The sequence below is a fragment of the Nicotiana sylvestris genome, chromosome 5 (assembly GCF_000393655.2).
Source record: "Nicotiana sylvestris chromosome 5, ASM39365v2, whole genome shotgun sequence".
In the NCBI taxonomy this organism is placed as follows: domain Eukaryota; kingdom Viridiplantae; phylum Streptophyta; class Magnoliopsida; order Solanales; family Solanaceae; genus Nicotiana; species Nicotiana sylvestris.
In genome coordinates, this window is record NC_091061.1 from 113939643 (window position 1) to 114011731 (window position 72089).

General features: G+C 39.2%; 3 protein-coding genes across 3 annotated transcripts; 1 reads left to right on the forward strand and 2 right to left on the reverse strand.

The window, feature by feature from the left end:
- Window positions 1–12514: 12514 nt before the first annotated feature.
- Window positions 12515–15367, reverse strand: LOC138869182 (uncharacterized). Its single transcript, XM_070146779.1, has 3 exons — window positions 15332–15367; window positions 13747–13840; window positions 12515–12957 (listed from the first exon to the last, which is right to left on the reverse strand). Exons 1-3 carry the CDS (start codon window positions 15365–15367, stop codon window positions 12515–12517), a joined length of 573 nt encoding a protein of 190 aa, XP_070002880.1.
- An 832-nt stretch (window positions 15368–16199) lies between these two features.
- Window positions 16200–24291, forward strand: LOC104211511 (nuclear cap-binding protein subunit 2). The gene is made up of 8 exons (XM_070174600.1): window positions 16200–16306; window positions 16482–16705; window positions 20022–20160; window positions 20237–20270; window positions 22293–22406; window positions 23375–23428; window positions 23543–23649; window positions 23939–24291. Exons 1-8 carry the CDS (start codon window positions 16289–16291, stop codon window positions 24011–24013), a joined length of 765 nt encoding a protein of 254 aa, XP_070030701.1. The 5' UTR covers window positions 16200–16288; the 3' UTR covers window positions 24014–24291.
- A 1766-nt stretch (window positions 24292–26057) lies between these two features.
- Window positions 26058–30711, reverse strand: LOC104211520 (uncharacterized). Its single transcript, XM_070146780.1, has 4 exons — window positions 30615–30711; window positions 27695–28724; window positions 27206–27584; window positions 26058–26159 (listed from the first exon to the last, which is right to left on the reverse strand). The coding sequence occupies exons 1-4, from the start codon at window positions 30709–30711 to the stop codon at window positions 26058–26060; spliced, it is 1608 nt and encodes a 535-aa protein (XP_070002881.1).
- Window positions 30712–72089: the final 41378 nt, after the last annotated feature.

The following is a 72089-nucleotide window of genomic DNA, read 5'->3' on the forward strand; positions in this document are numbered from 1 at the left end:
TGAAGACGATGAGTGAAGGGGGGTTCGGATAGGGGGCGTGGGGTGTGAGGGAAGGTTTATATACGGAGTAAAGGATTGGATCCGGGCCGTTAGATCAGATGATCTCAACGGCTTAGATCTGATGGTGAGGGGTGAGACGAGGTCGTTTGGCATAAAAACGGGGTCGTTTGGATTTTAGTGAGGGGTTGGGTTGGACCGGCTAAACAGGTCGGGTTACGGGTGCAGACGTGGACCGTTGGATGAATGTGGTTGAACGGCTCAGATCAGACGCCTGATGCGGCGTCGTTTCGGGAGGTGCCTGGGCAGGCCTAGTCTGGACCGGGTCCTTGGACGTGGCTGATGTGGGCTGAACTTGGGCCTCAATTCAAAAATAGGCCCAAGTCCGATTTACTACACCATTTGTACTCTTTTTCTTTTGTTTTCCAATTTTAAAAATACAACTAAATTAAAATGAACTTGCCATATCCAACTAATCAATACTTAACACACACATTCTAAAAAAAACAATTCCAAATGGTTAAATCACAACTTGAAATAAAGATGCACACATATTTTTTGTGAATTTTCTTTTTTAATGATCGAATTATGGTTTAATTACCATGACATACATATCTGAGCTGTATTTTACAGTATAAACCCATCTGCATCCAAGAGCTTTTGTAATGACTCAACCCGTCATTTTGAGCTTTAGCACTTCGTTCGGGGGTCTGAGAGTTTGAGCACTTTCATATTAGGCATTAAAATTTGCATGTATGGTTGGTTTTGATTGTTGCGACTCAAAATCCCACTAAGTCGTGATGGCACCTAATCCAACCCGTTAGGTAAGCCAAGTAATATAAGTTACAGCTAAATTGATAAATCAATAATATATACAATAGAATCTATAATGGAATTCAATACAACTACCCCAAGGACTGGTAGTACAAGGCATGAGCTCCTACGATTTAGATTTACAAAGCCGATATGAAGAATAAATATAATATATGTTTGAAGTTTACATAAGCATAGATGAATCCTAAACTACCATGAACAAGAGGTATCTCGAATCTGGAATGCAAGTACGCCTTCAATGCAAGGTTCTGTCTTCCACGGCTACGCAGCTCCAAGATGTGAACGCAAGATGCAGAAGTATAGTATGAGTACAACCGACCACATGTACTCAGTAAGTATCTTGACTGACCTCGCTGAAGTAGTGGCAAGGTTTTATAAGTCAAAAGATACTCTAATATAACCTGTTCAGTTAGATTTGCAATAGAAACAATGATAGGAATAACATAGAACAATGCAAGAGCAAATATGCGAAGCAGTAAATGATTACTAAAAGAAATCATGGTCAGTTTCCTCAATATCGCAACCAACCCTCTTCTTAAAGAAATAACCACCAAACAACATAGTAAACCCACGAATCTTCATAATATGAGGATATCAAATCAAATGGAACGACAACACCATTCGTGCATTTATCTCATCCTTACCAAATATATGAATGTATGTCAAATCAATTGGCATGGCAATACCCTTCGTGCATTTATATCATACTAACCAAGCATATATATAACAGTACCAACCAGGTAAAAGAAATGCAAATAACAATAACAACAAAGTGGAAAGTACACAAATAGCAATAACGAACAAGGTGGAGCATATGGACAACGGTAACAGACAATGTGGGAGGCACAAACGTAATTATAGAAATTAAGGTAGGAGAACATATATTCCACTAACTAGAATGGTAGAAGGTTTAGATGAAAGTGGAACAAACAAGAAAAAGCATAGATGTAAATATAACAAACAAGAAGGAAAGCATGATCCTGCCAAGATAACAGATAGAAGGCATGCATAGAACAATAACAATTAAGGTAGAAGGCAAAAGACTGGAAAACAACAACAAGTCACATAGAAAGCATAGGTGTAACAATGACCGCTCAGAACAAAGACATTAATGCATACGCAAGGGAAAGATATCACAATGTAATGCATGTCTCTTGTCCTCGCCTGCACGGAAACACCCTTTGTACCATGAACTCTCATCCTCGCATTGTAATATAAAAGCAATTGCACGACATCACCCTTCATGCTTTTACTCTTTTTCTTACATAATAATATAAAACAATGGCACGACATTATCCTTCGTGCGTAATAATATATATAAAATGGAACGGCATCACCCTTCGTGCTTTACACTCTTCCTCACATGATAATGTATATGCAATGGCACGGTATCACCTTCATGCTTTACATTCTTCTTCACATGATAATGTATATAAAATGGCACAACATCACCCTTCGTGCTTTACACTCTTCCTCACCAAGCAAATGTATATCAAACAATAAGCAAATAGGAAGCATGGATAACATCAAGAAGAGTGGTTAAGCAAATACACCATGTGAACATGAATCACATCTCTTGAACCAATAAACAATTCAATAAACCTCATGAACCCCATTGTTCAAGTATCTCGACAAAGCTCAAACATGCTTTTCAACATAAGTATGGAACCCAAGTACTTTCGAATTACGGTCATAAACATGTAATTGTGATTAGGTATAGTGATGACCGAATTTATCACATCAACAGTTTCACAAGGAGTTCTTCAAATTTAATCAAGTTATAATAAGCTGAATCTGATTTCTAGTATTGAAATTTATATTCATATTATTATAAAAGTCGAGTAAAATATAAGGAAAGAAAATTATATATTTCAACAAGGCACAAAGAACCGTATAATCTACTCGAGCATGGATAACCTTGGCACATGCATATATGCTCATCACCTCCCATATACATCACCCCCACATGTAGCAAACAATATCATTTTATTAGGAAAAATTCCCCCAATAAAGCTAGGCAAGACACTTACCTCAAATAAGCTAAATCAATACTATAAGAAGCCATTCCCCAATAAAATAAACTCCGGATGGCTCAAATCTAGCCAAAATAACTTAATAACATAAATAAAAGCCATAGGAAATGATTCTGAAAAATAAAACTTCGATCTTTAACAAAAATCAGAAAGTCAACCCCCGGCTGGTACCTCGAAACCCTACAAAACACACTAATTTCAAATACCCATTTCGATACGAGTCCAACCATAACAATTTCATCCAATTCCAACCTCAAATCATCAATTTATGATTTAGAAAAGTTTTTACTAAAGTCCCCAATTTCTTTAATTTGATTCCTCAAACAATCTCTAAATTCAAGGTTAGAATCATGAAACACAAACAAATCTGAGTCAAAAATACTTACCTCAATCCAAGTAGTGAAAACCCCTCCAATCGCTCAAAATCGAGCTTCAAAACCTTGTGAGAAAAAGTAACTATTGGTTGTTCCTGTATATGTGTCCACGCTAGTGGGTGATTCTGTTGTTGTGGATCAGGTTTACCGGTCCTGTGTAGTGACCTTTCTGTGGTCATGAGACTAGAGTGGATCTTCTATTGCTCGATATGATTGATTTCGAGGTCATACTGGGCATGGAGTAGTTGTCTCCGTACCAAACCATCTCGATTGCCATGCCAAGACTATTACCTTGACGATGCTAGAGTTGCTTAGGTTAGAGTGGAGAGGCTCATCTATTAGTACATCCAATCGGGTTATCTCCTTCTTGAAGGCTCAACATATGGTCGAGAATAGTTGTTTTGCCTATATTACCTTTGTTCGGGATACTACTGTGGAGGCTCCCATGATAGATTCAGTGCTTGTAGTGCGGGAGTTTTCCGGTGTACTTCATGCTGATCTACCATGCATGCCACCGATTGTGATATCAATTTTGGTATTAATTTGGCACCAGGCACCCAGTTTATCTCTATTTTGCCTTATCGTATGGCTCTAGCGGAGTTGAGAGGTTTGAAGGAGCAGCTTCAGGAGTTGCTTGACAAGGGATTCATCAAGCTGAGTATGTCACCTTAGGGTGCACCGATATTATTTGTGAAGAATAAGGATGGGAGTATGCGGATGTGCATTGACTACCACCAGCTGAACAAAGTCACCATCAAAATAAGTATACATTGTCGTGCATTGATGATTTATTTTATCAGCTGTAGGGTGCTAGAGTATTCTCGAAGATCGACTTGAGATTAGGGTATCATTAGCTGAGGATTCGTACTTCGGATATACTAAAGACATTTTCCGAACTAGATATGAGCACTATGAGTTTCTAGTAATGTCCTTCGGCTTGAGCCATAGCAGTATTTATGGATTTGATGAATCAGGTGCTCATGCCATATCTTGACTCATTTGTCATTGTCTTTATTGATGAAATATTGATGTACTCCCGTAACATGGAGGAGCACAACCAGTATTTGAGGATAGTGCTTCAGACTTTGAGGGAACAAAATCTATATGCTAAGTTCTCCAAGTGCGAGTTCTAATTAGATTCTGTAGCTTTCTTGGGGTATGTCGTATCAAGTGAGGGTATTAAGGTGGATCCTAGAAAGATCGAGGTAGTTCAACATTGGCTTAGGAGCTTCTTGGGGTTAGCAGTTTATTATTGTCGGTTTGTGGAGGGCTTCTCATCTAGTACAACTCCTTTGACTAGATTGACCCGGAAATGTGCTAAGTTTAGATGGTTCGATGATTGCGAGGCGAGATTTTAGAAGCTTAAGACCGCATTGACTACAACACTAGTGTTGGTTTTGCCCTTCGGTTCATGGATTTATATTATGTATTCGATGATTCACACGTTGGTTTGGGTTGTGTATTAATACAGGAGGGGAGAGTTATTGCATATGCTTCTCATCAGTTGAAGCCCCACAAGAAGAATTACATTGTGCACGATTTGGAGTTGGTTGCGATAGTTCATAAAGATCTAGAGGTTATTTTTATGGAGTGTTGTGTGAGGTTTGCACTGATCGCCGCATTTTACAGCATCTGTTTAAGTAGAGGGATCTTAATTTGAGGCAGCGCATGTGGCTTAAGTTACTGAAGGATTATGATATTACCATCTTTTATCATCCGGGCAAGGAGAATGTGGTCACAGATGCCTTGAGAAGAAATACTAAGAGTATGTGTATTTTGGCGTTCATTTCAGCAGAGGAGATGCCATTGGTTTTGGACATTCAGTCCTTAGCTAACCGACTTGTGAAATTGGATATTTCAGAGCCAGTCGAGTTCTTGTATGTGTTGTGACTTAGTCTTCTTTATTTGTGCAGATCAAAGCTCGTTAGTATGATGATCTACACTTGTTGGTTCTTAGAGAGACGATATTACAAGGTGATGCCAAGGAGGTTACTATCGGAGATGATGGTGTTCTGCAACTCTAGAGTCGCTTACGTGTTCCTAGTGTTGATGGCCTGAGGGAGACGATTCTAGAGAAGGCACACAGTTCACATTATTTCATTCATCCAGGTGCCATGAAGATGTATCGTGACCTGAGGCAGTATTACTGGTGGAGACGGATGAAGAAGGACATTGTTGAGTATATGGAGAGATGTTTTAACTGCCAACAGGCTAAGTACGAGCACTAAAGGCCAGGTGGATTACTTCACTAGATGGTTATACTGAAGTGGAAGTGAGAGTGCATCCTTACGGATTTCGTGGTTTGTTTGTCGTGGGCATTGAGGAAATTTGATGTCATTTGGGTCATTGCCGACAGACTGACCAATTCTACATACTTTATTCCGGTGATGACTTCATACACATTAGAGAGGTTGGTCCAAATTTATATTCAGGTGATCGTCCGACTGCATGGCATGCCTATTTTCATTATTTCAGATAGAGACACTCAGTTCAATTTGCATTTCTAGAGAGAAGTACATAGTGCGGTGGGTACCCCGGGTAGAGCTCAGCACAGTCTTTCATCCGGAGACCGACGGGCAGCTAGAGCAGACAGTTCACATTCTAGAGGATATGCTCATAGCATGTGTGATTAACTCTGGAGGGCAGTGGGATCAATTCTTACCATTGGCCAAATTTGCTTATAATAACAATTATCAGTCCATCATCAAGATCGCTCCATTTGAGGCTTTATATGGCCGACGATGTTATTCTCCTATCAGTTGGTTTGAGCCCGGCGAGGCCAGATTATATGGTACTAATTTGGTAAAGGATGCCTTGGATAAGGTAAAGTTTATTCAGGAGCGACTTTGCACAGCACAATCTAGGCAGAAGAGTTATGCAAATCAGAATGAGCATGATTTGTCATTTATGGTGGGCAAGAAGGTTCATTTGAAAGTCTCGTGATTAAGGATAACATGAGGTTCGGAAAAAGGGGCAAGCTGAGTCTGAGGTTCATCCGTCTATTTGAGATGTTGGAGTGAGTTAGTGAGGTTTCATACAGGCTTGCTTTGCATCCTAGTCTATCGGGAGTTCATCCGGTATTCCATGTGTCTATGCTCCGGAGGTACCATGCCGACAGGTCCCATGTGTTTGATTACAGTACAATTCAGCTAGATGAGAGTCAAGGTTCATCGGTCTATTTGAGATGTTTTCTTGTTTTATGACTTGCAGAGACCGTTGGTTTGGTTTTGGAAGGGTTCAGATTGAATCCGGAACACTCAGTTCCATTATAGTGGCCTAAGGTGGCCAAGTTTCACTTGAGTCAACACTTTGAATAAATAACCTCATAATCGAGATTTCATGGTTCCAATAGGTTTGTATAATGATTTTGGACTTGGGATTATGTTCGGATTGAGTTTCGAGTAGACTGTGAGTGTTTCGGCGCTTATTGTCAAAAGTTGGCATCTTAAAGGTTTTGGAGTTTTCTAAGTTGATTTGAAGTAGACTTTATTGTTATTGATGTCCGTTCGGGATTTTGATCCTTGGAATAGGTTCATACAATGACTAGTGACTTGAACATAAAATTTGGCGTCATTCCGAGTTGTCTACGTATGATTCGTCGCGTTCGGAGTTGGTTAGAAGAAGTTTGAAGTTTAGTTGATTAATTTGATTTTGAGGTACGGTTTTTGGTTTTGATATTATTTATGTGTTCCGAAACTTCAAGTAGGTCCGGATTGTATTTTTGAACTTTTGGTATAATTGGATGGGGTCTTGGGTGGTTCGGGTGAGTTTCGGACCACTCGGAGCGAAGTTGAAGTTGTTAGATTTTTTATGGTTCTGGTTTTGTTCTTCACGAACGCGGTGGGAGTCACACTTTGGCAATGAAATATTTGGGCTAGAGGCATTTTGTGCTTCATGTTTGGGTTGGGTAAGCCATGTTCGCGAAGGCTTGGGGCAGTGGAGCTACGCATTTGCAAGAAGGACATCCGCGTTCGCAAAGAAGAAGCTGGGACTTGAGGTTGAAATTCGCATTCGCGTAGGTCCGGTCGCATTTGCGTAAGGTAGCCCAAGTAAGGCATCGCGTTGGCGAAGCCTTTCTCACGTTCACAAAGAGGATATTTGGGGCAACTGCAAATTTTGCCTTCGTAATCGCGAGGAGGCTTCTGCGATCGCAAAGAGGAAGGGCATGGGCAGAATGCATTTTTATTTTGGGACTTAGGCTCATTTCTTTCACTTTTCACTTGTCTTGGGCGATTTTGGAGCTCTTTGAGGGGGGGGAGGGTTCATCAAGCATTATAAGATGAGTGATTTCTATAAATTATGAGTAGATTTTAACATAAAAATTAGTGAAATTCTGGGAATTTTGTTAGAAAACCTAAGGATTAGTAAAAAATGGAATTTGACCACGAAATTGATTATAAAATTGGGTATAAGTTATGTATTTGAGTTTGTAAGGTCATGTAACTTTGAAAAATTACGAAATTCGGGCACGTGTGCCCGGGGTTGACTTTTGTTGACCTTTTGAGTTTGGTTGGAAAATTATTCTAAATAGTAAAATTATGAGCAGTTGAGCATATATTGATTGGTTTGTACGTTGTTTGATTAATTTCGGGTTGCTCGGCGTGGATTTGAGGCAACTCGTGAGGTTTAAGAGTCGAGTAGAGGGCTTGGAATCGAGTTAAGCCTTTTGCCTAATCTTATTAGAGGGAATTATCCCCATAGTAGTGTGCTACTTGTTATGGGTGCTACGTACGTACGAGGTAACAGGAGTCCATGCGTAGCTAAAATCATATTTATGTCTGGGTAGACTTAGATCTTCACTATGTATTAATTGTACTACTTGAACTAAACATGTTTGTTTGATTGCTTATACTTATAATTGTGATTGGATTAGTGTTTATGGTTGATTGAGCCTCTTTACCTTGAGTTTTGGCTAGATATTTGATTGTCGGTAAAAAATATGTTCTCTTTGTATTCCTATCATCGTGTTGTGTTTATGTGACCGATAGTTCGAAAAATTTCTTTATTTCTGTGGATCGGGTCATACGCCTCAGTAGTGCTATGAAATAACATTACGGATCGGACTGTACGACCTCGACAGTATAGATGCATCTATGAATCGGGTCGTACGACATCTGTAGTGTATACTATTATTATGGATTGTGTCGTACGACCTCGACAGAATTCATGTCTAATATTCGATTGGAGTCAGAATACACATGAGCTTTCCTTCTTGACCTAAGACTTGACATTTACTTGATGTTCCTTGTTCGTTTGAGATAACATATGGTATTTGAGGATCTCATATTATTATTATGTTGAAGAATCATGTTAGTTAAAATTACTTATTTTATCGATACTTATTTTGTTTCATGCCTATCTAGTTTCATATACTTTAGTTATTGAACCACTAGTAGTAGTAAGTGTCGTTGTCAACCCCTCGTTACTACTTCTTCGAGGTTAGACTAGATACTTATTGGTTACGCGTTGATTTACGTACTCATACTATACTTCTGCACTAATTGTGCAAGTACTTAGGCAGGTACTTCAGGAGGTCATTCGGGTGCGCATACGCACTCCAGAGACTTAGTGGTGAGCTGCTCTCCATGCTTTGATCTGCAACACTCAGAGTCTTCTTCTTGTTATGTTTATTATTTTTGTCTATTTTATTTCAGACAGTAGCTATAGTAGTTTCTATATTCTACTAGATTGCTCGTGCACTTGTGACACTAGGTTTTGAAATTTTTTAGTGGATGTTCACGGTTGTACCTAATGTTATTATCACTTCGCTTCATGTTATTTATATTATGTGATTTGGTAAGGAAGAATGTATATTTTTAAGGTTTCTAAATTTAATTTCATTTACTTAATGTCATTCCTAATTTTAAAAGTATAAAAGGATAGATAATTAAGTTGGAGATTTACCATTGGCTTGCCTAATGACATCGTTAGGCACCATTACAGCCTAGGGTGGAAATCCCATTGTGACAATTCAATTGTTCATTTTAATCGGCACAAGTTTTCATTTCCTCAGTTTATTTTAAGAGTGTAAAATAAAGATAGTATGTGACAACCTAATTTTGCCCCACATCTATCTGTTCTATCGTGTATCAAGAATTGTTTGATAATTCGACTCATTTTGTTCTATTTGATTTAGAAGACGTTTGACCTCATTTCATTATACTATATGAGTATTTTCATTCTTTTTTTTTACAATGAAATAGAATATAAGATAAATTTTTTTAGTTGAATCGCACCTCAATGTAAAAGTCTAATATAATGAACATTCATTGTGGGAAGACGAGATAAAGAGAAAAGATCCAAAAAAATTAAGACGAATGAAAAATTCAACAAAAGCCAAATTATTCATTTTCTTCTATTAAAAAATTGATGGTTTCATTTGAATTTTTTTTATTATAAAAGAATGATTCAAATCAAACCGCGAACACTACCATGAGGTGAGTATAAACTTACACTCATGAATTATGTGTTAAATTTGTTAAATTACTTTTTCTTTTTGTTTTAGGATTAAGCATTAATTTTCTCAGAGATTTTCTTGGTCCATTTTAAAATTAATAAGAGATAGTTTTGTAAAACAATTTATTTTATTGGAATTTGCATTATCATCTTATCAACATTATGTTAAAGTGTAGATATGATAGTAGGCAAGACGAAAGCGCTTGTCTAACTGAATAAGAGAGTTTAGTCCTATTAATCTCTTTTCTTTTCTAAATTGGAACTAAGCAAGGATTGGACAGTTTTTTTTTTTTTTTTACTTTAACAAATATTTTTATCATTAAAGTTATTAAAAAAGTGATGGAAATAAAATAAAAAGCTATTTTTATTTCTCTAATTGAAAAGTTTAAAGTTGTTCATTCTTTGGTTTCGCATAAATTAGCCTACCCATTTATTACATGAAGAGAGACGTAAAAATTGCACGGGGCGTCCTATTTGGTCGCCCCCATTTAACCTATACCCAACAACAACAACAACAACAATCTAGTATAATCCCACAAGTGGGGTCTGGGGAGGGTAATATGTACTCAGACTTTACCCCTACCCCGAGGGGCAGAGAGCCTGTTTCCAGGAGACCCTCGGCTCAACACAGCGACAAGAGACGATATATTAGTACTATCAATAGACTCATAATAAAATAACATAAAATAATATAGCATAACATAAAAATACCAGCAATATAAGAAATATAGAAAGTACAAAAAAGATGGAAGATATAATAATATCCAGCAGATAAAGCCCTGCATCAGTAGCTGACCAGTGGCATCCTAAGACTAACTCCTAACTGGCTAGTCTCACTCTAGTGCGCTGTAGAAATACTCACAACTTCCCCTAGCCTACAACCTTAATGCTTGACCTCTACAATTCCCTGTCAAGGGCCATGTCCTCAGTAATCCTAAGTCGCGTCATGTCCTGCCTGATCACCTCTCCCCAATACTTCTTAGGTCTCCCTCTACCTCTCCTCGTGCCCACCACAGCCAGTCGTTCACACCTCCTCACCGGTGCCTCAATACTCCTCCTCTGAATGTGCCCGAACCATCTGAGTCTTGCTTCCCGCATCTTATCCTCTATGGGGGCCACGCCCACCTTCTCTCGAATATCTTCATTCCTAATCTTATTCATCCTTGTATGCCTGCACATCCACCTCAACATCCTCATCTCTACTACTTTCATCTTATGGATGTGTGAGTTATTAACCGGCCAACACTCGGTCCCATACAACATGGCAGGCCTAACCACTGCTCTATAAAACTTACCTTTTAGTAACGTTGACACTGGACTCCCGACGATAACCTCCACTTCATCCACCCCACCCCTATACGGTGTGTGACATCCTCGTCGATCTCCCCGATCCCCTGAATAACTGACCCAAGGTACTTGAAACTACTCCTCTTAGGAATGACTTGAGAGTCAAGCCTCACTTTCACTCCCGTTTCCGTCGGCTTGGCCCCAAATTTGCACTCGAGGTATTCCGTCTTCGTCCTGCTCTACCTGAAGCCTTTAGACTCAAGGGCTTGTCTCCAAACCTCTAGCCTCTCGTTGACGCCGCCTCGTGTCTCATCAATTAGAACTATGTCATCAGCAAATAGCATGCACCATGGCACATCTCCTTGAATATGATGAGTTAGTGCATCCATCACCAGGAAAAATAGGAAAGGGCTGAACACAGACCCTTGGTGTAACCCCGTAACAACCGAAAAGTGCTCGGAGTCGCCTCCTATTGTCCTAACCCGAGTCTTAGCTCCATCATACAGGTCTTTAATCACCCTAATGTAGGCCGTCGGGACCCTTTAACCTCTAAGCAGCTCCATAAGACCTCCATAGGAACTCTGTCGTACGCTTTCTCTAGATCAATAAACACCATGTGGAGATCCTTCTTCTTATCCCTGTATTGTTCCACCATCCTCCTAATAAGGTGGATAGCTTCTGTGGTAGATCGCCCCGGCATGAACCCAAACTGGTTGTCTGAAATAGACACTGTCTTTCGCACTCTCATTTCTACCACTCTCTCCCAGTCTTTCATGGTATGACTCAGTAATTTGATACCCCTATAGTTGTTACAGCTCTGGATATCGCCTTTGTTTTTGTACAACGGAACCATTGTACTCCACCTCCACTCTTCAGGCATCCTATTAGTCTTGAATATAACATTAAACAATCCAATAAGCCATTCCAAACCTGCTCTTCCCACACACCTCCAAAGTTCAACCGGAATTTCATTTGGCCCGGTAGCTCTGCCCCTTCTCATCTTACGCATTGCCTCCATGACCTCATCAACCTCAATATCCTTACAATAACTTAATTTATGGGTACTGCTGACATTCCTCAATTCACCTAGTAAAATATCTTGATCCCCTTCTTCATTTAGGAGTTTATGAAAGTAGGTCTGCCATCTCCTCTTAATTTGGTCACCCCCCATCAAAACTTTGCCGTCATCATCTTTTATGCACCTCACTTGGTCCAGATCCCGAGTCGTCCTCTCTCTCACCTTAGCGATTCAGAATAACTTCTTCTCTCCGCCTTTGTTCCTTAGTTCCTCATACAGACGAGCAAAAGCTGTCGTCTTAGCCTCTGTCACTGCCATCTTCGCCTCCTTCCTAGCTACCTTATACCTCTCATTGTTCGCTCTCTTCTCCTCCTCATTAGTGCTCCCTATTAACCATAGGTAAGCTACCTTCTTTGCTTCCACTTTACCTTGGACAACTACATTCCACCACCAGTCTCCTTTGTGGCCACCGGTGCGGCCCGAAGATATCCCTAACACCTCTCTCACCGCCTTCCTTATACAGTTCGCCGTCGTCGACCATATAGTGTTTGCATACTACTTCTCCAAGCTCCCATTGCCGATAACCTTCCTTCCAAATCCTGAGCTTTATCCTTAGTCAAAGCGCCCCACCTAATCCTCGAGCATCCTCGTATTGACATCTTCTTCCTCTTTATCCTAATACTAATGTCCATCACCAAAAGCCTATGCTGCGTCGCAAGGGTCTCTCCTGGGATAACTTTGCAATCCTCGCACAACCTTCTATCGCATCTCCTGAGGATGAGATAGTCAATCTGAGTCTTCGCCACCGAACTTTGGTAAGTAACCAAGTGCTCCTCCCGCTGCGGAAAACATGAGTTCGCAATCACTAGATCGAATGCCTTGGCAAAGTCCAACAGCGAAGTTCCCCCTTCGTTCCACTCCCCAAAACCAAAGCCGCCATGCACCTCAGTATAACCACCTGCCGACGACCCAATATGACCATTGAAATCTCCTCCTATGAATAACCTCTCGGAAGGCGGAATACTACGAACGACGTCATCCAACCCCTCCCAAAAGCGCCTTTTAATCTCCTCATTCAAGCCCGCTTGCGGCGCGTACGTACTAATGACATTTAAAGTACACTCACCCACCACCAATTTAATAGTCATTAGTCTATCATTCACCCGCCTAACCTCTACCACCGACTCTCTAAGATGACTATCTACCAGGATACCCACTCCATTCTTACCTCCCCGGACTCCAGAGTACCACAACTTATACCCATCCGCATTTTTCGCCCTCGATCCAACCCACCTAGTCTCCTGGACACATGCTATATTAATCTTCCTCTTCTGAAGGATCTTTGCCAACTCTATAGACTTACTCGTTAGTGAACCTATGTCCCATGACCCGATTCTCAACTTATAGGCTCCCTTGCCCCCTTTACCTCCCCTACCTCCCATCCCACCCCCTAACCCCGACCCTACACTATGCCCTACCCGAGGACATGCCCTTAATCTATCATCCCAAACTGCAGCTACTATACCTACGACAATCTAAATAAGACTCGCTAGTGCACAACGGACAACGAATCAAACTAGAAGGAAACAAGTGGCTACTAGTACATTAGTAGAATGATTGAACTGAACTATTGTGAACTAAAGTAACATCAATTTAGCTAACACCAAAAGAGAACGGGAGGTACCAACTCCTGAGAACCAAACTTGTGTTTATTTGCTATACTCGATGTAGTTGTACGCTCACACACCGCTTCCCACCACCTTTTGCTGACGCCCGTCCAGGTTGCTCTCCTTTGCTAGTGCTCGTGCGCCCAACTTGTCTCCAACACTTCGAGAATTTCCCTGAAAACACCGAAAAACCATGACCCAAAGACCAAAAAGAGGGCAGTCACCGCTACCACTGGTGTAGCCCTGACAGTAGTAGGGAAAATGTGGGGAGAAAGCAAAGAACTACACAAAATTCACCAAGTTCTACCGTAGTACAACAAAATGAACGGATCAAAACTATACCCTCAAGAAAAATAAATCAAACCCGGAATCTGAAAATAAATCAAATCTAGAAAGAACAAAAGGAAAATAAGTGAGAAATTATTTTAAAAAAGGTACTATACCTGAAGAAACAAATTGATTTTGAGTGCAACCCAAATATCAAAATTCGATTTTGAGCAAAACCCAAAAACCAAAATTTTATTTTGAGCAAAACCCAGCTAACAATTTCGATTATTGAGCGAAACCAAGATAACAAATTCGAGATTGAGCAAAACCCAGATGAGAAAATTCAATGTTGAGCAAAACCCAGTTAACAGAAATTCGATTTTGAGCCAAACCCAGATGCCAAAATTCGGTTTTGAGCAAAACCCAGATAATAAAATGCTTACCAGGATTTTCAAGCTCCGATAGTGAACCAGATCGACGGACTGAGTGAGCTCACTCAGAAAAACGAGATCGGGGATCGGGAGAATCAACAAAATGAAAAGGAACAAAGGAGATTCAAAGTATGAGATCGCTGAAAAACTTACTGGATAGCGTGAGATTCCGGCACCGGTGGTAAGATGGTCAGATTTACAAGGCTTCTCCACAATTCAAATTAAGATAAACCAAAAATCCAGTTTTCGCACTACTAAATACTCTTCTGAATCACTTATCCCAACTAAAAAAGAAAAGGAAGAAACTCTACTGAATTATTTTTGACCAAATTCAAACTCTACGCGATTAATGATGGAGAGAAAAAAAAGAAGAAAGGATCAGTGTGAAATAGAATAAAAATCAACAAATTTGAAGGAAGAAAGCCGATCAAACTTGTACCCACTTTTTAAATAACTTCAGCCCCCTTTCTCCTCCTCCTTCATCTTCTTCTTCTTCTTCTTCTTCTTCTTCTTCTTCTTCTTCTTCTTCTTCTTTCTTCTGCTGCTATTTTCTATCTAGTCTACTAGTCTAATACCTTAGAGAAAAGATGATCTGCTGGTGCAATATGTTTTTTTTTTGCTTGCTAAAAGGTGCAATAGGTTGACTTTGCTTACAAAATCTCATGCTTAAATGATTTTCATGTGATATTGTGTGACTGCTACCGTTTGTGAAGGCGAGATATTGCACCAGAAGCTTATTTTCTATCTAGCTTTTACTCCTGGATGATGAACTTCAGGTTTGTATATTATGTCATCGTTCCATTGAAAAGAAAGGAACTGAGAACTGGGCCATAACAATTGCAGTAAAAGAATCCAGGTAAAAATTATATGAAAAGAGTGTCATTTGGGGTAGTAAACATACAATGAACTGCTCAAGGAACAAAGGCTGTCGAACATGAATTGCTCACCAAGAGTAAATGGAGCTCACGTGCTTTTGGAGTACAAAGCACAAAGCTGTCTCCATTGATCACCTCAAGGAATCAAAAGGAGTGCAGCGAGGAAAGAAGACGCAGTTAGCGCACAGAAGACATTTATGATGTTCATCTTGACGAAAGATTAATGGGAGCTGGGGCGTGATCGAACACGGAGGATCGGCAGTCCCAAAACAACAGGCACATACTTGGATAAAGTCTTATATTTCAAAGTTTAATAGCTTTAATGTTATATCAATGTTGAGTGCAACACTCAATTTTGATAATAGGATATTTGTTAAATTCAAACTCTATTTCGTTCATTACGTAGGATATCTTGACATTGTATTTTGTCGTTTATCATGTTATAAATAAAACTAACCCTAGGCGTTTGCCTAGCGGATTGAAAAAAAAACATACAATGAACTAAATAACTTCATCTCTATAGCTGAAATTTCCCAGTTACAAAGACAAAAACTTCAGCTCTAGAGTTGAAGTTCGCCAGTTATAAAATAAAAACTTCAGCTCTAGAGCCTACAAGGGTGAGGCAACAAGGGTGAGACAAATCACACATGGAATCTAGTCAGCTTTTATCAAAGTGGAATAAAAGAAATAGAATTGGAAGACCAAAATGGAACAAGGCTAAATTAAAGTGCCAAAATAAAAAATTAGACCAAAGTTTAATGGGTTGTCTATGTATTTGGCCAAGGAAAAACAAGCGAACTCACATAATCTAGGTGTACCGTGTACCTATTTTGACCCTATAATAATGAAACATTTTAAATGTACAAAAAGCAAAAAGAAAGAAAAGGAAACAAGATGAAGATGGGCATCGAAGTGTCAGTATTCAAACTTAAGGGGTCTAAGCGGCTATCTAACCCCTCTTAATTTATTTGCTTTGCTTAACGCATTTTGTTTCTTCTTCTTCTTGATACCCTAGAGCTGCCCTTGGATGTCGTTGGGAGCAAAACGTAATGGCTTCTCTGTTCAAGGTAATATGAACGCCAGTGTTCTTTGGCTTTTCCAGTGTGCTGTATACCTGGGGTGTTTGTTCAATAAACAATTTGTCCAGTGATATACTGTTCTTAGGTTGTGTTTTCGGTGGATTGTGCTAATGCCGGGGGTGGGTGGGTCTGCGCCGCCTTCTCTGCTGTTTCTTTCTCTTAGGATTTAGCCAAAATTTCAGCATATAGGGATCGAAGGTTTCCAGGAACACAAGAAGAATTTGAAGATGCTTTGCTAAAGGCGACAACTGTTTATGTGGGGAACATGTCCTTTTACACAACAGAGGAGCAAGTATATGAGCTGTTCTCTCGTGCTGGAGAGATTAAAAAGATAGTTATGGGATTGGATAAGAATTGCAAAACTCCTTGCGGGTTCTGCTTTGTAATGTATGGCCTGAACCTTGCTTTCAGTCTCCCATTTCTTCCATTTTGTGTTGTTAACTTTAAACTGTATAATTTCTTCTCCAATTATGGTACTCATGCTTCAGCTTTAACCAGTTCCTTCTAGTTTTTTAGAATCATGTGCTCCATCTCTACTTAATAAGTACTCTGAAGATTATTAAAGATGCTTAATACCACAATAATTTGATCCGATCAGTCGAATGTACCCATTTGATCTGATTCAGTGTAGTGGTTAATGTAATTTGATACGCTCTCTATAGTTACCTTAGCATATTATGTGTCATTTACTAAGTCTGACTTCCATTTGATGCAGTCAAAGAAGGCCTAGGTTTTCCAACGAAGGTCAAGATACATGGTAGAGGCAAGGGGTCAATATATATATTTTTTGTTTTTCTTTTTTTGTGCGAAGTTCACTGTGTTAGTTTAAGGCCAATGACATAGGCATAATTCAAGACTGATGTCTGCCGAATAGACACTGTACGAGTAGACGTTTCAACATATAGGGTTCAAGCTGAGAGGTGCTATTAAATTTGTGTTACGATAGGATGATATGAAGGTGGCTTGAGAGGGAACGATGGGTCTAGATGTACGAGGAAAAGCTAAATTAAAAAGAAGCAGTACGATTGGAAGAGCACATTGCATTGAGCTGTATAATTCGAATGTCTAATGTTCTTAGGGCTTGTGAAACAAAAGGATGGAGGCAAGATTATAATATCAAGGCTTTGGTTAATACTGCTGGATAAGTATGGAGTTAGCTATTGAGAGTAGAGAAGGTATTAGGCAGAGTTCTAGGGAAGTCAGCACTATGGAAAAAGATTTGGATCTTTTGAAGAAAGACCTAGGATATCTTAAAAGGAAAAAAGCCAAAAAGATTGAAACAACAATAACATACCTAGTATAATCTCACAATTGGGGTCTGGGGAGGGTAGTGTGTACGCAGGCTTTATCCCTACCTCGTGGAGGTAGAGAGGCTGTTTCCGAAGACCCTCGGCTCAAGGACAAAATGAAAAGGAGCAGTAACAATAAGCAGTAACAGCATCGATATAGTAAAATAACTAAAGCAAATGAAATAACAGGTAGGAATATAGCTCTACGAATAGGAAAGACGAAAAAAAGAAAAAAAAGAAAAAATGACTACAAGACTAATACTACTGCCACTAGTATGATAAAGGAATACTCCTAGCTACCCCCTAACCTTCTACCCTAATCCTCGACCTCGTTCTACAGCAACTACCGTGTTCACCAGCAGGCTGCTCACGCGCTGGTAATCTTACGGGATGCGCCGGCGCGTGGCTGGTCTTTGACAGAAAATGGGCCTATTTCTGTTCGCCTAACACCCAACACCCGCAAGAAAGAGAGAAAGAGGAATAGAGAAACAGATAGAGAGAGAAGCAAGGGGTATAGTGGACCAGCGGTTGGGAGATGGTACACAGAGAGGGGGAGAAAGGGAAGAAGATGGGAGAGAGAGAAAGGAGGAAGAAGGGGGAAGACTAATGGGGATGTCGCCGGCGATGGCCTAGGGACAGATAAGTGATAAAAAAGAAAAGAAGAAAAAGGGAGGGAGACACAGAAGAGGGGAAAGAGAACCGGAGATAGAGAGATGAGGGAAGATAGAAGGAGAGAGAGTGAGAGGAGACCTTACCTGTGAGGCTGCGTCGCTGGCGACGAGGGCCCAAGGCAGCAGTGATTTAGGGTATAGCTACCGTTAGCGAGAGAATGGAAATGTACAACTTTTTATCAACAACGTAAAAGTACTTAAATCTTTTACAAGTCTAGGTACGAAAAAAGCAGGGACTTCCAAAAAATTGAAATATCTGAAAATATTTCTGCAGTTCCACTTTTTTATGGATTCAATCCCATTGCAATTATCTATCTTATTCTGACATAATGATCAATGTCAAACTTTGTCATAGAATTTTTGAATTTGAAGAGTCCGAAAGGGGAGGGATATGCAGGAGAAAAGAAAAGAGAGGAGTGGAGTGGAGAGTATTTATTGTTTCTATTGCATCTATTGGGAGAAAAAGGATATGTGCGACTGTTATTCGACACTAATCCCCAGATACGTAGTTATTTTGTTACCAATAAAAAAAATGTATAGCTATTTTGTTCATAATCCTGAAGTCCTTATTGATGTTACAAATGTTTAGTCAAATGGGGTCTTAGCTTTCCATGTTTCGGCTACTTTTAACTGACAAGGAAATCTCGCTCCTGTTTGGTAGAAAAGAAAAGGAAAATTCCCTCCTATTTTTGTCTTAATCCTTTTCTCCCTTTTTTCAAGTCCAGGGTTGGTTTACTTTGTCTTAGTCTTACAGGTCTCACAACAAAAAGTTGGAGTACTTTGGCTGTGCATCTTTGATGTTATCTCTTGTTCCACTCAGTTGTCGCTCACTTGGTACCTTCTTAATGATATCATTAATGAGGAAATAAGAGAGTTTGTAGCCTGAAAGTCAGAGAAAGATTAATAGATTCCTTACAAAAACGGATGCAAATTAACATTTCGTAACGTGAAAGTAGATCCAGGTTCTTGCTTTAAAAACCCAATGTACTAAATATGTGGTTGCAACTTCCTGCAACAATATCTGTCCAGAAGCTACTATATAGTTCTTTGATGCCTTGCAGAACATTTTTACCAATGTTTCAAGAAAACTTTTAGAGGTTATGGTATTTGTTTAGGTTGTATTTCTTTGGGATGCCTGGGTGGTTGTTGCATTTGTATAAGGGAAGTAAATCTGCTTCTTTGCATTCTCTGTCTTGTTGCCCTGTTCCAAGTATGTCAAATTTTGCCACTTATTTGTACACATTTCTTTTGCAATAGGATTGTTGCTGACGTACTCCCTTTGTGCCATTTTAATTGACTTGGGTTGACATTGACAAAGTTTAAGAACAATGTTTGAATGAATTATTATATGAGGTTTGATGGCAAGGAGTTCAAATAATATTTAACTGCAAAAGGAGAGAAATTGTTGAAATGATGTCAGATGAATAAGTAGTATATATTTATGCCACAGTAAAAAATTGCCATTAGGGAATATCACGAGCTTTTCTCTTTAGTGCTGTCACTGTTTCTGCAGTTATAAGCAAAAACCTATTTGCTCATAATTTTTTTGGTAGTTGAAGTAAATTCTATTTATAAACACCAAGATGGTATTAGGTGTACATTATAGTTTTTTACATGTATACCTTTGGGTTTATCTCCCATTCAGCCCTTTTCCCGTTAAAGGGAAAGAAGCCAAAGAAGAAAACAAAAGAAGGCAAGGAGAATATCATTTTGCATCTGTAATAACTGTAAAAATATTTTCAGGTTCTACTCTAGGGACGACACTGAAGATTCTGTCAAATATATCAGTGGGACAATTCTTGATGATCGCCCTATTCGTGTGGATTTTGACTGGGGATTTCAAGAAGGTAGGCAATGGGGCCGTGGTAGGAGTGGTGGACAGGTAATCTCCTTAGTGGTTCATCCTTTTATCTTGAGATTCATGCTAGTGTGTGATCTGATTTACATCTTTTTTCCAGGTGCGCGACGAATATCGTACTGACTACGATCCAGATATCCTTCTCTTCAGTTGATAAGCATGTGTTAACAACTTTCTTTCCATTCTTTTAACTATTTTTATATATTTTTTTTCAGAGAAAATATGTTTTGGTCCTATCGTGGCCTAAAGTGATGAACATTGCAATTGAATGGACACTGGAATGGGAATAAAAGGCATGTAACTATTAGGACAAAGTTAGTCAACTATACTTCGTGTTATGCAGAAGTATGTCTAATAGTGAAGTTTCGACAAATGTTATGTACAATGATCAGTAAAAAAACAGGGAAGTTTATGTAAAAATCGACTAAAACATGGTGTACTTTTGATTAAAAAAAGAATCCATTAAAACTTGGAATATTTGCAGCTTGAAAGATTTATGCCAGTTAGTAAACTTGGAGTATTTACTCAGTAAGTAAATTGAGAAAAGGATGTAATTTAATGGATTGACACGTTTTTATTATTATTATTATTATTATGTAGATATGTACTGATTTTAAAAATTATTACGTAAATATACGTGTAACTTGTCTATATGGCAAGGATAACTAAAGTGGTACTTGACAAGGTAATATGTGTAATTTTGTAAATCATTCCTCTATACATTAACATTGTACTGGTTATTCTTTGTTGATCACTCAAGTGCCTCCTTAAGAAGTATTTATATAGTATTTATTCAGTAAGTACTTACCCTAGAAGTAGCTGTGGGGCATCAAAAGTCTGGTGGATCAGATTCTATTGTCTTTTTCAGGTTCTGTATCATCATCTACAAGAACACAACCCTCCACATCTAGTTACTAGATAAGGTAGTGGTTAAAACAAAAGCTTCTTTCCTCTTCTGATCATAAGATTCTAGAGCATTTTTTCTCAAGTAGTTAGTCACCCTGATTTTTTGTAATTGCATTTTGCTTTGGGTGAATGAACCTAGTGGTCTCAAACGCTTCATTTTTCTGCATCCCTCTCCTGTGATTGTAGGATAATTGACTTGATGAAAGAAATGGAAATTTCATCTTGTCACCAGTGGGATGATTGCAAAGTTTTAACAAGGCAATGGTCAAAGTTTTAACAAGGCAATTGTTTTCTTTGTTATTTATGTTGCAAGGAAATACCTCGAAGTAGATCTTCACTTATTCTTCTGTCATTAATGTTTGTCAGGAATCAGAACTTCTATGACGTAGATCAGTGCACTCTTTAGCGTAAGTGACCATTCTTTTATGAAGGTGAATGTTGGCTCATAGATACGTTAATCAAGGATAAGAAAGATGGTTGACATTGTTTACATGGTTTTCTAATATATACTCCCTCCGTCCTAATTTATGTTACACTCTTTCTTTTTTAGTCAGCCCCAAGAAGAATGACACCTTTCTATATATATATATATATTTTTTTTGATTTGCACCGGGTGTCCGAGTCTCTAAGAGCCCCGACTAATCCCGGGGGTGCACAGGCCCTCGGCAAGGAGTTTCCCGCAAGTGCACCACGGTTAATTCAGGTTTTACCCAGTCCGATGGCCCTCAGAAATTGTTTGCACCCAGTGGGTTTCGAACTTGAGACCTTGAAAGGGAGCAAACCCCAAGGCTCAAGTCAATTGCCACCAGGCCAACCCCTGGAGGTTGACACCTTTCTATATTTAGTGACAATTTAACTTTATAATGCCCATTTTACCCTTAATGAGATGATTTATGGGCACACAAATATCTATGGCTCATTTTTACCACAAGTTTCAAAATTCTTTCTTTTTTGCTTAAACTTCATGCCCAGTCAAACACATCACATAAATTAGGACAGAGGGAGTATGTGTTTAAGAATTATGGTTTAATTCAAAGAAAAGACTTAATGTTTAACCCATGAATGTACACAGAAATGTTATACTTCATGGTTAATCAATTGAGTAAGTTTTCATCACCTTATCTGACTAATGTTTGAAACTCTTGCATGATAGTCCGAGCTACAGGGTTTAAGACTTCATTTTTTCCTTTCTTTATCCATTTAATATTTAAGAATTTTGGGCCGTCATTGAATACCTTAACTAGTTATACGTCGAGGCGGTTATGGAAAATTGGTCCAAAAGGAGTTGGAAGCACAAAGGCAGCTAGTGGATTATGGTACAGGATCATTGGGCGCTTACCCACCAGTTATGCCGCCACCTCACTGTAAGTTTGAGGGCTCTGAACTTAGTCATCAGTTCTTTCTTTGATAATATTGACTCTTTCTTGCGTCTTAGCGAAGAGCTTCGTTCTCTCAAATTAATTTGATAATATGTGGAATGTGAAATGTAACGACTGCAATATTTTTGTCTTCTTTCTTTTCCTTTTTCCAAAAAGGAAGATGTTATTGCATTTGATGAAGAGTCAACTTGAAGCGCCTCTTATCTGCAGATTTAGACTTACTTCTACAGGACTTGTGTGTGCTTTAATGCAGTAGAAAGCTTTTGATTTTAGCTAAGGGTACAACTGACTCTAAGTAATGCTTGTATTAGTAGTCGGTTTGGTGGCGAAGTTCTTCTGAATTGTTATTATCTGCTTGTTTCAATGTTGATTTCACAACCTGTCTATTTGTTGCATGACACCACACTAGTTCGAGTATATGTGCCTTTTATTTGATGGGTTGGGTATAGTTAAGCTGTCAGAGGAATGGTAGTTTTGATATCAACTAATGCTGTAAGCATAATGTCTACATTCTGAATGCTCCATTGCGAATGAAATGTGTACGGCTAAATTGTATAAGTTTGAGCACTGGTTGAATGGCAACTTCTGGTTGTTAACGATTTTGGTTTTGTTCCACTCTAAATTTTGAGCTAGCCGTATTGTTCCCTATAATTAAACTGGCTTTTTCCAAATTCGTGCTGTGTTTCATTAATCTTTTGAAAATCAGATTTAACTTGACATTTCTCTAACAAGGAAAAGTGAAAGGAAGAGATTGAAACAACCCCTTTAGGATTTCAAATTAAGCTTTGAATAGCTGATCCACCGGACCTTCAACCGCCATTGAGTTTTTCTTGCACTTCCAGTAACTTCACAGTTTATATGCCTTAGGTTTTGCAATATAATGTGATAGATAATAAACACGGTACACTTACTTTTACGGTGTCTATGGCAATCACTGATACAATAAACTGCAGATGGTAGACATGGTGGAAATCAAGGTTATGGAGGTTCTTATCGACACGGTAGAGGTATGCTTTACAAAGCTTTTGATTCAGTTCTAATGCCTTACAACATTGTATTTTTCTATCTTTTGTTTCAGTATAGTATATTTAACAAACAACTCTATCTTATGAGGAAAACAGACTATCATCGCAAGCGACACAGGGAAGATGACCACCATCGGTCAGATTATCCAAAGAGGAGTTACGACCGTGAATCTCGAAGAACCTCTGATCATGAGTCCAGACCGGTATTTTCTTTTATTTACTTAAGCTACATCTTTTATTGCTTTGCTTTTTTTCACCAGCATGTCCTGTTCCATCTTTTCATATGTACTCTATGCTCGCCACTGAAACGAAATAATGTAAAATTGGACAATGAAACGAAGTCAGTGTGGATATTAAAGAAGCAAATTCCCTGACTTTAGCTTGTGATTTAACGAATAGGAGATTGAGCTTCAAATCTTTTGCTTCTATTGTTTGTCCCCTCTTCAGTTTTAGTGATATTTGTTGTTGCAATGTGACATTCTTTTGCTGCAGGAGAAGAATCCACGTTTCCGTGAGAGTGGTGATTCTGATGAAGAGGATGATGATGATAGGAAACGGCGTACTTAGTTTTATTTCCAGATGTAGATTGCTCGGAGAAGAGTGTGCTACTTGAAAAGAGTTGTAAGACCTGCTCTCGTCAAGTTCCTTTGTAACTTGTGCTTACACAATTAAAATGTTGTACATTAGAACTGCGCTTCAAAACGTTTTTACACTTAAGGAGTAATCGTAGCTTCTCACTCTCTTATTTTTACCTTCTTTTCTATGTATTTCTGATGGTGTCATTGATGACGTTGATCCCTCAGTGTACCCGAAAGTATTATTTTGTCTAGCTTTATTAAAAGAGATCACTCCGTGCTCAACTTAAATAATCCTTTACTTTTGGCCTCACCCCCCAAAATATGGAAAACGGATATTGTTCTTCAATGTTGTTTTATGCTCTCTAGCTGTTATTTTGTCCAAATTTTGCCTTAGTCAAAACTGACGGTAAGAGACGAATCCGTTACATCAACCCCCCCCCCCCCCCTAAATGATTGTAACAATACTCCAGTTTGTAGTGTTTCAAATTATTCATAACTAGAGCGATATCAAAAGAAATTCTAACATTAAAAAGTAAATTAAGCATAATAAAGAAGAAAAATGCAAACGTGGAAGAGAGTTAGTATTAAAGGATTTTTTTTTTTATATTTTGTATTTTGCAGACAAAGGTCTAAAGTGTATTGTTACTCAGTAAACGAAAAAAAAAACGAAATTAGGATAAATTTTTTAAAATATGTTAACTTTTGACATTTTTAGTTTGAAAATTTATTATGAGTTAACTTTTAGATATTTAAGTTTTAAAAAGAATTTATTAAGCAATATAACCTCAAATTTGGAAAAAGTTTCAGTGCGTATGCTCCAAATGAACACCCAGAATATTGAGGCTTACATCTAGACGAACGCCCAAAAGGTTGGGGCGTATGATGCTTACATCCCACCAGTACGCCTCAGTGTATTTTTGGTATGTCTCGCCCAAAGCAAAAATGCTCCTTAAAACACAAGATATGAGAAGTGTGTCATGGCGTGAATTTCACACTGTGGTTTATGTTCAGTCAATTGAGAATTATGACCATCATGATGTGTCTTTATCATTTGCCGAACACATCTAAACGTAAAAATAGAAGAAGGGTAGGATTTCAATTAGATATCTTCGGCTTTCGAAATAATTTGCAAGTATTTTACAGGCTATATTACTATGTAAACTAATTATGTTAGTTTTGTGGAGAACCAACTTGCTAGAGGCCGAGTCCGAAACTTAAATGACAACTTTTTGGACTCAAAACATATTTTTACGGTTTAAAAAAAACAAGTTACTTTTCTACCTAAAGCGCCACGTTTTACATATTTTGCCCACAAGACCCACGTGAATTTCCGAGCTTTTTGAAATGGCAATTTCCTAACCATGTGGGTCCCTCAACAGTACATAGCAGCCTTTTTATGATCTCTTTTTGCTGCCACTTTTGAAATGGCAATTTCCACTTTTACTCTCTATTGAACCTCAATAGTAAGAGTGTGCCAGAAATATAATTAAGAAACGGATTTGGGACTAAATTCTTAAGTATTTTTTTTTTCTATCAAGAGTTAGAGTCTAGTGGTATGACGAGAGTCTTTTATACGATAATCATCTTTCGTTTCCATCGAACCAATAATATAGCGATTTTTGGTACAATATCTTTATATAATAACGCCTCGTAAACTTCTATAAAACGAGTCAGAGATTTTAGAAATGTTCAAATGTTCACAATGGTAATAATTTTTTTTTTGATGTTACATCAATTTAACTAAGTAAGAATCTTTTAAGAATTTGACGAAACTTCCAGTTATTTTTAGAAGGTTTTGCAAAAACTTTGGGGAGCCAAAAGTACTTTTTCTTAAAGTAATTGTTTTAGAGTTTGCCCAAACTTTAAAGAAAAAATAAATGCTTTTGAATAATAACAAAAACTAAAAAATGTAGCTTTTTTTCTTAAGGACTTTTAGAACCTAACTGACAAATGACGGATCCACATGAAGAGTTAATTATGAGTGCTCAAACACCCATTGTTTTTACCTGGATTTAATATATTTATATAGGCAATTAGTAAAAAATGTAGCTAAGTAGTGCAAGAGCACCCATAGCTAAATCTTTTATCTTTCGGAACTCTTTCCGACGAGCAATCATGACTATAAAATCTTGGATCTGTCATTATAAATGACTAAGCATAAATTGCTACTCTAATATTAGCAAAAATATTTTTTAAATTGATTAACCAAACATAATCTGCTACTACTTTTTAAAAGTACTTTTTCAAAAAGTACTCCTAATAAAAAGCATTTTTCAAATAATATGATTTTGAAAATATGGTTAAACAGTCTAGAAAAATCTTCCGCTTTTGATTTAGCACATTTTTTATTACGGGCAGTTAAAACTAAACATTTGTATCCCTAGAATGCAAAATTATTTTGTTTTAGAAAGAAAATTTTGAACCCTACTTCATCCGTATCAAACATTAGTCGTTTCAGTAAATTAAATTTGTATTAAAATATTTGACGTATTTAACAAATCAAAATGTTACTTATTCAAATATATCCTTACTATTTAAATTAATTAGTGATTATTAATTAAATAATATCTAAGAGAGATAAAAGTTATTTTGACACACAACCTTATGATTAAAGGTATGAATATCTATGTTAAGGATTCGTGCAAGAACTTTAACAAAATATATAAACAATATTGATCGAATATACTACATCAATATAATAACACTCATTTTTTAGGATTTAGATAAATAGGATTGATAATAATTCATCTTTTTCAAGAACTCAAATTTTTTCTTTAATTTTCTTTAATAGTTCAGACGCATTATTTAAATAATATCTATGATGACTTTTATTAAGGTTGTATTTAATGATTTAAGTACTGTCATCGTTGTAGTACTCCTTATTATTGTTGTTGTTGTTGTTGTTATTAAGTGCTATCCCCATTGTGATGCTCCTCGTCGTCGTTGTTGTTGTTGTTGTTGTTGTTGTTGTTGTTGTTGTTGTTGTTGTTGTTGTTGTTGTTGTTGTTGTTGTTGTTGTTGTTGTTGTTGTTGTTGTTGTAGTAGTAGTAGTAAGTGCTAGCTCCATTGTGATACTTCTCGTTATTTTTATTGTTGTTGTTGTTGTTGTTATAGTAAGTGCTGCTCCCATTGTGATACTCCTTGTTGTTATTGTTGTTGTCGTTGTTGTAGTAAGTGTTACCTCCATTGTGATATTCCTCATTGTTATTGTTGTTGTTGTTCTTGTTGTTGTTATAGTAAATGCTACCCCATTGTGATACTCCTCGTTGTTATTGTTGTTGTTGTAGTAAGTGCTAGCACCATGGTGATATTCCTTATTTTTGTGGTTATTGTTGTTGTTATAGTAAGTGCTACCCCCATTAAGATACTCCTCGTTGTTGTTGTTGTGGTTAGTAATGCCACCATTATAGTACTCCTTGTTGTTATTGTTGTTGTTGTTGCTACTAGCACTATAACTATTAAAGTACTCCTCATTATTGTTGTTGTTGTTGCTAGCACTATAACTATTGTAGTACTCCACATTATTGTTGTTCTTGTTGTTGCTGTTGTTGTTGTAAGTGCTAGCTCCATTATGATATTCTTAGTTGTTATTGTTGTTATAGTAAGTGCTACCCCCATTGTGATACTCCTCGCTGTTATTGTTGTTGTTGTAGTAAGTAGATTGTGATACTCCTCGTTGTTATTGTTGTTGTTATAGTAAGTGTTGGCCCCATTGTGATACTCCTTGTTGTTATTGTAGTAAGTGCTACCTTCATTGTGATACTCCTCTATATTATTATTATTATTATTATTGTTGTTGTTGTTGTTGTTGTTGTTGTAGTAAGTGCTACCCCCATTGTAATACTCATCTTTGTTATTGTTGTTGTTAGTAATGCCACCACTGTAGTACTCTTTGTTGTTGTTGTTATTGTTATAGTAGTAAGTGCTACCCCCATCTTGATACTCCTCTTTGTCGTTGTTGTGGTAGTAGTAGTTGTTGTTGTTATTAGTACTGCCACCATTGAAGTACCTCTCGTTGTTATTGTTGTTGTTGTTGCTAGCACTATAACTATTAAAGCACTCCTCATTATTGTTGTTGTTGTTGCTAGCACTATAACTATTATAGTACTCCACATTATTGTTGTTGTTGTTGTTGTTGTTGTTGTTATTCTTGTTGTTACCATTTCCACCATTGTAGTACTCTATATTGTTATTGTTTTTGTTGTTAGTACTACCCCCATTATAATAATCCCCATTGTAGTTCTTGCTGTTAGTACTGTCACCATTGTAGTATTCCCCGTTATTGTTATTTTTGTTATTAGTACTACTAGTATTCTTGTACTCTTCATTATTATTGTTGTTGTTGTCGTCATTCTTTGGGACAGTGACATGGGCCACAGGGTTGTAATTCTTGGGAAGGTATTTGCTATTATAAATATTATTAGTTAGGGTTGTAGCGGGGTTGATTTCTTTGTAGGGGTTTTCTACATTATTAGTAGTGATGGTGGAAGGAGGAAGTTGACCAGACTCATAACCATATAGGCCATAGCCATTATTTTCATTTTCCGGCAAAAAATTTGCTTCTTGTTCTTTGTTAGGAATAACTACTTGTGTCTTTTTTTCAGTATGGTTGTTGCTTGGGATTTTATTAAAAAATTGGCTTTCTCTTGCATGGATTTGCAATGAAGAAATAGGGTAAGAAGGAGGAAGATGAAGGAAAACTGTTTGGTAAAGGCAGCCATTAGAGAAAGAAAAAATAAATAAATTTGTATAGTGTCTTAGTGCTATGAACTTGCTATGGTTGTTTCTTTATATAGAGACCATTTATCACTCTTAAGTTTGCAATTTTTGAGTGTTTGAATCTTATTTTTTAAATTATTTTAGAACTCTTCTTTCCTTTTTTATTTTTTTGCTTCTTTTGTCCAAGGGAGGTTAGGGGAAGGGTTAGAGTAATTATCGCTTCCCTCCAAAATTTCCTACTATTAGGTGCTTAGTTCATTTCTTATTTATCAATAGTACTCTTTCTTTAGTTTTTACTATAATTTTTGACTTTATAAAAAGAAAGAGAGAAACAAAGGAAAAGGAAAGAAAGTGAGAAGATGAACGAAAATAGAAAATGTAATTACGCATGGATTTTGGACGAGTGGGGGAAGGGGAAAAGAAACTTCCATAATGGGGACATTGAAAATTATAACATTTGGTGAGTACTCAAAAATCAAACATTACATGCCCTTCTCTTAATATTATCTACTAGAAAGTGCATCCCTAAAAACTAATTTTTTTTACTTCATGTGTGTTTGATTGATCCTCTTCATTCTTTTACTTAATCTCAATTTGCATGCTCATTTAAGTATGTCCAATAACAGTTAGACTTATATTATTTTTCCCTCAAAGTATGTGCGTCTAGAAGAAATAATGTATATTTAAAAAAATAATATTTAATAGTTTATTGTGTGTTTACCCCAAATCATAAAAAATTATCATGATTAAGTGAAAAAATATAAATTTTTATGTTATATTTGGTGATTATTGGTGTATTTAGTTTAGAATTACGTGTATAAGTTTTTTATTATTGGTGTATAATTGAAAAATTGATAGTTGTGTTGGAATAAGTGATATATCACAATATATTTTTCTTTTTGACACATTTTCTGCCTTTTTCTTCTTCCTAATTATGGATATGATTATAAACTCCCCTATGTATTTATAAGTGTTTCTCTGTTCTTCCTGTGAATTTATGGTCAAGACGAGTATTCCAGCAAAATTTGCCTCATAGATTAAAGTTGCATTATAATTTAATTTATCAAACAACTTTATTGGTATAACGAATCTTAATTTGAATGTAGATAAAATATTCGAGAAAACACAATTAATGCGCTAAGATTATATGGACGCAAAAAATAAAAGGAATTTTTACATTCCTATGCTACATAGGAAACCTTATTACCCTCAATATTTAAGGTATGACTTAATTACATTTAGTATACCAAATTATCAATTCTATACCATAATTAATTAAGGGTATAATTAATTGTACATTATTTACTCATTAATTAAAGGAATCTGCACGTTTCTCTCTCCTAACCCCTAAGTCTCACCCACGTTTTACCCATACCCACGTTCTTTTTACCATTTTCCATCTTCTGAAACTAAATTCTCCATTAAAATTCACAGAAAATTGAAGATTTTTTAACATAACAGTATTCACAAACGTGAAGGCGAAATGTGCACTACGAATGTGAAACAAAAGCAACAAAAGCATATGAACAACAAGCTTCGCGCAACAACATCATGATATTTCAGAAATAAAAGATAAACAGACATGCATTTTGACCAGTTTATGGTTTTTAGAAGCCTTAGTAGAACTACTTTGCTTTCCACACAGCCATTAAAAAGCTTTGAAGCTTTGAATTCAAATTTGGGTTTTCAAAAAACATTATTTGTTTTGATTGGGTGTTGTTGTAAATAATTGGGAATATGTTTTGGAGTTTATATCTCAATTTTGAGGGGTTTTGGTGAAGATTTAGACTTGGTTTTGGCTGAATTTCAGATTGAAACTCGAAGAAGAAGAAGAAGACATATTGTAGAAATTGTAGATAAATTGTAGTTACAGTTGGATTGATCAGAATTTGAACTAAATACATCTTCGCCGCCGTTGACGGCTTCCGACGAGGAAACTCCTCTGTTCTCTACTTCTCCATTCTCCATTTCTTATTTTTACTTCTGTTTTACTTTTTCTATTTCTAATTTGAGTTTCTTGATTTCGCACACTTTATACACACATTTGATACATCAAAAATATGAAGTAGTTACAGTTGGATTGATCAGAATTTGAAATAAATAAAAGAGATTTTTACATCCTATGCCACATATATATATTTCAAATTTTATGGAAGTCTGATTTTACGGTAATATCTATAAAATTCCTACATTTATCTACAAATAAACTACACATCAGTTTTATGATGTATAAAGCAATATTGTTTTCATAATTATCTACAAAATTACTACATTTATACTACAATTAAACTACAATCTATGTTGAAAAAATGTTGACTACAAAATTTTTCTCTTCATCTACAACAATTCTACAAATATACTACAAATCAGTTTAAATGTATAAAACAGTATTATTTGTAAGGCTATCAACATAATTACTACATTTATACTACAATTAAACTACAATCTATGTTGAAAATCTACAAATTATCTACAAAATATCTACAAACTGGGTACATTGAATTTTAATATCCCAATTCCCATTCAATTGTAGCATAATTGAGATTTTTGACATAATTGTGTTTTTCTAGAAGATTTGTAGAAGTTTTAGTCGTTTTTTTATTTGTGAAAACAGAAAATAAAGCATCTACAATCAGAATACAAATAATCTACAATTTATCTACAAAATATCTACAATTTATCTACAATTTCAGCAATATGTCTTCTTCTTCTTCGAGTTTCAATCTGAAATTCAGTCAAAACCAAGTCTAATCTTCACCAAAACCCCTCAAAATTGAGATATAAACTCCAAACCATATTCCCAATTATTTTCAACAACACCCAATCCAAACAAATAATGATTTTTGAAAACCCAAATTTGAATTCAAAGCTTTCAAGCTTTTTAATGGCTATCAATGGTGGATTTGTAGCGATTTTGATTTAATAACGAACTGAGATTTTGATTTGTAGCGATTATGAGAAAAAAACGGAACATAATTTGATTATAAATTGAAGATAAATGATTTCCGTGATATGATTTGATCTCCTTTCCGTTTCAAAACTTGAATTTAATGTAGAATCAATCAATCCCAAGATTCTTTCGTGATTTTTCGCGCATTATTAAGGGAAGATTCTGCCTTATTAATTCCTAATAAACGAATGGTACAGAAATTGTAGGAAAAATGTGGACTAGGCGGGTAATTTAGATACTATGCACATATTTGGTAATAAAGTTTCATATATGGTATAGGAAGGAAAAAATCCCAAAATAAAAAGAACTTAAATTCATAATAGTTTGAAGTTAAAAAAAGGGGCGCGAAGGCTTTAACAAGTACCTATTATCTTCCGAAAATCATGTTTGTCACACCTCCTTTTTCCGCACCCGAGGGGGTGCAAGGGAGTTTTTCCAATTAAAGGACAATCGAAACGGGATTGGTTTATTTATTTCAGAGTCGCCACTTGGGAGATTTTAGGGTGTCCCAAGTCACCAATTTTAATCCTGAATCGAGGAAAAGAATGACTCTATATTACAGTCTGCGTACCAGAAATCCGGATAAGGAATTCTGTTAACCCGGGAGAAGGTGTTAGGCATTCCCGAGTTCCGTGGTTCTAGCGCGGTCGCTCAACTGTCATATTTGGCTTGATCATCTGATTTAATACATGTTGAACCTATGTGCAAAATTTAACTTTTAACCGCATTCCCATTCCACCACTGCTTCAAAGAATAACCATATTTGCCCATTAATATTTGCATAAGTCGTCTCCATATTCAACTTTCTTCTATATCTATCAATGAGTCTCTTCTTTTGAAAGGCTCCATCAATGCAATTACACAAAATTTATGCTCCCTATTCATGTTGATCACCCTAGGAAAGGCCTACTGTGTATTCACAGACCTTATGTTCCATATTAATGTTTTGATCCTCATTTAGATAGAGAAGCTGCCCTCCTGGGCATAATTCTTGAAGGTTGTTGTGGCTCTTTATTCTGATTCTTCTTTGTTTTCTTACCTCATTTAGCACAGGCTGTAGGTGATAGATCCCCATCCCTAGCAACCTATTTGAAGTTTTCTACTGTTGATTCATCATCTCCCTCATCCTCCATAGGATTGTGTCTCATTAAGTCTTCATAAATTGGTGCCATATTGTGTGTAACTAAATCATGTAAATATTGTAGTAGAGTCTTCAGTAGAACATTAAGATGTTGCTGCATAATTTGATCAGTGCCATATTCCATAGGAACTTCCTCTATTTCCCCAGGTGTTCTTGGAATATTGCCTGCTCATCAGCCTTTTCATTGCTATTCACCATAGAAGAAACAACAACATACATCATTTTGAATTGCTGCTCATAAACACCGCCTAGACCAGGAATTACTATGGTGTGCTGCTTATAAATGTCTGTTATATTGATATCACCACCCTTTCCATTTCCTGTGCTTTGGTCAGACCCTACTGTATCATCCTTAATCTTCACATTATCATAAAGTTTGTTCTCTAATGCATACATTGGAACACCATCTACATAGGCCAAAATCTTTCCAGTTGCAATAGGTATAGGGTTTACTATCGTTGCTTTATCAGGTGACCCTAGCGACAGGCCTGGCATCGCCAGCCTAACGCCTGGGGTACCTAGCTATAGGCCTGGCGTCGCTAGCCTAACACCTGCGGAGCCTAGCTTTAGGCCTGGCGTCGCCAGCCTATCACCAGGTGGGCTATTGTCCCTCACTTTGTCTCCTATTGTCTTTGTTGTGCCTAGTTGATCATCCTCCACCTCAATTGCATCACTCCGTACAACCTTTGTTGAGTTTATCTCATCAAGGTCCTCATCTGCCCAGAATCTGCCAATATTTGGGACGGAATATCATGACATGATTGGTTTGTAGTCACATTGAGTTACCTTAGCTCCTCTTTGCTAGTTCCAAACCTTCTATGAACCCAGTCGATTGTGGATTCCTTATAAGCCCTTTCATCATTACTTGGATCACTAGGAACAATAGGATTAGCCTTAGCTAAGTTCCCATTATGCTGATCTTCCAACACTTTCTCAACTGCTTCCTTCTTCACACGGTCATTATTATTATTTTACGAGAATTGCAACGTCGTGAAAACATATCTCGAACCACGTTACATAAATGCACCCGTAGTTATCGATATATCTCGACTCAGTTGAGATTTGGATTTGGGTCACATAAATGTGTACCCGAATTAAGGAAAATAAATTGTTAAAGGCGCGCCTAAAGCAACTAGCGTCTTGTTATTTTGGGGAAGGTCGTAAAGATCCGTTAAACGGCACATCCCGAATTCTAAACACTTTAATATATACATACATTTAGAGGGCTCCGCAGCTTTGTACATTTTTTGTTTGTCGAGGCTCGTCTCATTCTTACTTTTAAAAAGGAATTTGCGACGTCATGGACATGCATCTCGAACCACGTCACAATCAATGTACCCGTGATTAGAAACACATCTCGAATCCGTCGAGATTTGGATTTGGGTCACATAAATGCGCACCCGAATTTAAGAAGGTAAAATTATTAAATACGCGCTTAAAGAGGCTATCGCGTTATTATTCCGGGAGGGTCGTGAGATTTGCTAAACGACCCGCCTTGGAAACTGAATGCTTCGATATATACATTTAACGAGGGCCCCGCAGCTTGTGCGTTTTTATTTGTCGAGGCTCATCTCGTCCTTATTTTAAAAGGATATCCTATAGCAACTACGTTTCTTGTCGCGTTTGTCTCTACTAATTGAAAACAGAGATAGTCCTAGTTGATTACATGCTTGTAGGCTTATTTATAGCAGGATTCAAAATGCTTTTACAGAATAAGTAAACGTGATTACGCACACAGACAACTGATTGAACATTACGGCCCAAATCCAGCTCATGCGGGATGGGCCAGACCTGGGCCACTGTTTGTTCGATGCGGGCCTGCTTGGTCTGTTTTGACCTGGGCTCAACCTTCATGCGGTTGAGATTGCAAGCTTTGTGTTCTTTGTTCTAAAGCATGGTTTACCAGTTAGATGAGGCAATTTATCGGAAGAGAAAGAACTTAACTAGTAGTGTACAGTTTTCATGCTTGGCATACATTAAAGAATTATACTACACAATTAAACTAAATCCAAGATACAACCTACTGCATTGGGAATACCTTTATCTAACAGCATACATATACAACTATCATTCAATCCCCTACATTGACATCAGCTAGGCTTGTAAGCTACCTTCAGTATCCCAAACAAAAAACGTGAGCTATTAGACACTACATGACATTTAACACAACAATCCATGTATATAAAAAACATCTGCAGATCTTCTCTTTTACACTCATTGCTCAAACTTTCGAGTTACATTGGTAGTGTAATTGTGTACCTGGTAAGGAAAGCAAAGGAAGAAAGGAATGATCAGTTGAGTGGTATGCAACAAACACAACAACAGCAGATACACAACAACAACAACCAGCCAACAATGATGAAGCTCACGAGCAGTCGAGCAACAAGCAAACAATCCCAGAACCAGAGTAATGAACCAACAGAAATAACAAAGTATTCAATGCAGCAACACCAGCAGTTCAACAATCACAAGCAACTTAATCAGGGCAAACAACAGAACTTGGCCAAGACAACTTGACCAATGTGAATTCTTCTGTAGTTTTCAGACAGCGTTTGGTTACAATATTCTCAGAATTTATGTTTCTTTCTTTCAGTTTTTTTAAAGAAAACCTTCTCTTTTAGGCTCCAAAAAGAATCCCCCCTCCTCTAACGGAAGGTCCCCCTTCTTATAGCCTAATCCCAGCACTTTACAGCCTGCTGGACAACTCAAAATTCCCCCTCTCTGTTGTTTTTCCACTTAGTTATTTTAAATAACAAAACTCCCATGAGATCCCTGACAGCCCCCTTTTAACATTTATTAAACTAAAACAGGCCATGGGCAGCAAGAATATAATCTGACAGCATGTGCTGTCAGACTATTTTAATCCAAAAGGGCTTTATGCACATGTTGTGCACAAGTGCACATGCCCTCCAATTCTAACTGCAACTAAACAAAATCAATCCCTTTATATTTCTGATTCAAATACATCAATTGTAAATAGCTATAGTCGATCTTCAATTTTGATTCAAGCAATGTTCAACGAGACAAATCAAGCTGTTACCATTCAAACAGCTAAAACTATTTAACGACATGTATCGAATCGACTATACTAATTACAACATACACAATCAAAGCCAAGGATTAGAATCAAACAGTATCAGCAAGGGGTCAGATTGCACATGTCAATACAGAGGTTAACTTGGGGATTGATTACTCAAACAGTTTCAATTCAGTAAGTTATGCAGTTCACATACACACGCATTATCAGTGAATGAGGAAACATTTGATCAAATAACAGAGGTCCAGGCAAGGCGTGAGAAAACAGTTGGTAAAATTCAAAACACAATTTGAACAAGATGTTTGGCCATACGAATAGACCTTTAACACACACACGAACTGGAATGAAGAAGAGAAGACAAACTTACCTTAAAATCTTTGAAAGAAAAGATCAGGAAAATCAACTTGTGTTTGAACAGACCCTTCTCAAAGTTTAACGGACTTTAATCGAAGTGTTTCTCATATGAGAAACCCTTCGATTAAGGTCCATTAGACCATAAACTCTTGGTTTAAACAGGCACGGAACAGGCACGGAACATGCACGAGGAACCCTTAATCGAAGTGTTTTGAGAAACACTTCGATTAAGGTCCATTAGACCATAAACTCTTGGTTTAAACAGGCACGGAACAGGCACGGAACAGGCACGGAACAGGCACGGAACAGGCACGAAGAACCCTAGGGTTCGAAATAGCAGATCTGGGATTCGTGTTTCCCTGGTCAGATTCGGACCAAACCAAACATGGTTTGGTCACGAGGGAGGTTCGGGGACTGTCTAGTGTGAAGATGGTGAGGTTTGGTGTAGGTCAGAGTTCGACTCGAATTTTCAAATGAAGATTCGAGACGAAGGAAGGTGATTCGAGGCTAGGGGGTAACGGATCCATGTTCAGGACAGTGAGGTGGTCCTAGGGTGTTCAGAGGGTGGTCATCGACGTTCATGCCGCCGGGTCCTGGTGAAAGGGAAACTAGGGCGGCTGCTAGGGTTTGGGGGGTTTCAGTGTTTGGTGAAGACGATGAGTGAAGGGGGGGGGGTTCGGATAGGGGGCATGGGGTGTGAGGGAAGGTTTATATACGGAGTAGAGGATTGGATCCGGGCTGTTAGATCAGATGATCTCAACGGCTTGGATCTGATGGTGAGGGGTGAGACGAGGTCGTTTGGATTTTAGTGAGGGGTTGGGTTGGACCGGCTAAACAGGTCGGGTTACGGGTGCAGACGTGGATTGTTGGATGAATGTGGTTGAACGACTCAGATCAGACGCCTGATGCGGCGTCGTTTCGGGAGGTGCCTGGGCAGGCCTAGTCTGGACCGGGTCCTTGGACGTGGCTGATGTGGGCTGAACTTGGGCCTCAATTCAAAAATAGGCCCATGTCCGATTTACTACACCATTTGCACTCTTTTTCTTTTTGTTTTCCAATTTTAAAATTACAACTAAATTAAAATGAACTTGCCATATCCAACTAATCAATACTTAACACACACATACTAAAAAAAAACAATTCCAAATGGTTAAATCACAACCTGAAATAAAGATGCACACATATTTTTTGTGAATTTTCTTTTTTAATGACCGAATTATGGTTTAATTACCATGACATACATACTTTTGTATTTTGATCGGTAAGATTAAATGCAAAATGGACAGACCCACAAATGACTAACAGCACATGTCACGGCAAAACGACAAATTGTACAGCGAGGTCATTTGTCATTATTTTTTTTCTTTTGGAGTGATTGTCCGTGAAGCAAAAATCACGTGCTTACAGCTGCCCCTCTTTGCCCGAAGACACGAAGGGTTTTCGCGCAAAGATGAAGCGGGCTTTTTGCTCGTCCGAGTACTTCGTGTGAAGCATTTTTTGAAAAAGACTTGACCGAACCTTTGCTTCAGAGGTTTCCTACATATCCTGGGCTGAACAGGAATCAGGTCAATGTAGTTCGGGAAATTTTGGTAGCTGGGACTACCGCGTGACTGTAGTGTTAGCTGCTGTTGTGCGCTGTTGCATGCTGCTGTGGGATGCTACCGCTCACCGATCTCCTTGTTACATTTTTCTGAAAGGAAAACAAGAAGCTAAGCTAGAGTATGGATCATGAGATCTCATCTATCTTCAACTTGTTCTTGTTGCCTTGCTTTCTTGTCGGCTAACGCTTTCCTCTAATGCCTTTATTTTGTGAACTCAGGGGATGATACTGGTCCTTCGCCTTTTCTGAATGCCAGTTTTCATCACTCCGCTTGATCTGCTGGGAACATGGCCCTCCTCTTTAAGCCTTTCAATGGTTTCTTCAGTGGTTATGGCTTTCTTCATCAAAATTGTTATGTCGGGTCATGCTATAACGTTCCCAAACTGCTTCTTTTGAGACGCGTTCCTTCTTCCTTTTGAATCGCGCGTTTGCCTTTGCAGCCTTCTGCTTCTTGGTGCTGGGGTTTTTATTGTTTCCTGCTTGGGGATCTCTGTTGTAACCTTCCACATTCAGGTGGGGTTACTGATTCCGAAATCTAGAGCTAAAAAGTATTCCCGCATTTTACTGGTGGGCGGCCTAGAACATAAATGTATTCCCGCATTCTACTGGTGGGTGACCTAGAATTTAAATGTATTCCCGCATTTTACTGGTGGGCGACCTAGAACTTAAATGTATTCCCGCATTTTACTGGTGGGCGACCTAGAACTTAAATGTATTCCCGCATTCTACTGGTGGGCGACCTAGAACTTAAAAGTATTCCTGCATTTTACTGGTGGGCGACCTAGAACTTAAATGTATTCCCGCATTTTACTGGTGGGCGACCTAGAACTTAAATGTATTCCCGCATTTTACTGGTGGGCGACCTAGAACTTAAATGTATTCCCGCATTTTACTGGTGGGCGACCTAGAACTTAAATGTATTCCCGCATTTTACTGGTGGGCGACCTAGAACTTAAAAGTATTCCCGCATTTTACTGGTGGGCGACCTAGAACTTAAATGTATTCCCGCATTTTACTGGTGGGCGACCTAGAACTTAAATGTATTCCCGCATTTTACTGGTGGGCGACCTAGAACTTAAAAGTATTCCCGCATTTTACTGGTGGGCGACCTAGAACTTAAATGTATTCCCGCATTTTACTGGTGGGCGACCTAGAACTTAAAAGTATTCCCGCATTTTACTGGTGGGCGACCTAGAACTTAAATGTATTCCCGCATTTTACTGGTGGGCGACCTAGAACTTAAATGTATTCCCGTATTTTACTGGTGGGCGACCTAGAACTTAAAAGTATTCCCGCATTTTACTGGTGGGCGACCTAGAACTTAAATGTATTCCCGCATTTTACTGGTGGGCGACCTAGAACTTAAATGTATTCCCGCATTTTACTGGTGGGCGACCTAGAACATAATGTATTCCCGCATTTTACTGGTGGGCGACCTAGAACTTAAAAGTATTCCCGCATTTTACTGGTGGGCGACCTAGAACTTAAATGTATTCCCGCATTTTACTGGTGGGCGACCTAGAACTTAAAAGTATTCCCGCATTTTACTGGTGGGCGACCTAGAACTTAAATGTATTCCCGCATTTTACTGGTGGGCGACCTAGAACTTAAATGTATTCCCGTATTTTACTGGTGGGCGACCTAGAACTTAAATGTATTCCCGCATTTTACTGGTGGGCGACCTAGAACTTAAAAGTATTCCCGCATTTTACTGGTGGGCGACCTAGAACTTAAATGTATTCCCGCATTTTACTGGTGGGCGACCTAGAACTTAAAAGTATTCCCGCATTTTACTGGTGGGCGACCTAGAACTTAAATGTATTCCCGCATTTTACTGGTGGGCGACCTAGAACTTAAATGTATTCCCGCATTTTACTGGTGGGCGACCTAGAACTTAAATGTATTCCCGCATTTTACTGGTGGGCGACCTAGAACTTAAAAGTATTCCCGCATTTTACTGGTGGGCGACCTAGAACTTAAATGTATTCCCGCATTTTACTGGTGGGCGACCTAGAACTTAAATGTATTCCCGCATTTTACTGGTGGGCGACCTAGAACTTAAATGTATTCCCGCATTTTACTGGTGGGCGACCTAGAACTTAAAAGTATTCCCGCATTTTACTGGTGGGCGACCTAGAACTTAAATGTATTCCCGCATTTTACTGGTGGGCGACCTAGAACTTAAATGTATTCCCGCATTTTACTGGTGGGCGACCTAGAACTTAAATGTATTCCCGCATTTTACTGGTGGGCGACCTAGAACTTAAATGTATTCCCGCATTTTACTGGTGGGCGACCTAGAACTTAAAAGTATTCCCGCATTTTACTGGTGGGCGACCTAGAACTTAAAAGTATTCCCGCATTTTACTGGTGGGCGACCTAGAACTTAAAAGTATTCCCGCATTTTACTGGTGGGCGACCTAGAACTTAAAAGTATTCCCGCATTTTACTGGTGGGCGACCTAGAACTTAAATGTATTCCCGCATTTTACTGGTGGGCGACCTAGAACTTAAATGTATTCCCGCATTTTACTGGTGGGCGACCTAGAACTTAAATGTATTGAAATTGTTTCCCCGTTCTTCCGAGAAAATTTTCGTCAATCGGCAAAAAATTTTCTGCCCCGGTTTTTTGGTGATTTTCCTGGCATTGCGTCTTGCTGCCATCATCAATCCTTTGTTTTCCTGCAGCAGACAAAAAGATTTAGTTAGTTTTAATCGTGGTGGGAGGAGGTGCCTTTCCGGCGGATGATTTTTCCTCTCTTCCCCTTTTCTTGCTCTATGTCCCCATAATTGGTTGGTGGACATAATTGCTTGCTGGGGGTTTCTGGCCTGCTGGGGGCTGGTTTTCAATTTATCCCCCTTTCTGCTTTCTCTTTAAGCACATGCCGTGGGAGTATGCTTTTACTCCTGAAACCACTCCCTTTAGGAGCTTACTTCCTCCAAAACTGCAAGGCACGATCATTGCATTGCCTGGGGCCGGCCTTTAAGACTGTTTATGTTATCCTGCATTGGATGAATTCCCCTTCGGTCTCTTGTAGTAAGCTTTGAAAAATCCTTTTCAAGACAAATTTTTAGGAAGAGAAATAAAAGATAGAAAAAGGAGAAAATCTTTCTGAACCAATATTTGGTGGGAGAAGAAATTCAGAAGAACTTATCTGGAGGACATGACTGGTCCCCGTGATCATGACGTGCACCATAGATTCCCGACCCAGTCTATTCGTATCAATCGATTTGCCCGATGGTCTGACTTGCTGGGGATGATAAATGAGTGTCCATTTTGTTGCGAATGTGGTCGCTTTTTGTTGATCTGTCTTGTCGCCTCATAGTGCCCTTCGGGGTTTTCACTAATGAGACTCTCTCTTTTCTCTCATCTCCCGGCGCCTTATGGTGCCTGTGAAGGTTTTCACCAATAAGACTCTCTCATTTTATATCCCTCATCTTACGTCGTCTTTCGGTGCCTGTGAGGGTTTTCACCGATAAGACTCTCTCATTTTATTTTTTCATCGAGGAATTGGGGTGTTGTCGATACGACCCTCTCTTCTGGAGATTCCTTTGACCATCAATTCATTCCCAGTCTTATGATCCTCTTCTTTGCTAGGGATCGGCGTATTACTCCTGGCTCTATTTGCCTGACTTGGTATCTCTTGGATATTGATCGGGAGGTCTTTTGGACATCGATGTTGGTTTTGGTGTGGGGTTAAAGAAAGGCTATCAAAAAATGAAATAATTTGATGGGTGATCTGCTACAACTTTTGGAATCAAACCTTTGTTGGAACTTAAAACATAACCTCTACCCCAGTTTTCTTGCTTGGGGAATTTTATTTTTTACACTTATGTTGGGCTGCGTGCGTTACGCACACTGTGCCTATTATGCACACTATGTACATTATGCATCCTATATACTATGATGCACACTATGACCGATCCGTGAGGCGCCTACATATCCTCTTTGAGGAATCAGGTCAAACGTAGTTCCCACGGTTTTGTGGTTTTTATCTTCTTTTTCTTTTCTTTCTCCTTCTTTTCATTTTCCTTTAAAGATATTTTTTTTTCATGTCTTTTCCATTAGTGATTCCAAAAAGAGGGGTATGAAAGAATAACTTAAGGCTCAAAAGGGGAAACAAGGGTAAAAAGTGTTTGGATAGAAGAAAGAATTGCCTCCGTCATCTCATTATCCAATAAATACCAGATACAAACAAACGAACCAAAAATTGCCATAATTAAGGAAATTACGCATAATATCTCTTGACTGCATCAGAATTGATAGCCCTGTTGACACATCTCCCCTCGATATCTGTCAAACACAAAGCACCGTTGGACAACACTCTGGTTACAATATAAGGCCCTTGCCAATTTGGGGCGAATTTGCCTTTTGCCTCGACCTGATGTGGGAGGATCTTCTTCAATACCTGCTGCCCTACTTCAAACTTCCCGGGGCGCACCTTCTTATTATATGTCCTCGCCATTCTTTTCTGATACAGCTGACTATGGCACACTTCTGCCAATCTTTTCTCGTCTATCAAGCTCAAATGTTCCAATCGAGCTTTGACACATTCATCATCATCAATCGCGGCTTCAGCGACAATCCGGAGGGATGGAATTTCGACCTCTGCTGGTATTACGGCCTCAGTTCCGTACACCAACAAATAAGGAGTTGTACCTATGGAAGTCCGGACGGTAGTGCGGTAACCCAACAAAGCAAAGGGTAATCTCTTGTGCCATTGTCTGGATCCTTCCACCATCTTTCGCAGTATCTTCTTGATGTTCTTATTTGCTGCTTCGACCGCTCCATTCACCTTGGGGCGATATGGGGTGGAATTACGGTGTGTAATCTTGAATTGTTGGCATACCTCTCTCATCAGGTTGCTATTAAGATTTGCACCATTATCTGTGATGATCACTTTTGGGATTCCAAATCTGCAGATGATATGGGAGTGAACAAAGTCCACCACTGCCTTTTTGGTTACCGACTTGAAGGTTTTGGCCTCAACCCATTTGGTGAAGTAATCAATGGTCACTAGAATGAACCTATGACCGTTGGATGCTGCCGGCTCGATGGGCCCAATTACATCCATGCCCCATGCCACAAACGGCCAGGGTGCTGACATCGTATGTAACTCTGTTGGCGGAGAATGGATCAGATCTCCATGTATCTGGCACTGCTGGCATTTCCTCACGAAAGTGATACAGTCGCGTTCCATGGTGAGCCAATAGCACCCTGTTCGAAGGATCTTTCTTGCCAATACATATCCGCTCATGTGTGGCCCACAAACTCCAGCATGTACCTCTGCCATAACCGTCGTTGCTTGACTGGCATCTATGCATCTCAACAATCCCAAATCCGGGGTTCTTTTGTACAATACTCCTCCGCTGAGGAAGAAACCATTCGACAAACGCCGAAGGGCTCTTTTTTGGTCTCCAGAGGCATGTTCTGGATATATCCCCATTCTGAGGTATTCCTTGATATCATGAAACCAGGGTTCGCCATCTGCTTCTTCTTCTATGGCATTGCAGTAAGCGTGCTGATCACGGACCTGGATGTGCAGAGGATCAACATACATCTTGTCAGGGTGGTGCAGCATTGATGCTAAGGTGGCCAAGGCATCCGCAACCTCGTTGTGAACTCTCGGGATATGTTTGAACTTCACCGATCGAAATCGCTTGCTTAGATCATGCAAGCATTGTCGATATGGTATGAGCTTTAGATCTCGCATTTCCCATTCACCCTGAATCTGATGTACCAAGAGGTCCGAGTCTCCCAAGACCAAGACGTCTTGGACATCCATGTCCGCAGCTAAGCGCAGACCCAAAATGCAAGCTTCATACTCGGCCATATTATTGGTGCAATAGAAGCGTAGTTGAGCCGTAACAGGATAATGGCGTCCTGTTTCAGAAATGAGTACTGCTCCTATTCCAACCCCTTTTGCATTTGCAGCTCCGTCGAAGAAAAGCTTCCAACCCGGTTCCTCAGTTAATTCCATCTCATTTGTATGCATTACCTCTTCGTCGGGAAAGTACGTTCTTAAGGGCTCGTACTTTTCATCAACGGGATTCTCTGCCAAATGGTCGGCCAGCGCCTGGGCTTTCATGGCTGTCCTCGTTACATAGACGATATCAAACTCTGTGAGCAGAATTTGCCATTTTGCCAACCTTCCCGTGGGCATAGGTTTCTGAAAGATATACTTCAATGGGTCCAAACGGGATATGAGATAAGTAGTATACGAAGACAGGTAGTGTTTCAACTTCTGAGCTACCCAAGTTAGGGCGCAACATGTTTTCTCGAGTTGAGTGTACTTGACCTCATGTACTGTGAATTTCTTGCTAAGATAGTAGATGGCCTGCTCCTTCCTTCCTGTGTCATCATGTTGCCCCAATACACAACCAAATGAATTTTCCAAGACCGTTAGGTAAAGAATTAAGGGCTTCCCAGGCTTCGGCGGGACCAATACGGGTGGATTAGACAGATACCCTTTGATTTGGTCGAAGGCCTCTTGACACTCTGTCGTCCAACCTTCTGCAGCATCCTTTCTCAGTAGCCGAAATATGGGCTCACAAGTTGCTGTGAGTTGAGCGATGAACCTGCTGATGTAATTGAGTCTACCCAGCAAACTCATTACCTCTGTTTTGTTCCTTGGCGGTGGCAAATCTCGGATGGATTCAATTTTGGATGGGTCTAACTCAATCCCCCGTCGACTGACGATGAATCCTAGCAGCTTTCCTGATGGAACCCCGAATGCGCATTTGGCCGGGTTGAGCTTGATATCATACCTTCGGAGTCTTTGGAAAAATCTCCTTAGGTCTGCTACATGGTCCTCCTGACGCCAAGATTTGATGATCACATCATCGACGTACACCTCGATTTCTTTGTGTATCATGTCATGAAACACAGCAGTCATTGCTCGCATGTACGTTGCCCCGGCGTTCTTTAACCCGAATGGCATTACCCGATAGCAGTAGGTTCCCCATGGCGTAATAAATGCTGTCTTTTCCGCATCTTCCTCGTCCATTAGGATCTGATGATAACCCGCGTAGCAATCCACAAAGGATCCGATCTCACGCCCAGCGCAATTATCGATCAAGATATGAATGTTGGGTAATGGAAAATTGTCCTTGGGACTTGCTTTGTTGAGGTTGCGGTAGTCGACGCACACCCTGATTTTCCCGTCCTTCTTTGGGACTGGTACCACATTGGCCAACCACTCAGGATATCGAGTGACCCGAATGACCTTCGCCTGCAACTGCTTAATCACCTCTTCTTTGATCTTTACACTCATTTCTGTTTTAAATTTCCTTAGTTTTTGCTTGACCGGAGGGTATGCCGGGTCAGTGGGCAATTTGTGAACCACTAAATTGGTGCTTAATCCCGGCATATCGTCATATGACCATGCAAAAACATCTTTGAATTCCATGAGGGTTTTGATCAATTCTTCCCGGACACTTGGCTCAATGTGGATGCTGATTTTGGTTTCTTGGACGTTATCAGCGTCTCCTAGATTCACAGCCTCAGTGTCATTTAGGTTGGGCTTGGGTTTCTCTTCAAATTGACACAGTTCTCGGTTTATTTCTTCGAAGGCTTCACCTTCGTCACATTCAGATTCATCGTCACAAACGACCTCTTGCATCATTGAGTCGGATTCAGATTGATTTATTAGACTAGGTCGAAGATCCGCTGTGCATGCCATGTCATTAGAACCAGTAAAAAGAGAACTGTTCAGAAAGAAAAAGAACAAAACAAAATTAAAATGGGACAAAAGAAAAGAACTTTATTAAACTTGCGGGATAAAAGGGTTCACACTTTTACAAAAACGAAAGTAAAATTTGGATTACACCCTTGAATAATCCGGACAAAACAAAACACACAAAACATAAATCAAAGCCTACTACCAAGACTCCCCTCGGACAGGAAGAGGAGTAACTGTCCAATTGTTGGTCTTGGCCTCAGGCCCCACAAACTGTATCTCTGCTCTGCTGGAACCTTCTCCAGCTTCCACCACACTGACATCAGTGAATAGCCTCTCAAAACTTTGATTCAGGTCCTCATTTATACCGATCAATGGTCCTAGAATCTTTGGGACCGGTGACCCCTTGGCACTTGCTTTAACAAAAGACCTTGAGAGACGTGGCACCGGCTTAGGTAGAAACCAGACCCTCTTCTTCATTTTTCGCGCTTGCTTCCTATCTGCTGCGGTTGGTTTGAACCCCAATCCGAAAGTTTCCAGATTTTTAGGTAAGGTGACAGGTTGGACAATCCCCTGAAGCTCGACTCCTAGGCCCTTTCCCGGCACAAATCCATTACCCAGCATTTCTGAGACCATCATGACTGTCGCGGCAGCTACCCTAGGGTGTGGGATGATCTCTCCTTCAGAGATTTTGTTGGCCGACCCTGTATTGAAAATCTGGTAGACCCAAGGACCTTTGTCGTCAGCGGTCTCTATGAAAGGTACAATGGCGCCACCCATGGTGCACGCCGGGTCCTCGCCGTGTAACACGACCTCTTGTCTTTCCCACTCGAACTTCACCATCTGATGTAGGGTAGAGGGTACTGCTTTGGCTGCATGAATCCATGGTCGTCCTAACAGCAGGTTATAAGACACTGTGGTATCTAACACCTGGAATTCCATGGTAAACAGGACTGGACCGATGGTCAATTCAAGTACAACATCCCCCACAGTGGCTGTTCCGTTTCCGTCGAATCCTCGGACGCAGATGCTGTTCTTGTGGATTCTTCCGTGGTCGATCTTTAACTGGTTCAGGGTAGATAGTGGACAAATATTGGCGCTTGAGCCGTTATCTATCAATACTCGAGTTACCACCGAGTCTTCACATTTGACGGCTAGGTAGAGAGCTTTATTATGCTCCGTACCTTCCACCGGCAGATCATCATCTGAGAATGTTACCCTGTTCACCTCGAAAATCTTGTTGGCAATGTTCTCTAGGTGGTTTACAGAAATCCCATTGGGTACATGAGCTTCGTTTAATATCTTCATCAGGGCCCGCCGATGCTCCTCTGAATGGATCAACAATGATAGCAGTGAGATCTGGGCCGGTGTTTTTCTCAGCTGTTCGACCACGGAGTAGTCCTGCACTTTCATCTTCCTCAGGAACTCCTCAGCCTCTTCTTCAGACACGGGTTTCTTGGTTGTAGCCGGGTTGGTTCTTCTTAGCTCAACTGGAGCAAAACAACGACCTGATCGAGTCAGCCCTTGCGCTTCACAACTGACTTCTTCCACCTGTTTTCCTTTGTACATCACCACCACTTTTTCATATTTCCAAGGCACAGCCTTGCTATCAATCATCGGCAGCTGGACTACAGGCTTTATGGTGACCAATTCTCTATATGCCCCCTTCAACACAACTACAGGTGCGGGCGAAATCCCTGATATTACCAACTTGTTTGGCTCAGGTTTGCTTGTTATGGCGGACGGGCTCTTTCCCAATATCACTACTGGCCTGACGCCTTCTCCCTGCGACTGTACCCTCGTTCCTCCACTGGTTGAGACTTCTTTCGGGGCGGCCTAGATCATCATCATTGTTTGTGAGGGTTTTCTCGACTCTCCTCCCTCATACACCAACTCAATCATGTGAGTCTCGTGGTGCGCTGGCAGTGGGTTTTGGTTGATGTTAGGAGCCTCCGGTATCTGGACCTCGATTTTATTGGTGTCAATAAGATCCTGTATGGCATGCCTCAATTTCCAACACTTTTCGGTATCATGCCTGAGCATCCCTGAGCAGTATTCACAACTTATTGATCAATCCAAATTCTGAGGTGGGGGATTTGGTTCTCGAGTCTGGACAAGACTAACCAAACCCAATTGCCTCAGCTTGTGGAACAAAGCGGTGTAGGTTTCTCCCAACTCCATAAAAGTTCTCTGTTTCCGCAACCTGTCATTCCTAGCATCTGGATTTCCCCGAAAGCCTGCCCCTGAAGGGTTTCTATATGCCCTCGATGGAGGATAGGTGTTTTGGGGTGGTACATATATGTTCTGGGGAGCCGGCGCGCGCCATTGCGGGCGAACCGGAGGCGGAGTGTATGACTGGGCTTGGTGTACGGAACAATGTGGTTCTCGAGGTGGATAGAAATTTTGGGGTGGGTTGTATGGGTAGTTTGACCTGTGAGGTCTGGGTTGGTTGTAGTGTGGCTTGCCAGCCGTGGACAACCTACCTTACTCGATCGTGGCGACCTCTTCTTTCTTTCTTCTCAGCGCACCTCCCGTGCCGCTCTGAATAGCCTGGGTTGTGGCCTTGAGTGCCGAGTAGTTCAAGATTTTGTCAGACCTCAGACCCTCTTCTATCATGACCCCTATCTTGACCACCTCGTTGAAGGATTTTCCAACCGTTGTCACCAAGTGACCAAAGTAGGTTGGATCCAATGTTTGCAAGAAATAGTCCACCATCTCTCCCTCTCTCATGGGAGGATCGACTCTAGCTGCTTGTTCTCTCCAGCGGAACCCGAACTCGCGAAAACTTTCCCCGGGTTTCTTCCCAGTTCTTAATAATGTGAGACGGTCAGGGACTATCTCGAGATTGTACTGGAAATGACCTGCAAAAGCCTGCGCCAGATCATCCCAAGTATACCACCTGCTGGAATCCTGCCTGGTATACCATTCTAGCGCAGATCCGCTCAGACTTTGGCCGAAATAAGCTATTAGCAGCTCATCTTTGCCGCCTGCCCATCTCATTTTGCTACAGAATCCCCGCAAATGTGCCATGGGATCACCGTGCCCCTTATATAAATCAAACTTAGGCATCTTGAACCCAGCCGGGAGTTGGACGTCCGGGAAAGGGCATAGATCTTTATAAGCTACGCTGACTTGGTTGCCCAGTCCGTGCAGGTTCCTGAAGGACTGCTCCAGGCTTTTGAACTTTCTCAATACCTCATCCTGTTCAGGGGCCCTGACCGGCTTTTCAGTCTCTGCCGGTACTTCCAAGTGCGGATTGTAGGTATGTGGCTCGGGAGCATGAAACGTAGGCTCGGGGGAATAGTATTGTGTATCGTGAGCCTGAAACAATGGCTCACTGGTCGTTCTTTGCAAGAGGGCTGATGTGGGTCCCACAAAAGTGGGAATGCTGGGTGTTGGGAGAGGTTGATGGGGTGGTGGAGCTTGGGAATCATGAGGGCTTCTTTCTTGATGATAACGGGGATTTGGAAGGCTTGTGGAAGGGCCGGAGTGAGGGTATTCCAGCGTGTGTCCCAGTGTTTCAGGGTTCTTTTGTGTTTTGGCTATGGCTAGCTGCATTGCATTCATCTCTAGTCCCATCCTTTCAATCTTTTCCATCGCTTCTTTTAACAACTGGCTCATCGACCTCTCTTCCTCATTACTATTCTCTGAAGTAGTCATGCTTGTTGCTATCGGTCCTTTGGATCTGGTCTGGTATGAGTGTGTTGCCAGAGTTCTTTAACAACTAACTTGTCTGAATCAGACAACAACAAACTTTGTTAGCGTTAGAGTTTAACAGATTTGATCATAACACATAGAGGATGCAATGCTCCTAGGCAGTTAACCGTTTCTACATGCTTTGCTTCAAACAACATGCGTCATCCCGGCTTGCTCATTTGTCCTTTTTATTGTTATTTTTGTTTTTTCTTTTCTTTCTTTATTAAAGCGGTTGAATCTTATGGGGATTGCCTACGTATCACGTCCCCGCGCGAATCAGACCAGGCGTAGTTCTGCCATGAGGCTAACATTTCATTTATAAAAAGATGAACAAACATTACATTTGAAAATTTTGTAAGAAAATGTCTTGAAATACACAAATTTAAATCGAAATAAAATAAAAAGATACAATTCTTAACATCTCACAACGTGCCCCACTTTCCACTTGTGTTGTAAATTATTAGATCATTTGCTCAAGGCGGGGCTTGACCTGGATGACCTCCCAGTGTACGATACATCCTTTCCAACTCCATCACTAGATGACGGGCAAAAGTGGGTGCATGCTCTGTAAACCTTTCATAATCCATTCCTTGGCAGTTTACATAACTTTGAGAGGTGTAGACCGCCAGGTCGTGGATTTGTGCCCTGAAATCTTGGAGATGTTGGCCTTGATTCTGCAATTGCTGCTGGCGAGTGGTGACTATATCTCTGATACGGTCTTCACGATCTAGGGCTGACTCTAATAGAGCTCGGAGCCTGGCCTGCTCTAGTCTCGCATGCGCTCTTTCTTTGTCAATGTCCACTTGTTGATGCTCTCTGTTGTACCTTCTTGCCTCTTCGAGTTGTGCACGAAGTTGGTCTTCTGATCGTATCCAATGGTCTTTTTCCTTCTTAAATTGTGCCCTGTCTTTTTCGGATTGCCTATTTTGGCGTTCCTTATCAGATCTGGCTTCTTCGTTTAATTGTTGGATCCTTTCTTTTGCTTTGCTCAACGCCCTTTCATTTGCAGCAAGAACGGAATCATAATCTTGCATTTTTTCAAAAAGATTGGCGATGGTTTTTTGATCCTTCCAATTCCTCATTGGTGTTTCAGAAGCCTTTTTCATTCTCAGAAATCGAGCATGAAGACTTTCATTCTCACAAGCTAGACTCTTCTTCTCGCCTTCAGCTTCTTGTGCTTGCAAATCTTTCTCCAGACTGAGGTTCCTTAGATTTTCCTTTAGGGCGTGGATAGTTGCTTTGTACCCCTTTTCTTTTTCTCCCCAGATCAATCGCTCTTGGATTTTATCATTAAAGTTTTGAATATGGGGTCTTTTGGTTGGCCTTCTTAGCTCAGGTTCTGGTACGTCATCCACGCGAGACCGTTTCTCGAACCACCTTGCATATCCAGGATTTATCTCACCCTTTGTAGTGTCAGGGACTTGAGTATCACTTTTCAAGTATCGACATCCATTCCACATCTGCTGAAGTAGAGCCTCAGGAATAGTGGCTTCTGGGTGTAATTCGATTTCTTGCGTACTCAAATCTTCATCATCAGGAACTACTTGATATCTCCCTAGTTGTCTTAGGACTCTCAATGGCGCATACGGCTGGATGCTTCTCAATCCCAATAGTAGCAGATAACTATTTGAGGTTGACATATGTATCACTTCCCTCATCGGGAGCCATCCCAAAGTCCATTCAATTTGATTTGCCGTTAAAGCCCTTAGATGAGATACCCATGCTTCTATCCCTTCTGGAACCTGATAATTTTTTACTCTTTCCTCATAACCCTCGATGCAATTATCGTTGCTTGGCCCATACTGTATGATCTTGGGCTGTTGTTGGAGATGTTCCATCACCCACATTTGCAACAAAATTTTGCATCCTTCGAAGACTTTCGCTCCTGCTTTACATAAAGTCAAAGCCCGATAAATATCTGAGAGAATGATGGGGACAAGGGTGTGGTTTTCTTTGGTGGTGAGGATTTGCACAACTTTTGCGGTGCGAATATCGATTGTTCGCTCTTTGTTTGGGAAGACCATGATTCCTAGAAAAGCCACCATGAAGGCGAAGCGATAGTGAACCTGCCAAGCGTCTTTGTCTTGCTTGTTAGTAAGGCCTTTCTCATGAATTTCGAACCCATCTGACTTTCCGAACCTTGAATACAAAAAGTTGAAAGAACAACACCCATTGATGACATTGCTTTTCCTGATTTGACTGCTGATGTTCAGAAGACCGAAGAATCGATGTACCGAGGGAGCCTTTGTGAATATCAGGCTTTGATTCCTTAAACTTCCGTCAAAACCAGCATATCCAGCTATCTCCTCTAATGTAGGAGTGAGCTCGAAGTCAGAGAAACTAATTACATTGTGAACAGGGTGCCAAAAAGTTACTAATGCCGCAATCAGATCATCATGGGGTTTAACTTTCATAATATCCATGAGATTTCCCAAATGCTTGACGACCCATTTTTGACCATCTGCGCCTAATTCACACCACCACATTTGAAGCTGAAATAGAAACTCTTCTGTATTCGTGGGTGGGGGTTTTGTGTGGTGCTCATTTTGTATCTGAAATTTAATTTAATAAAGTCAAGACTCATTTTGAAAATATACACTAAAAAAATCATTTTCAGTTAAAACTATTTTCAAGATTTAAAACTATTTTGGGAATTTTTCAAACTATTTTCAAGATTAAATACCTTTCAAGATTGAATACCTTTATTTAAAAAAAAAAAACCAACCCATTTTATTCCTCGGTTCTCACCATAATTTCATTTAAGCTGGCCAACAAGCATGTTCGAGGCAAATGAATGCACAGGTAGTAAGTAGGATGCATCAGGATGGTCTTTTTATTTCGGGTTCACCTGTCCTAGACAGACCCAACCCCTGTGTTGAGTCTCCAAGGTCAGATGTACATGATGCAAATAGACGTTCCTACTAGGGATCCGGTACATGGCTGAGTTATTCTAGGTAAAAACCTGAGGCATATTGTTCTAAACCTGGCTTACCCAAACGGACAGTTCGAGCTGAAGCGGGGGAAACGTACCGGGAGCACGAAAGTCTACCCGGCCTAGTTACTTGTCCCAACTTCGTCTTATTTGGTATGACTTTTAACAGAAAGGTGGGTCACGCGCACGTGTACACCATAAATTTAGAAGACTCAGAAAGAAGAAGGGTTTCACAGCAATTTTATATACACAATTCAGATAATATTAAAGCGGTAAAAACATCATTTAGCACATTAAGCATATATCATGTAAAAATCAGATAATAAATAAAGCCAAATAAAAACAATTATTCTAAGCTCGAATTCTTAACCCTGAACCAGTGGTTCTGGGTGTATTCCCCAGCAGAGTCGCCAGAGCTGTCACACCTCCTTTTTCCGCACCCGAGGGGGTGCAAGGGAGTTTTTCCAATTAAAGGACAATCGAAACGGGATTGGTTTATTTATTTCAGAGTCGCCACTTGGGAGATTTTAGGTTGTCCCAAGTCACCAATTTTAATCCTGAATCGAGGAAAAGAATGACTCTATATTACAGTCTGCGTACCAGAAATCCGGATAAGGAATTCTGTTAACCCGGGAGAAGGTGTTAGGCATTCCCGAGTTCCGTGGTTCTAGCGCGGTCGCTCAACTGTCATATTTGGCTTGATCATCTGATTTAATACATGTTGAACCTATGTGCAAAATTTAACTTTTAACCGCTTTTGTCATTATTATTATTTTACGAGAATTGCAACGTCGTGAAAACATATCTCGAACCACGTTACATCAATGCACCCGTAGTTATCGATCTATCTCGACTCGGTTGAGATTTGGATTTGGGTCACATAAATGTGTACCCGAATTAAGGAAAATAAATTGTTAAAGGCGCGCCTAAAGCAACTAGCGTCTTGTTATTTTGGGGAAGGTCGTAAAGATCCGTTAAACGGCACATCCCGAATTCTAAACACTTTAATATATACATACATTTAGAGGCCCCCGCAGCTTTGTACATTTTTTGTTTGTCGAGGCTCGTCTCATTCTTACTTTTAAAAAGGAATTTGCGACGTCATGGACATGCATCTCGAACCACGTCACAATCAATGTACCCGTGATTAGAAACACATCTCGAATCCGTCGAGATTTGGATTTGGGTCACATAAATGCGCACCCGAATTTAAGAAGGTAAAATTATTAAATACGCGCTTAAAGAGGCTATCGCGTTATTATTCCGGGAGGGTCGTGAGATTTGCTAAACGACCCGCCTTGGAAACTGAATGCTTCGATATATACATTTAACGAGGGCCCCGTAGCTTGTGCGTTTTTATTTGTCGAGGCTCATCTCGTCCTTATTTTAAAAGGATATCCTATAGCAACTACGTTTCTTGTCGCGTTTGTCTCTACTAATTGAAAACAGAGATAGTCCTAGTTGATTACATGCTTGTAGGCTTATTTATAGCAGGATTCAAAATGCTTTTACAGAATAAGTAAACGTGATTACGCATACAGACAGCTGATTGAACATTACGGCCCAAATCCAGCTCATGCGGGATAGGCCAGACCTGGGCCACTGTTTGTTCGATGCGGGCCTGCTTGGTCTGTTTTGACCTGGGCTCAACCTTCGTGCGGTTGAGATTGCAAGCTTTGTGTTCTTTGTTCTAAAGCATGGTTTACCAGTTAGATGAGGCAATTTATCGGAAGAGAAAGAACTTAACTAGTAGTGTACAGTTTTCATGCTTGGCATACATTAAAGAATTATACTACACAATTAAACTAAATCCAAGATACAACCTACTGCATTGGGAATACCTTTATCTAACAGCATACATATACAACTATCATTCAATCCCCTACATTGACATCAGCTAGGCTTGTAAGCTACCTTCAGTATCCCAAACAAAAATGTGAGCTATTAGACACTACATGACATTTAACACAACAGTCCATGTATATAAAAAACATCTGCAGATCTTCTCTTTTACACTCATTGCTCAAACTTTCGAGTTACATTGGTAGTGTAATTGTGTACCTGGTAAGGAAAGCAAAGGAAGAAAGGAATGATCAGTTGAGTGGTATGCAACAAACACAGCAACAACAGATACACAGCAACAACAACCAGCCAACAATGATGAAGCTCACGAGCAGTCGAGCAACAAGAAAACAATCCCAGAACCAGAGTAATGAACCAACCGAAATAACAGAGTATTCAATGCAGCAACACCAGCAGTTCAACAATCACAAGCAACTCAATCAGGGCAAACAACAGAACTTGGCCAAGACAACTTGACCAATGTGAATTCTTCTGTAGTTTTCAGACAGCGTTTGGTTACAATATTCTCAGAATTTATGTTTCTTTCTTTCAGTTTTTTTTAAGAAAATCTTCTCTTTTAGGCTCCAAAAAAGAATCCCCCCCTCCTCTAACGGAAGGTCCCCCTTCTTATAGCCTAATCCCAGCACTTTACAGCCTGCTGGACAACTCAAAATTCCCCCTCCCTGTTGTTTTTCCACTCAGTTATTTTAAATAACAAAACTCCCATGAGATCCCTGACAGCCCCCTTTTAACATTTATTAAACTAAAACAGGCCATGGGCAGCAAGAATATAATCTGACAGCATGTGCTGTCAGACTATTTTAATCCAAAAGGGCTTTATGCACATGTACATGCCCTCCAATTCTAACTGCAACTAAACAAAATCAATCCCTTTATATTTATGATATTGTAAATAGCTATAGTCGATCTTCAATTTTGATTCAAGCAATGTTCAACGAGACAAATCAAGCTGTTACCATTCAAACAGCTAAAACTATTTAACGACATGTATCGAATCGACTATACTAATTACAACATACACAATCAAAGCCAAGGATTAGAATCAAACAGTATCAGCAAGGGGTCAGATTGCACATGTCAATACAGAGGTTAACTTGGGGATTGATTACTCAAACAGTTTCAATTCAGTAAGTTATGCAGTTCACATATACACGCATTATCAGTGAATGAAGAAACATTTGATCAAATAACAGAGGTCCAGGCAAGGTGTAAGAAAACAATTGGTAAAATTCAAAACACAATTTGAACAAGATGTTTGGCCATACGAATAGACCTTTAACACACACACGAACTGGAATGAAGAAGAGAAGACAAACTTACCTTAAAATCTTTGAAAGAAAAGATCAGGAAAATCAACTTGTGTTTGAACAGACCCTTCTCAAAGTTTAACGGACTTTAATCGAAGTGTTTCTCATATGAGAAACCCTTCGATTAAGGTCCATTAGACCATAAACTCTTGGTTTAAACAGGCACGGAACAGGCATGGAACAAGCACGAGGAACCCTTAATCGAAGTGTTTTGAGAAACACTTCGATTAAGGTCCATTAGACCATAAACTCTTGGTTTAACCAGGAACGGAACAGGCACGGAACAGGCACGAAGAACCCTAGGGTTCGAAACAACAGATCTGGGATTCGTGTTTTCCTGGTCAGATTCGGACCAAACCAAACATGGTTTGGTCACGAGGGAGGTTCGGGGACTGTCTAGTGTGAAGATGGTGAGGTTTGGTGTAGGTCAGAGTTCGGCTCGAATCTTCAAATGAAGATTCGAGACGAAGGAAGGTGATTCGAGGCTAGGGGGTAACAGATCCATGTTCAGGACAGTGAGGTGGTCCTAGGGTGTTCAGAGGGTGTTCATTGGCGTTCATGCCGCCGGGTCCTGGTGAAAGGGAAACTAGGGCGGCTGCTAGGGTTTGGGGGGTTTCAGTGTTTGGTGAAGACGATTAGTGAAGGAGGGGGGGTTCGGATAGGGGGCGTGGGGTGTGAGGGAAGGTTTATATACGGAGTAGAGGATTGGATCCGGGCCGTTAGATCAGATGATCTCAACGGCTTGGATCTGATGGTGAGGGGTGAGACGAGGTCGTTTGGCATAAAAACGGGGTCGTTTGGATTTTAGTGAGGGGTTGGGTTGGACCGGCTAAACAGGTCGGGTTACGGGTGCAGACATGGACCGTTGGATGAATGTGGTTGAACGACTCAGATCAGACGCCTGATGCGGCGTCGTTTCGAGAGGTGCCTGGGCAGGCCTAGTCTGGACCGGGTCCTTGGACGTGGCTGATGTGGGCTGAACTTGGGCCTCAATTCAAAAATAGGCCCAAGTCCGATTTACTACACCATTTGCACTCTTTTTCTTTTTTTTTTTCCAATTTTAAAAATACAACTAAATTAAAATGAACTTGCCATATCCAACTAATCAATACTTAACACACACATACTAAAAATAATAATTCCAAATGGTTAAATCACAACCTGAAATAAAGATGCACACATATTTTTTGTGAATTTTCTTTTTTAATGACCGAATTATGGTTTAATTACCATGACATACATACTTTTGTATTTTGATCGGTAAGATTAAATACAAAATGGACAGACCCACAAATGACTAACAACACATGTCACGGCAAAACGACAAATTGTACAACGAGGCCATTTGTCATTATTTTTTTTTCTTTTGGAGTGATTGTCAGTGAAGCAAAAATGACGTGCTTACAATGTTGATATAGTGGCAAGGTAGCTTTATATATTATAATGAAGACATTTAACTAAATTTGGTGTTCCTCTTCTTACCACTCAGATAATCTAATATACTACCAAATCCCCTGCCAACAACAATTGACTTGTATTAATCTCGTAGCAAATGATGTTTACACCAAATAATACTAATTTACTTTAGTTAAGTGATAAATTAAAGGAAGAATGTTGTAACAATTCAGCCGGTCGTTTTAATAGTTGTAACTCCGTTTCCCCATTTACTGCTTATTTTATGCTTAACAGTTTCTATGTGACTTGCTGGGTTAGTTGGATCAGCTCCGGAGAGGTTTCGGAATAAGATGAGACACTTAGTCTCAAGGTTGGAAGATTAAGTTGAAATGATTGATTGGATGTTGACTTGTGTGTAAATGGCTCCGGAGTGGAGTTTTGATAGTTCTGTTAGCTCCGTTAGATGATTTTGGAGTTTGTAGTGTGTCCGAATTTTGATTTGGAGGTCTGTAGTTGAATTAGGCTTGAAATGATGAAAGTTGGAAATATTTAAAGCTTTGAAAATTTAGAAGTTTGACCGAGAGTTGACTTTGTAGTTATCGGGCTCGGATTGGGGTTCCGTGAGTTGGAGTAGGTCCGTTGTATCATTCGTAATTTGTGTGCAAAATTTGAGGTCAATCGGGCGTGAATTGATAGGTTTCGGCATTGAATGTAGAAGTTGGAAGTTTAAAAGTTCATTATGCTTGAATCGATACGCGATTCGTGGTTTTAACGTTGTTTGATATGATTTGAGGGCACGACTAAGTTCGCATTGTATTTTAGGACTTGTTGGTATGTTTGGTTGAGGTCCCAGGGGCCTCGAGATTGATTTGACTTGAAACTAGATTGGATTTATGGAATTTTTGAAGGCTTGTGTGTACTAGTTTGGTGCGACCACACCTGCGAGGGGATGACCGCAGGTGTGGAGCCGCAGAAGCGGCCCTGGGTTCGCAGATGCGGTTCTAGGCGATGTGAGGGTTTGCGCAGGTGTGAGGAAAATTTTTGCACCTGCGATCTCGCATATGCAATGGCTGGTTGCAGAAGTGGAGAGGGGCTTGAAGTCGCTGGTCCGCAGGAGTGGAAGGACTTGCGCAGATGTGCACTCGCAGGAGCGGGATTTTGGACCGCAGAAGCGGTTGGTCAGCCCTTAAGTGACCTCCGCAGATGTGGATTATTAACAGTAAAAGCAGTATTGCAAAAATGGAATTTTTGGATCGCAAAAGCGGGATCTTTGGGCAGTATTTAAATCCGAAATGTTTCGTGATTTTTCTCATTTTGAATTTTGCAAATCGGACTAAGGCGGTTTTGAGAGGATTTTTGAAGAAATTCTTGAGGTAAGTTACTTGTGGTCATTTTTATTCAATAATCTTGATTCACCATTGAGTTTCCTACCTAGTTTTCCCACCTAGGGATTTGGAGAGTTTAATTTGAGGATTTGAGTGGTGATTTGGTATCAAAATTTGGTAAATTTGGTACGGTTAGACTCGTGGTTGAATGGACTTTCGGATTTTATGACTCTTATTGGATTCCGAGACATGGGCTTGGGGGCCGAATTTTGAGTTGACTTCTTGACTTTTGGTCAAGGACTTAGTATTTTCTTATGGAATTGATTCCTTTAGCTCGTGTTGATTGTATCGAATTGTTTGTGGCTAGATTCGAGGCATTCAGAGGCTGCTTCGTGAGGCAAGGGCGTGTTGGAGTAGAGATTTATACCGTTTGAGGTAAGTAACACTTCTAGACTTAGTTCTGAGGGTACGAAACCCTGAATTACGTATTATGTGATTTGTGTTGAGGTGACACACATGCTAGGTGACGAGCGTGTGGGCGTGAACCATTGGAATTGTTATTTGTTCGATTCTGTGGAACTGTATAGTTGAATAATCTTGATGTTACCCGTATTTTCATCATTTGTTAGAGTAATTGAGCTGCCAGTCATGTTAGAATCCTATTTAGGCTCCGTGTTGGTACTTTTAGGATCCACAGAGGTCGGTGTCACATGTTGAATGATTTCTTAATTTGGTAAATTGTACTCAGTCACAACTATTACTTGCATAATAAGTTGCAGAGTATGTGGTTCTTTATTTTTTTTGATACATCATATCATCATTGTTTAGGCTGATTGTCATGATTCTGGTGAGCCCGAGAGACTGGTGAGATTAATGACTAAGTGAGACTGAGGGTCTATTGTGAGTGATATTTATGGGATCGGGCTGCACGCCGCATCAGATTTTATTGATTCATGCCAGGATTTGGCTTATTATAGCGCTTAGGCTGGATCTGCCCCTCCGGAGTCTGCACATCGACAATGGGCATAATGCTAGCAGTTATTTACTTTTGGGCTGGATTTGCCCTGGTTTATTTGCATTTTGGGCTGGATCTGACCTGAGCTAGATCTGCCATGTTCTGTGTTGAATTTTATTGCAAAACCTGAAAGCATATCTAAATTCTTGTACCATTACTTGTAGATTATAAATTTGTGAGTTATCACTGTCATATTTGTTGTAGGTTTTTCGTACTGTTAATACTGCATGTGGATTGTATTACTCAAACTCGTCACTCATTTCAGTCCAAAGGTTAGATTTGTTACTTACTGAGTTGGTTGTACTCCAGGTAATTTCGGACACGGTGGGTGCTGATTATCTGAGCAGATTAGTTATTCGGAGATTTCGAGGTAGCTGCCCGGCGTTCGCAGACCTTGACTCTCCTTCCCTATCTTTCAGCTTTATGTATTTAGTTTCAGTTTTTCATAGACAATATTTTAGACTTATGTTGTGTAGACGCTTATGTACTCAGTGACACCTTGGTTTTGGGAATTTCCGTATTGAGTTTTGATCTTCTTTCCAGTTTATGAGAGTTTTAACTATTTAAACCTGTTTTAGTTCATTTTTCATTTAAAAATGTTGGAAATGTTTGAGGTGTTGGCTTGCCTAGTACTATGATAGGCGCCATCACAATAGGTTGGGTTTTGAATCGTGACAAATGCGTATTAATTAACTATGATTTTGTGATGACCATATTTGTAAAGACATGTGTCATGTTATTAATTATTGGGCTGGTATTACATGCGATGTGATACGAGTGAGTATCTACCATTTCAAAGGGGCAAAGTGATTGTCTATGTGAGTACATGAATGCTTTCGGAGTAGTACATTCGTGGAAACGAAAGAATATTGAAAGAAACAGACATTATTGGAGTTTGCTCAAACATACATGTATATATTACTTGCTCATAGTTAACAAACAAATATTTTAATATTAGTAATTTGCTCAGTTAGTTTGTATAAGCAATGACTAAACTTGTTTTCCGAAGATTGAGAGAATTAATGCGTATTTAGAAGATAAAACTAGGAATTTGTGGTAATGGTGTGGAGATTTCTTTTTTGGGGGACGAGAATCTCCCAAAAATTGAGAAAATGTATATTCAAAAGAGAACGAAAAAGGGGGTTTGAATCAGGAAAGAAGCAAATAGAAGAAGGAAAAAAACTCACATTCAGATATTTATATCAAATTATATGAATATATCATGATTAAATGATAAATTAATGTGAGAGTAAATACTAATTAACTATGATTAATTGTACAAAAAAGTTTTAATTCTAGCGTAGAAGAATTAAAACAGGACTGCAACTTTTGGGCAACCTCAATCTATTGCAATGGCTTTATAATTAAACTAGTAAATTTGACCGGGCTTTGCATGGTGAAAAAAAAAACTCCTGAAATTTACAATTTTTTTTTTGACATGAAAAAATTATTAAAAATGAGTTTGAAGCCATACAAAAGAAAAATAATAATAACAAAGCAATTCTCTAGTCAACACACATTTATTGTAGGCAGTAAACCGAAATGGATCAAAGTACTTTTCCTTATTAATTAGTCCATTCCAAAATAAATTATATATTTTTATATTTTAAAATAATTTAATTTTAATTTTTTTATTTTACTTATTTTACCCTTAATGAGAATTTTTATAATTCACACAAATAGTATAGTCCCACAAACAAATTAAGATTTTAAGATTAAGAATTTGAAAAAAAAAAAACTTGTTTTTTTCTTAAATTTCGTGGGTAGTATATCTGAGTATTTCCTACACTTTCTTATTTGTAACTTATTTTTATATATATATATATATATATATATATATATATATATATATATATATATATATATATATATATATATATATATATATATATATATATATATATTCCAACTGATGTAGGAATTTTAGAATTTTTGTCATTAACGATCTTACTCACTTTTCATTAATTATTTTATTTCTCTTATAAATATTTTCACATTGCATTTCTTTTATTATTTTAAAATCATGAGTTGTAAATCATCACTTCATATTTATAAATTAGGTGGGGTTTATACTAAATGATCACGACCCACTTTCCATCATAGGCTGTGATGGCGCCAAATATTGCCATTAGACAAGCATCAATTTATATCACTACGTCGATAGATAATTCAAAATGCATCTCGAAATAAATAACCGAAAACATTATTGATATTATTTTAAATGTCTAAATGTGATCAAGATATAAATTCAGCTATCACAACAGAATACAACCAAGAACATGAATCTAAATTCCTAAAACCTGGTGTTACAGGTGCCTATAATATACAATATTACTACAACCACTGTTTGAAATGATGGGGACTCCGTATGCTGCAGATTGTAACATGGAATGCGGCTCCCCACAAAGTCTCCTTAGCAGCTGTGGCTGCATGTCTAGATAAACCCCGAATGTACCTGCCTCAGTACCTGCACAATTAGTGTAGAAATGTGTATGAGTACATAAATCAACGCGTACCTAGTAAGCATCTAGCATAACCTCAAAGTAGTGATGAGGGATTGACATCGATACTTACTAGTGGTCCAATAATCAAAGTAGACAGGTATGAATCATGGCAAGTAAAGTAGTAAAAACGGATTTATGTGCATAACACGATCCACAACAGAAGAGTAAATACAAATCCTCAATTACCGAATCCTTACAGAATATCAGGAAGACTCATAAGTACACAGAATCTTTATCGAATATTACGCACCGTTCTGCCGAGGCGAACTTCCCGATCCCATAAGGGTGATGGCACGATATCCTGCCGTGGTTGTACGACTCGATTCCATAATAATAGTTGTTACACCCCGTACTTCTGTGATGTCATATATTGTGTAAATAAATTTCTAAGCATGATTTAAATGAGTTTAAAATCATATTATGTTTGCATATAGAATATAAAGTTTGGGAAAAATCGAATTTAAATTAGGGAAAAACCAACAAAGGATTTGCCTTATAATGAAGCTTTTTGAGCAATTAATTTCATGTGCTATATGAGATCTTTAGGGGACATACTATATACCAAATTTAAGGTCTTCAAATGTAGTTTCTAAATCTCTTAACTGTTTATTCATACGACGTCTGAATAAAAATATATGAGTGTCCGAAGAAGGGCCGGTGAAGCACACATGCGGTTGACTTTTCAACCTTACAATAAATAGAAGACTTAGTCTTCTTTTTCCTCATTTTCAAAAAATATTCATGCACAAGCAGAGATTACATAGCTCTCCAAGAAGTTCCTTAGGGTTTTGAAGAAATTCCATCATCCGCAACTCAAAATCAAGAAGCGAACACATCAATGCGATCCTTACGACATAGGTAAGACTTTGCCGTCCTCCTTTCTCCTTATAACTTGAGTTTTGGAAAGATATTCATGGAAAAGCAAGATTTTTATCTTTTTATTTTATCTATATAAGCATAAAGAAGGGCGTAGATCAAAGAGAACAAGGCTTGGAAGCAAGAACACAAGAGGTATATAGGGTTATCGTTGGCATGATTTGGTTTAGCTATGCTCTAGCCTTCCTTCTTGATATTTTAAGAGTTTTCAAGGAAAAGTTTAGCATGTATCGTATCCGTCTATATTATTTAATTCCATATATGAAGTATGAAAGAAACTAGTTGTTGGCCTAAGAACAGGTGAAGTTTTGAAGATTGACACTCAGACATGAACCAGGTCCATCTTGTAAAGCACAGTCATGATCAACCTGTACATATGAAATGCACGTGAAGGAGATAAATCTAAATAATAAAGCAACAATATCTCCTGATCTGATCGAAAAGGTTGTATATTGGATAAGGAGAGAAAGACTCCTTACATGACGAGAACACAATATAGGAAGAAGATAGTGTTAGAGTTTGAGATCACCTTGAACTGTTCTACGATAGAAGAGGAGCATTTGAATCCCAGTCAACCTCTAATTACTAACCCATTAAATATCAATGTTGTTCTCTTTTACAGGTAATGCACATAAGCAGAAGTTAAACTTAAATTGAAAGCAAAAGAGCAAGGCGATTTTGCAAGCAATTTATGTGTGATTCGAGTGTGCAATCCTGAAGCTACTTGAACGAGATAGAAGAACCAGTTCCATGTGTCTATCTTTTATTTTAGTTCAATTGTAGTAGGTGATTTTACATTGTACCTTTCAGCTTTCATAGAACCAATTGTATTAGATACCTAGAGTGTTCAAGTTAGAGTTAACTTGAAGTTGTCGCAACAGTTGAGGTTGTGTGCCACAACGGGATTAGAGTTAATCCTTAGGTTTACAAAGAGTTTTGTAAATGCTGTTTTGGCTCAATGATTTTAGTGGAAGTTTGGAAAAATCTTACTGAGTAGTAGGTCGTAATTTTTTCACCTTTTGAGCCAGGTGTTTTCCACGTAAAATTCTCTGTGTTCTTTATTTTCTGTATTTATTATTCAGCAAACAGTAGTAGTTGGAACACCTAGAAGAACCAGGTCCTTCTGTAGTTCAGTTAAGCAAAAATTGGGTACCACAAATCACCCCGCCTCTTGTGTGGTCTTGACGTTTAAAACATCAATTGGTATCAGAGCGAGTTATCCTTGAAAAGGTTAACACTTTAGGAAAAGATCAAGATGAGTGCACCACATGGAAACTGGGAAGGGCAATCCACTGTTAGGCCTCCACTCTTTAATGGTCAGTACTATTCTTGGTGGAAGAACAGGATGAGAGATCATATCATAGGATGAGACTATGAACTCTGGGACATAGTCACTGATGGTCCCCTGGCGACTACAAAGAAGAATGCTAAAGGAGTGGACGTGCCAAAAGACAAGAGCTAACTGCACTGCTGAAGACTTGAAGAAATGGGAGAAGAATGCCAAAGCCAAGAAATGGCTTGTGTGTGGACTGGGTCCAGACGAGTACAACAGGATTCAAAGTTGTACCACTGCTAAGGAGATATGGGACACTTTGCAAGTGGATCATGAAGGAACTCCTTAAGTAAAGAGATCAAGAGGAACATTGCTATATTCTCAATATGAGAATTTCACTATGAAGGAAGGAGAAACTATCCAGGAGATGTACACAAGGTTCACAACACTAACAAATGAACTTAAATCTCTTGGGAGAATTATCCTTGAAGAAGACAAGGTTGAGAAAATCTTGACAAGGGTCTTACTAGTGACTTGGGAAAGTAAAATCACTGCTATTCAGGAATCAAAGAACATTGCTACTCTCAAGTTGGATGAACTGATTGGAAACCTGCCTATGAATTGAGAAGGCAAACCATGAAAATGGATGCACCCAAGAAGGAAAGGAGTCTGGCTCTCAGAATAGCTGAAGGTGCAGATCTGGAGGATGATGAAATGGTCATGATCACAAAGGATTTTAAAAAGTACCTAATGAGAGGAAGAGGTTCTTCAAGAGGTACAACCTTCAACAAACCAAGGGCTCTTGAGAAACAGACCAATGAAGGTTGCTACAAATGTGGAAAGACTGATCACATGATCAAGAACTGTCCTCAGTGGGAGATTAAATGGAAGAAGGAAAGGGCTGAACGAAGGAATAGGAAGAAGGAACAGGTTCAACCCAAAAGGAATAAAGGATCAATAAAGGCTATGGTTGCTGCTTGGGGAGAAACATCAGATGAGGATTCAGAAGAGGAAGCTGGAGATGAACAAGCACTTATGGCCATCAGAGAATCAGATGATGAACAAGAGGTAAGTGTCCTTCATCTCAAAGACAAGATTAAATTTCTGTCTAAAGAAAGGTTGTCTGAACTATTGCTGGACTTTATTGATGAGTCTGAGATAATTAACAATGAGAAGGAAGAGCTGTCTAGGGAGTGTCTGATCTTAAAATCCAAGTGCAAAAATCTAGAATCTAGGGCTAATGAGAGTGACAGTAAAAATGCTGAGTTGATGAACCAGGTCCTTGAACTTAACACCAGTGTCCTAGAACTTAGGTCTTAAAATTTAAAACTAAAATTAGGAACAGGTAAGAAGAGAGCTGATCACACACATCTCACCTTAGAAGAAAACCTAGGAAAAATGAAGGATGAGCTGTACAGGAAAGATGAGCAGATAAGAGTCTTAAAAGAAGACCTAGGGAAGGTAAAACATGAACTAGACAGAACTTGCAAATAAAATAAGGCTTCTGATGCACTATCCCGACTATAAGAACATCACAGTAGCAACAAGAGAGGACTTGGCTATGGGTCACAAGCACCTAAGTGGGACCCCAAAAGCAAGTACCTCACTCTTCCTGAAAACAAAATTTGCACACACTGTGGCAAGACTGGTCATTACAAAAATAAATGTAATGCAAAAGAAAATGCCAGTCAAAAGAACAAAGCTTTTGTTCAAGAGAAAAATAGGCTGCCTGGGTGGGCTAAAAGGAATTTGATTTTGTCACGACCCGGATTTCCCACCATCAGGTGTCGTGATGGCACCTACTATCGGAGCTAGGCAAGCCAAATATTTAAAACACCTTTCCTACTTTCTTTCAACCAATATAATAAACGAGACAAAATTTAAGCGGGAGACTTTAAATCTAAAGCAACTGAAAACCAAAAGTACGTGAGTTAATACACATCACTACCCAAGGTCTGGTGTCACTAGCTCACGGACTACTATAAAATACTACAAACAATGTCTGAAAGGAAATACATCATGTTTGCCTGATACAATATGAACAAACAAAAAACATGGAAAGGGGCTTCGGCCTGAGAATGCCAGCTAGGCTACCTCGAGAGTCCCTGGACTGAAGATAGCTCTTAGAAGTCCTACTGCTGTGGCCCGTAAGCTGCTCCCTGATCTGTGCACAAAATGCACAGCGTGTAGCATCAGCACAACCGACCCCATGTGCTGGTAAGTGCCTGGCCTAACCCCGGCGAAGTAGTGACGAGGCTAGACATGACCTACCATAATTAACCTGTACAGATATATATACAAGTGCAAGAAAACAATAACAAGATAATACAAAGTAAAGCTAGGAGGGGACATGCTATCGGGGAGTAACATATAAAAATGAAATATCGGAAATAAACAGAAGAAACTCCGGTTCCCATGATATATATGTATATATATATATAGTGGACGGCGTGCCACATGATCCCATAATATCATATATAAGTGGACGACGTGACACACGATCCCAATTTTCTTTTACCACGTGGTAGGCGTACCACTCGTTCCCATTTCGTAAAATCATACGTGGACGGCATGCCACACGATCCCATAATATCATATAAAAGTGGACGGCGTGCCACACGATCCCATAATATCATATATAAGTGGACGGCGTGCCACACGATCCCATAATATCATATATAAGTGGACGGCGTGCCACACGATCCCATAATATCATATATAGGTGGACGGCGTGCCACACGATCCCATAATATCATATATAAGTGGACGACATGCCATACGATCCCATAATATCATATATAAGTGGACGGCGTGCCACACGATCCCATAATATCATATAAAAGTTGACAGCGTGCCACACGATCCCATAATATCATATATAGGTGGACGGTGTGCCACACGATCCCATAATATCATTTCGAAACATCTGATTTTGTAAGGAGAGTCCCATTAGGGGAAATCAACAACATGTCACTCTAACCCGGCAAGGGTACAACTAACAACCCAAAATATCCCGACAAAGGAGAGTATACATATCGGTCTACACATCCCGGCAAGGGAATAATCACAACACATTCTTTTTTTTAAATCCCTTCTTTCTCAACTAACACATTCATGTTCGAGCTAACGCTCCAAAAGTACACCAATCACAATTTTACCTCAACCGTTCACATTATATGAAACTCATCAAATAACCAAGGAGATTGTGTCACGTTATTCAAATTAAAAGCAATTAAGACTCACGGTCATGCTAGACTCCGGTGCATAGATAACCGTCACCATGCCTATACACCGTACTCCAAATTAGCAAGTAGCAAATAACATCCTAATCCTATTCCCTCAAGCCAAAGTTAGAACAAACACTTACCTCGAATGCTCCAAACTCAACTCATGCTTCTAGTATAGCTTTACCTCTTGATTCTACCACCAATCCGCTCGAATCTAGTCATAAATTACTTAATCACATTAATAATTACTAAATGAATCACTCCCCATGCATGAAAAATAAATTTTATAAGGTTTTTCCCAAAATGGTCAAAAACACCCCGGACCCACGTGGTCGAAACTCGAGGTTCGGACCAAAACCCGATTACCCATTCTCCCACGAATCCAAATATATAATTTATTTTGAAATCGGACCTCAAATTGAGGTCCAACTTCTCAATTTGTAGAAAACCTAGGTTCTACCCAAAACACCCAATTTCCCCCATGAAAATCTTTGTTTTGAAGTTGAAATCATGTTAAAAGATGTTAATAAGTGAAGAAAATGAGTTAGAAATCACTTACCAATCGTTTTGAAGAAGAAAAGTCGTTTGGAAAATCGCCGCTTAGGTTTTGGGTTTTTGAAAAGTGAAAAAAATGACTGAAAATCCCGAATTTATACATTTTGCTGGGGGCTGGCGCGGACCGCACAGAAATGGCTGCGACCGCGCCGAGGGAGGGGAGAAGTGGGCTCTCTCTGAACCCACCTAGCGCGGACCGCACTGATTTGGTGCGCGGCCACGCTGGTCGACCCTCTGAACCCCACCACGCGGACCGCACAGAAAAGCACCGCAGCCGCATGGCTGCCAGCGCGGACCGCGCGGAAATGGCCGCGGCCGTGCTGGGCCTGCAACATCTGAACCTGTATATTTTTCTAAGTCTAAGACCTCCCGGGCCCTACTCAAAACTCACTCGAGCCCTCGGGGCTCCAAACCAAACATTCATATGATCTCAAAATCACCTTACAGACTTACTCGTGCGATCAAGTCGCCAAAATAACATCATATACATTGGATCAAGCCTCAAAATACATGATTTTCTTTCAACTTTCATAAAAACTCAAATTCCCCATTTTAAGTCCGAAACACGTCATATGACGTCCGGTTTTAGCCAAACTTTACACATAGTGCTTAAAACATATTTAAGACTCACACCGGGTGTCGGAACCAAAATACGAGCCCGATACCACAGTTTTCTGATCAATTTTTTTTCTTCATTTTTCTTAATTAATTTCAGAAAACAATTTCACGCTAAAATTTATTTCTCGGGCTTGGGACCTCGGAATTTGATTCCGGGTACACGCCCAAGTCCCATATTTTTCTACGGACCCTCCAGGACCGTCGAATCACAGGTCTGGGTCCGTTTTACCCAAAATGTTGACCGAAGTCAATATTATGCATATTAATATCAAAATTCATCAAAAGTTTTACAAAATTCGCATATTCTAACATAAAAACTTTTCGGATATGTGCCCGAACTGCGCACGCAAATTGAGACAACTAAAAGCGAGGTTTTCAGGGTCTCAGAAGCACGAAACTAGGAAGAATTACGGTGATGACCCTTTGGGTCGTCACAGATTTACCCCTTTGCCTATAGAAAGGGACCCAAACTAGTTTGGGTTCCTAAGACTAACCCCTGATTTCTTTTTGCAGGTCCAAGTGAAGGGAAGTAGCCAAATATGGTAAATGGATAGTGGCTGCTCAAAACATATGACTGGAAGCAAGAACCAATTCCTTTCACTTAGGGACTTAAAAGGAGGTAATGTCTCCTTTGGAAATGGAAAAAAGGTGAGATTATTGGGGTTGGAAAGGTAGGTAAGGTAGACTCACACTCCATTGAGAATGTCTACTTGATAGATGGCTTGAAATATAGCCTAATCAGTATATCACAACTGTGTTACAGAGGTAACCTTGTAGCATTTACCTCTACCAAATGCTTTGTGATTAACCTTACCACTGACAAGATTGTTTTGCAGGTGTAGACATGTGATTTTTGACCTTCCCCAAGATTTTCATATTTTAGCACGTAAATATTTAATTTAGGCCTAATATAGCTATTTCAACTCATTTTTACTCTTTTACTTTATTTTACTACAAGGAAATGAAAATTACAATTTTTATTTTATTTTATGTACCTTTCATAAAGTAAAAAAAGTATACAAAAAATAGTACCTTAATTTTATCTTTATATAATCTTAAAAATACAAAAAATATGTAATAGTTTCATGCTTTAATATAGTTTAGTTTAATTAATTAGAATTTATTCTTGCATCATGTAGTATAGTTATCTTATATTAAGAGAATTTAGCTATGGTTTTAATTAATAATTTTTGGAGTCTTCTTATCCCAATATTGAAACACAAAAAAAAAGACATGGTCCAACCCAATTACCCTTAGCCTATTCTTCCCAACCCATGAGCCCATTTAAGTGCAAGATTTAATTTTAGCCTTCTATTTCCTCCTAATCCAATGGCCATCATCCTTTCCCACTCCCATATAAAATACCCAATTATAGAAACCCTACCCCAAGTTTTCATTTCCTAGACCTAGCTAAGCCAAAAAATTTCCTACACAAAAAAAGAGGATCCGCCGCTCCCCTCATCTAAAAACAAAACCAGCTGGCCGAAAAACACACACGGAGAACACAAAGGAAAATAACAAACTTAAATTCCAAAAAGGGACTCAAGAACGACCACTACTGATCTCGAAAACACCAAGCCATATTTAAATTGTCAAATCTAGACATTTTAATGATAACTACTAAATTATGTGCTTCTTTTGGAATTACTCCTGCAATGTTTGGTGATTACAAAGGCTGTGTTGGTTGTACATGGTTTAAGTTTATAGATTTAACCATTTTTGGTTAATCTGCCTAGGTTTATTGAGAAGGCTGACGAGTTAGAATCTAAAGGCGTGGACGAAATTCTCTGCATTAGCGCTTTGTCATTATCAAGGACCGATTTGACCAAAGGTTTTAGTTTATCTTTTGATTGAGGTCATTTTGGTTTCGAGCTTTCCGGTGCCGATGCGAGTTCCCGTCCGCGGTTTGTTATATTTTTGAATTCAAAACAGTGAAACAATCAATTTTTCGGCTATATTGAGGTTCAACTCTTCAATCCTCTACTCATTTTATTCTAGCTTAATGTTAATTGTTCAACCGAATTGGTTATAGCTGAACATGATTTGTCACAATATATATATTGGGTTGCTATTCGTCAATTGAACTATGTCAAATTAGATTAAAGGGGCTCGGGTGTGCATTTCATGTAACCCGATCACAACAATTTCGAATAATAAAACCCTCTAAGCCCATGGCCCTCACTTAATTAATGTTAACCCTTTAGAAATCGAGGTGTGTCACTAATTGAATTTTCTATGGCCCTCGCAAAGTTGAATGTGTGTAGTTGCTTTAAGCGCGCTATCAAAAATTACATTCCTAAACTCGGGTGTGCATTTATGTGACCCAAATCCAAATTTTAACAGTGTTATATAAAATGTATTGCGGACTGCGGGTGCATTTATGTGACGTGGTTCAAGACATATTTTAAATAACGTTGCAATCTTCCTAAAAATGAATAAAAGCGGTTAAAGAGTTAAAATCTGCACATAGGTTCATAATTGTACTAAAATCAGATAATTAAGCCGAATATAAAAGTTGAGCGACCGTGCTAGAACCACAGAACTCGGGAGTTCCTAACACCTTCTCCCGGGTTAACAGAATTCCTTATCCGGATTTCTGGTTTGCGGACTGTTAAATAGAGTAAATTTTTTCCTCGATTCGGGATTGGAACCGGTGACTTGGGACACCATAAATCTCACAAGTGGCGACTCTGAATCTTTTAATAATAAATCCCGTTTCGATTGTCACTTTAAGTTGGAAAAAACTCCCCTTATACGCCCCTTTCCGGGGGTGTAGGTAAAAAGGAGGTGTGACAGCTCTAGCGACTTTGGTGGGGATAAGAACCCAGAATCTCTGGTTCAGGGTTCAGAATTCGAGCTTAGATGAATTGTTGTATTTGGCTTTATCTGTTATCTGATTTTATTACATGCTTGGGCCTAATGTATTAAATGAGGCTTTTACCGCTTTGATATTATCTGAACTGTATATAAACTGCTACGAAACTCTTCTCTTCTCATCTTCGGGGATGTGCTCGCTGGTCAAGACTCTCTATTCTGTTAGTGTCATACCTTGAAATAAGAAAGAGGCTCGGACAAGTTACTAAGCCGAATGGACTTTTGGTTCCCAGTACGTATCCCCCTCCTCGCCTCGAGTTGTCCACTCGGGTACACAATCTTGAACATATACCCAGGTTTTGAACCTAGAATAACTCAGCCTTATGTCGGATCCCTAGTAGGAAAATTTGTTTGCATCATGTGCATTTGACTTTGGAGACTCAACACAGGGGTTGGGTCTGTCTAGGACAGGTGTACCCGAAATGAAAAGACCATCCTGATGCATCTTACGTGCTACTTGCGTATCTGTCTATTTCGTCTTGCATGCTGACTAGCTTCTAGAATAGGGAAAGAAAATAAAAAAAAGAAAATCGAAAAAAAGAGAAAAGAAAAGAGAGTGAGAGGTAGGTATTTGAATTACCCTGAAATTCTGTTGAAATTTTGAAAATAAAAAGAAAAGTCGTTTCAAAATAAGTCATATTTTCTTTTGTTCCATCAAAACTGGGCGAACTACGCGGGTCTGATTCTCACCGGATGTGAGATACGTAGGCAAACCTCATCGGTTCCGACCCATAATTTTCAAAAAATCCAAAAATATTTTCCTTTACTTCCTCTCTAGAAAAGTTTTTTTTGAGACCCCAACTTTCAAAAAAATCCAAAAATATTTTCCATTACTTGCTTCTTTAGAAAGCCTTTCTTTTAGACCCTAATTATCTTTTTTTAAAAAAAATATACAAAAAGATTTTCTTTTAATTTCTTCCAAAAATCCAAAAATATTTTCATTCTTCTTTCAAAATTGAAAAAAAATTCAAAATTCAAAAATATTTTCTTTTTTAGAAGCATTTCTTTCATAAATTCAAAATAAAATTCCAAAAATATTTTCTTTCTTCTTTAGAAGTTTTTCTTTCAAAATTCCAGAAAAATATTCAAAAAAAAAAAAATCCTTCTTCTTTAGAAGTCTTTTTTT

What these genes read in the sequence shown, in the direction of transcription:
- LOC104211511 (XM_070174600.1), top strand. An exon ending in TTCTTATCGACACGGTAGAG is followed by an intron (nt 23,429 to 23,542) that starts GTATGCTTTACA and finishes TGAGGAAAACAG; the next exon opens with ACTATCATCGCAAGCGACAC. An exon ending in CTGATCATGAGTCCAGACCG is followed by an intron (nt 23,650 to 23,938) that starts GTATTTTCTTTT and finishes CTTTTGCTGCAG; the next exon opens with GAGAAGAATCCACGTTTCCG.
- LOC104211520 (XM_070146780.1), bottom strand. Translation starts at nt 30,711, where the DNA reads ATGGAGAATGGAGAAGTAGAGAACAGAGGAGTTTCCTCGTCGGAAGCC. An exon ending in AACAACAATAACAACGAGGA is followed by an intron (nt 27,585 to 27,694) that starts GTATCACAATCT and finishes TAATGGAGCTAG; the next exon opens with CACTTACAACAACAACAGCA. An exon ending in TGAGGAATATCACAATGGAG is followed by an intron (nt 26,160 to 27,205) that starts GTAACACTTACT and finishes TTATAATGACAG; the next exon opens with ATCCAAGATTTTATAGTCAT.
- LOC138869182 (XM_070146779.1), bottom strand. Translation starts at nt 15,367, where the DNA reads ATGGAGACAGCTTTGTGCTTTGTACTCCAAAAGCAC. An exon ending in GCTTTGTACTCCAAAAGCAC is followed by an intron (nt 13,841 to 15,331) that starts GTGAGCTCCATT and finishes CGGTGTTTTCAG; the next exon opens with GGAAATTCTCGAAGTGTTGG. An exon ending in GCAAAAGGTGGTGGGAAGCG is followed by an intron (nt 12,958 to 13,746) that starts GTGTGTGAGCGT and finishes GGTCGTCGGCAG; the next exon opens with GTGGTTATACTGAGGTGCAT.